Consider the following 72089-nt stretch of genomic DNA (forward strand, 5'->3'; position numbering starts at 1 on the left):
TTTCTCCATCAAGAAAGCCTCACATGTGTCAATGATTCAAAATAAAAATACGGTAAAACGCCATCTTTGTGGAGTCTTTGCATGTGTTTCTTTGCGATGTGGCAAAGACAACAATGCCACAAGAAAGTGGTGGTGTTATCAACCTTCTTAAGATGTTTAGCATTCACATTAGATATCATTTTCACATTCAAGATTTAGTATGAAAAGGCCCCCAACAGTGGGTGCAAATCCATAAAAAAGATCCTTACAATAAAGTGAACAACCATTGTTCTGAGATGTTGGGTTCTACCGTAGGTGCATCGCATGCGAATTAAAATTTTCCTATGCACAAAACAACCAAGAACATGCTACGGAGATGGATCGTAGATCGTTACCACTAGACACGTAGTGTCGTGTAGCGGAAGTAGAGTTGGGGCAGCGTGTTCGCGTGATCCGTCTCCTCCTCCTTCGATCTCCCTCGAACAGCCGGTCGTCGGGTCATCTCCCTCAAACAGTCGGTCGTCGAGTCCCACGTATAGGTTCACCGGAGCGGTGCAAGTGCACTGCCTATAACGGTATCCGTGTGTGCAGGAGGAACACCATGCGGCGGACTTCTAGGTCCAGATCACACGGTCGACAGCGGCGAGTGGAGGTGGCTAGTCGCAACACATGCAAAGCCCTAATGACGGTGCCAAAGTGATCAACTGAATAGGTGTGCCACACCTCCACTATATATATGCATCCGGCATGGGCTCAACTCTTGGGCCTCGCACGAACCCTAAAGCCCATGTGTTCCTTCCCTTAAGCGCGCAACCCTTTAGGTTCTCGTTCATTTGGTCGTGAGTCAGACCACGTCCGACTCGGATAGCCGTTAGCGGTCTCTAGCAATACGTGTCGACTCCAAGTGTACGATGAAGCTGGTTAGGCGAGCCTCTACTTCATACTTATGTTCCCTTTGCCACACGATATATGTTGTCGTGCTCAAAGCGACATGGCCATCCTTGTTGTCGCACGACCTCTTTCTCGTTTGGTGAATCTGACCAACATTTGGATCATCTCATAATCCTCATCGCATGACCATGCTTATCCAAGTTTGATCACCCGAGGGGCCCAAAGTATATCTCTCCTGATCGGAGGGGCAAATCCCATCTTGCTCAACCATGTCTCGCAGCATGGGTCTGGACAAGCCCGAAACCTACCTTTGTAACTACCCAGTCATGAGAGTAGCGTTTTGTCGGCCCAAAGCAAGTCTGTCACCATCCCGAGTACACGCGCCAGCTCACGTCTTAGGACATAGAACAAATGTTGTGCTAGAGACTCACACATGACCTATCGGTGCATCTCATAGTTGGGTCTGTCCGGCTTAGACCTTATCTCAACTCGGATCCGACTACGTCGAATCCGAACAGATCTTTCTAAGTCCATATTATCTAGCTAGCATCCAATGCTACATGGGAAGTGAGACCGGACCATCCACCGTATCATATGCTAGTCCAGTTGGTTGCGCGTCCACACAACTCTTTCGACTAGGGACCATTTAGGACAGTCATCATACAATGTATAGTCTCACAAACAAGTCACATACTTGTTAATATACATCATTGATAATGTCCAAGGACTATCTTTATTCATAAACACATAGGAAATATCTTCATACATGATTGCCTCTATGGCATATCTCCAACATCAGACTTGTAGGAGTACCCATCGTGTACAAAACATGATCTAGAGATAATGTTTCTACACAATGCCGGAACAAAATAAGAGTTACTTAGTTCTAAGGTAAACCCCGAAGGTAAATGTAGAGGCATACTCCCGACGGCTTGAGCGGTGATCGCAGCATCGTTCTCGATGCGCATCACGACTTCATTGTTTGCGAGTTTTCGCACCTTCTAAAGACCCTATATCGAGTTGCAAATGTGAGCAACTTGTCCGGTATCAAATACCCTAGGCTTAAAATTTTCGCTAGCAAGCAAAACGTTAATGACATTAATATGTATAATACCTATACCTTTCTTCTTATCAGCGAGGTACTTCTTGCAGTTCCTCTTTCAATGTCATGTGCCTTTGTAGTAGAAGCACTCAGTTTCAGTCTTGGCTTCACCCTTAGAGTTGCTTTGGGAGATGGTCTTACCGGCGCCCTTGCCCTTCTTGGACTTGCCTTTCTTTTTGAAACAGGAATTTTATTCACAAGCAACACTTGCTTGCAAATTTTTTGTATTCCTCCTTCCGCAATTTTCAACATGGAAAGCACCTCATTAGGTATCTTATCCATCCCATTCATGTTGTAGTGCATGATAAAACCGTCGTAATACAAGGGGAGTGAAGGCAGCAACATGTCCATAACATGGTCTGCTGGAAATGGTCCGTCAAGCACATGCACTCACTTAGCACTCCTGAGTACAATCCTCATGGCATAGACCCAGTCTACATAGTTGTTTCCATTGGCAGCTAACTTCTCTTTCTCTAACATCAGGCCTAAGTTCAACAGTGTGTTGCAATCCATGTGATCTACAACGATAAACACAAAATTCACTTAGACTTTGTTCGTAATTAATTTGCACTAGTGAATAAACAATTTTGTTCTAAGGTGTGATCCCACTCAAATCAATATCTCTCATAACTGATTGTGAGTGATGCAAGACCCATATTTCAATTCAACATCAACGATGTATCCAATTCAAGTGACGAGAATCTCAATTGGCAGGATAAGTTCCTAATCTTGCTCATCTTTAGATGGGCTTGTTCCGAGCTCAAGACGATCCTCCAAAACATCAAGATAACCAACTGATTTTGCTGCGAGGTCTCAAGCCACCCGCCTCACACTTATATAATAGATCGTATCCATGTAACCATGTGATACCCTCAAGTGATAGGTGTCGTGACGGTTCTACAGTTGGGAGAGCACTAACTACTAGATATTTTTAAGTTGGAGATCATCCTAATAAAAAGCGACTACCGCGCAATCAAGAAGCGTGCATCATAAGGGATAAAAGTCTCAGGCAATTCATAATAGCATTATATGGTATAGCCCTTTCTGGCGGAGAAGTCATTACTTTCTTCGTCTTCGGCATTTGTGTCAGTGTTCACCTTCACGAAGATTGCCACCACCTTGTTGATGCACGAGATAATATTGTTCTCTCTATAGCTAATAAAATAAGTGCATTACATAAGGTTGACACATAAGTCATTAAAGTGACAATCATATGGCTCCAACCATCATGCTGAATCATGACACGCGGGTCATGTTAATTAATTTTACATCATATAGTCGTCTCATACATAATAAAAGTAATATGAGAACCGTTATACCACATCACATGTGATCCTGCAAAACCAAGTTAGATGCCTCTAATCGGATTATGCAAAATTTTATTTTAAGTAGCCTCTAAGGTTTGAACTTAAACTGCAGCTACCCATGTTTATCATCAAGTATGATTATTCAAGTCACTAGATTAACTTTGGAGGGTGTATGAAGCACAAGATAATAAAATCTCGAACCCCATACTGAACTTCGTCATATGCATGACCCTCGTGCAAATCATATATGCATTGTCCTTTAGCCTATGAAATTACATCTTTGTGTAACTATGGTTGAATTCAACTAACTGTTCACACTTCTTGGATCAGCCAGAATTGCAGATTGCCACAAACTCCACCATGCCATTATAAAGATCAGAAATATGCAAATTCCGTGAGAGCAACAAGAACATTGGGTAACATATTTTATCTACTACCCGCATAAATAACTTTCAACAATAGATATCATCTACTACAAAATTATATTATGCAATACCCATACATATCTATCTATTCTAGATCATAAACTGCATCTACGCATAACCTCGCTCCTAATGCCACTGAAGGGGAATGCGATAGAAAACAAAAATTTCTAGTACTGCAAGCATGCCGAGGATCACTATGGAGATGCATACAAGGTTTTGGATCTCATCGTTACCGACGCGTAGCACAATAGAAGTAAAGTCGGTGTAGATCGGTGTTGCAGATCCCCACAGCTATGATTTACAACCTCCCAACTGCGAGGATATTCTCTCTCATCACCTCCTTGGAGAGCCCTTCGGGAGGGAGTCGGACAGTCCCTTAGGCGGTGTCACAGAAATCCCTTCAGGAGGCACACATACGGTGTCAGCTATCTGGAAGGGCTTCGCCGTCCAAAACTAATTCCCGTCGGAACCCACACAACCTTTCAACTCCACAAAACTATTCTCGTGGGAGGGAGAGAGAGCCAAAACATGCATGGCATTTGTATGAGAGTTGGAGTGAGTGTGGAGAGCTCCTATCCACCTCTATTTATAGGAAAACCCACGGGTAGGGTTAGCACAAAAAAATAATAAGACACCCACACTTTATGTCACACATAAAAAGCATAAAGGATGGCAAGTGGAGCTCCATGGAGGAGCACCACCCTTGGCTGTCCAAACCCTTGTGGACTACCCCAAAAAGGCGTTCCCACCCTTCCATGTCATCCCTAAATCTTTTGGGAAGATCCACATTGGATATTTTCCCAAAAAGCAACCAATGAGTGCTTTTCACTATTCGTCAAAACATTTTATTGGGTCCAAAAAATCCGAAACTTTTTCTCTAGGCCTAGAACATTTCCAGTACCCACTAAAATAAATCTAGGCGCATTCCAAATTTCTTTTGAATTAATGATTTTCTTCATCAAAAAGCAACCAAGACATTTTCGGCTGCTCCGGAACATTCTCTTTTTTCTCCGGAGAAACTCAAGAAGTCCCGAGAACAATTCTAGCACTTCCAAAAAGTTCCATATGTATGCCAAAACCTTTTTGGCTTAATGGTTCAATCCAAAATAACTTTTCGGTTTTACCAAAACTTTTCCGGTGTTCTCTCTGGAACCTTTCCGTTTTCTCCAAAACTTTTTCGACAACTTTCTCTCAGACTCCTTGTCTAGTATTTAGCACATAGATGACTCTTAAGTGTGTGACCCTATAGGTTCGGTGAAGTATAGACATGATCTGGAACACTTTCCGATCAATGATCAATAGCAGAACCGTGGACACCCATATTGATCCCTATACGCACACAAAAGAATATTCAAGAAAATCTATAGCTTGTCGCATGCTATTCATGTTGCTTCGCGATATGATACAAACACTCGAGGTGAGACATTGCTACCTCTTGAGCTTGCGTTGGTTTTTCCCTTGAAGAGGAAAGGGTGATGCAACAAAGTAGTGATAAGTATTTCCCTCAGTTTGAGAACCAAGGTATCAATCCAGTAGGAGTATCAACATGAGGCACCAATGTACCTGCGCAAAAACAAACAAACTTGCACCCAACGCTATAAAGGGGTTGCCAATCCCTTCACGATTACTTGCAAGGTGAGATCTTAAGGTGAAAAGTGCAACAAAGTATTTTTGGTATTTTTGTAGATTTGAATATATGATGTGAAGTAGACCCGGAGGCCATAGTGTTCACTAGAGGCTTCTCTCATGATAGCAAGTATTACGGTGGGTGAACGAATTACCGTCGAGCAATTGATAGAATCGCGCAAAGTCATGACGATATTAAGGCAATGATCATACATATAGGCATCACGTTCGAGACAAGTAGACCGATATTGTCTATATCTACTACTATTACTCCACACATCGACCGCTATCCAACATGCATCTACTGTATTAAGTTCCTAACAAACGGAGTAACGCCTTAAGCAAGATGACATGATGTAGAGGGATAAATTCATACAATATGATATAAACCCCATCTTTTTACCCTTGATGGCAACAACACGATGCGTGCCTCGCTATCCTTTCTGTCACTGTGAGGACACCGCACGGTATGAACCCAAAACCAAGCACTTCTCCCATTGCAAGAATTGTAGATCAAGTTGGCCAAACAAAACCCATAACTCAAAGAGAATTACAAGGATACGAAATCATGCATATAAGAGATCAGAGGAGACTCAAATAATATTCATAGATAATCTGATCATAAATCCACAATTCATCGGATCTCGACAAACACACCGCAAAAGAAAGTTACATCGGATAGATCTCCATGAAGATCATGGAGAACTTTGTATTGAAGATCCCAGAGAGAGAAGAAGCCATCTAGCTACTAGCTATGGACCCGAAGGTCTGTGGTGAACTACTCACGCATCAACGGAGAGGCAATGGTGTTGATGAAGAAGCCCTCCGTGTCCGAATTCCCCTCCGGCAGGGCACCAGAACGGTCCCGAGATGGGATCTTGTGGAGACATAAGCTTGCGGCGGCGGAAAAGTATTTTCGTGTCTCTCTTGTTTGGTTTCGGGAATTTAGAGAATTTATAGGCGAAAGAGGTAGGGCAAAGGAGGCACGTGGGGCCCACAAGGCTCCCAGTCCCCCCCCCCCTAGGGTGCAACTAGGGGGCTTATGAGCTCCCACGAGGTCTCCTGCCTTGGTTCTCAAGTCCCCTGCATATCTTCTGTTATAAAAAATCATCCCGTAGGTTTTATTCCGTTTGGACTCCGTTTAATATTCTTTTATGAAAAAGGTCAAAAACACGGAAAAAAAAACAGAAACTGGCATGAGGCACTGAGTTAATAGGTTAGTCCCAAAAAATATATAAAATTGCATATTCATGCATATAAAACATCCAAAGTTGACAAGATAATAGCATGGAACCATAAAAAATTATAGATACGTTGGAGACGTATCAGACATGTCGGCATCCCCATGGATAAACAACTTGTCCAATATGCAAGTTACCTAGTTGTCGGTTTTGTTCTCTTTTCTCGTTTCTGTGTTTCGGCGTCCTTGTGATCAAATCACATTGTGTCTATCCAGACGATGATGGATACCATAACACCGAGAGGGCCCTAATAATATCTCTGCATCCTCAGAGGAGCAAATCCCAATCTTGAGCTACCAAGTTACTTGTCATACTTTTCCGTGAACCTGTAAGAAGCCGTAATAGCCACCCTGTTATAGATGATATTTAACAAACCCCAAAGTTCATGAAGCAAGCACGAAGGAACTCTATACTCTCATGGTCTAAGGAATTATGCAAACAATAACTTTTTCTGTGTTATAAACCATTTACTTGTGATGAATGTATCTCATAGCATAACTTCAGTTCGGGTCGATTCAACACAAATGTTCTTCTAACATTGAGCCCTCAAAATTGTTGGCATAATCTTTCCCATGACCAGGAAAACAGGATCATCATGCAATACTTGAGCTATTCTTAGAGGCATAACTAAGAATACATTTTACCGTTTATTATATCACACGTGCACATGAGTTTCCCTCCATGCCTCGAGGTTATTGTAGACTCGGGAATCAATGGAGTTATAGCATGGAATATAAACATTCATTACAAACTTGGAGATACAAAATAACTATTATTATTGCCTCTAGGGCATATCTCATACATTTTGGACTTTTGGAAAAAACAATCTTGAAGGATAAAAAATCATATAAAAATACATTATGAAGTGTCAAACATGCTGATGGATGGAGGCAGTGCAATCAACATTTTGTATGTGTGCTTGCTTAAGAACATGGGCATCAACAAACCCAGTATTATCATAAACCATCTAGTTTTCACTTATCAGTGATAGTTGAGGGTAATATGCGCCAACTCCGTGAAGTTGAGAAGGCTGGGGTATTGTTATTTCTTAACTTTTACAACTCCTCTAAATTGCACTACACCCTAGCTTAACCGACATTTATGCCAACTAGGAGCATTGGACTTATATTCCTACTAATTTCCCATTTACTTTTGGTTCGGTCTACTCCGAGTTGCTGATCATGTGCACTTAGATAGAGTTGTCAAACTTATTTGCTTGAGGGGAATATTCTATTTAAAATACTTCCTTAAAGAGTTAAAAAAACATGCACCCATGTTTCGGTAAATGAGCCTTTCGCCCAAATTTAGTAAATTTCTAGAACATTCTTTTTTCTTTTGTTCTCTATTTCACTTTTCTAGTATTTTCTTTTTTCTAGTATTTCGTTTATTGTTATTTATTTTTTATTTTTTCAGTAAATATGCACCCATGCTTACTATGTCATTTTTTCTAGTATTTTCTTTTTTCTTTTGTTATCTATTTCACTTTTCTTTATTTTCGGTAAATTTGAATACTTCTTGTAGATTTATGAACTTTTTTAAATCAATGTATATTTTAAAAATAACTGAACATGTATTCCAAATTTGTGAATATTTTCCAAGTTCATGAACTTCATTAAAATTTATTAAGTTTTCAAAATTTGTGAACCTTTTTAAATTTTCTGATTAAGTTTTAAAATGCAAGCGAATTTTCTAAAAACTTTGATATTTTTTAAGTCATGAACACCTTTTAAAATCGATGACGATGGTTTTGATTCATGATTTTTTTTGAATTCATAAATAAACAAAGTTGTTTTGTTTAACTAACGGTTGTGCGTTTAATATTTGGTGCATGTTGTACCGTTTACAATGTAAAAAGTACAGGGTTCCAACGGGTGATTCTATGAGCCGGGCCATGAAAAGCCTCCTGTTTTTTTTTTATGTGTTTGTTCTGGCAGTTTTTATTTGGGGTTTTTCGTTATTTTCTTTTTCTTTTTTTATTTTCTTTTCATGCATGGACATTCTAAAAACACGGAATCATTTTAATTGTTTCTGAAGATTCCATCCAAACTTTGTGAACTTTTTTCAAATTCATGTTTCTTTCTAATTTATGAACTTTTTAAAAAGATTTAACTATTATCACAAAATACACGAACCTTTTAAATTAGTATTTTTTTCGTAATACATATAAACATTCTTTAAATTCAAAAAGGTAATATTTTACATGCAAGTCAATCTCAAATGGTCAGCAATAGACCTTTCATTGGTCAACAATTGAGCTCTTAATGGTCAACAGTTGAGCGCCAGGTCAGGAACTTGTGAAATAAGGCACGAAACAGGCAAGATAGCTATGTCTCGCATAAAACGAGACAGTAGCTACTCTCGCCTAAAAGGATTTCGTTATTGCGTACGAATCAGGCTGGTCAACTTTGGGAGTCCCTATACGCCGCATTCTGCGTCAGGATGACCAGTTTTCGCACGCTTCTGCTATTCCCTATCATGCGGCAAAAAAAGAAAAAAAGTCAAGAGAAACAGGATTCGATCCTAATACATAGCGCAGCGCAGGTCACTAACAACAACCTATTAGCCAACAAACCAATATCAGCTTCTCTTAATAGAAGGCGCAGAACAATATAACAACATATAGCGGGCGTTGATATTTGGATTTCAATTTTGTAATGCCGCAATTATTAAAAAGTCCAACCCTTTTTCGAAAAAACATGCCCACAATTTTATGTTTCCTTTTAAAAAAAAATCAAATTCCGGGACATTTATTAAATTTTGGAACATTTTTCCAAATTCTGGAATATTTTTTCAATTTGGTACACTTTAAAAATTCCATGATATATTTTCAAATTCCTGAAAAAAAATCAAATTTCGGAACATTTTCCAAATTCCAAAATATTTTTTAAAATTTCGGAACATTTTTCAAATTCCAGAATATTTTTTCAAATTCCGCAACAATTTTTACAAATTCCGATCAATTTTCAAGTTCTGGAATATTTTCCAAATTCCGGAACATTTTTTCAAATTTCGGAACATTTGTTTGGATTCAGAAATATGTTTTTAAATTCTGCAGTAGTTTTTCAAATTCTGGAATATTTTTAAAAATTCGGAACATTTTTTTTAGATTCAGAATCATCTTTCCAAATCTTGGAATATATTTTAAAATCCAGAACATTTTTGAAACAGAAACAGAAAAAAAAAATGAAATCAAAAAATAAAATAAATAATCTTCTAGAATGTTCCTAAAACCGAAAAAAAAAGCTGGAAACCGGGATCAACGAAGTGCTGAACGAGCTGGCCCAGGTCATCGCTGGCTTGTCAATCCGTGTGCGATTGCTCGACAACTTGACGCAACGTGCTTCATATAGTGTTTTCCGTCAACTATCTTCTCCGCCCTAGCTTGCTCGGATCGAGACTGGTTCGGTCCGTATGATTGTTTTCCTTTATTGGTCTCCATCGTTTTTTCTTTGTTTTCTTCATTTTTTATTTTTAATGCGTTTCTTAGAAGTTTTCTTTGCTTCTTCATAGTCTTCTTCGGGGTTTTTGTTTGTTGTCTTCATTTATTTCTTGGTTTTCAACTTTTTTCTTTTCTTTATTATTTTCTTTCGGTCTTTCCAGTTTCTTTGATTCCTTTTCTCTTTTTTATGTTGGCTTTCTCTGATTTTTCTTGTTTTGTTTTCTATTTTCCTGGTTTTTCTGCTTATCCCCATGGATTTTCATAATTCGTTTCAGGTTTTCCATTTTTCTTCGTTTCTGAGATGTTTTTTTGCCTCTTTCTTACGTTTACTCGTTGTTCGCCCCTTTTCTTTGTTCTTTAACACATGTCTACATTTCTTTATATTCAAATTACATATATATTAGGAATAGTTTTATTATAAATATTGACCAATTTATTATATATATGATTAAACTTTGAAAAATATGTTTGACGACCCCTTTTTTTCTTACATATTTTACGTCTTGGTAGACAGCAAGAATATTGTTTAATACATGTTTAACATTTTTAAGAACATTTTATTCTTTTTTTGCAGATCTATATTTTTCAAAAAAAATCTTTTATGTTAATATTTTAAGACATGTTCTACATTTTACACCTAATATGAGAAACAAGTGTTGCTATATATTTAGTATTTATAAAGTAGATCGTTTTTTTTTGTTTTTTTGTTTGATGCCTACTTTTTTCTTACACATTGTACAATTTTTTTATACGAGGAACAATTTTATTACGCATGGGTAACATTTTTGCAATAGATGGTTAGCATTTCTTTAATAAATATAAACATATTTTAAAGAATATATATTTTTTACAAACTTTAACACATGTTCTACATTGTTTTGTATACATCGAAAAACATTGTTCACATACATTTCACATTTTTTAAATAGGTGATTAATAATTTTGAAGTGTTTACTTAGCAATTTGAAATACAAGATCAACTTTTTTCATATCCATTATTTATTTTCTGTAGATGAAATACATTTTGTCTAAAGACCTTTTAATGCATCATAAAAAAAGTTTTAACCACTTTGATATGCTTCATTAATATTTTTTAAATATAAATTTGGCATTCTTAATATATTGTCAATATATTTCCTATACGCATTTAACAATTTTTGAAGAACACGCTAGGTCTTGCAATAAAGGAGACAACGTTGTCCCAAAACAGAAGGTCTCCAATGGTTGATAGTCTTTTGAGGAGCGAATGTATCTTGACAAGCTTATAGTTATAGACAATCGGATCTAGCACGACTTTCTTTAAAAGAGCCCAATATATATTTAGACCCAGCAAGCCCTAAATCTCTCTATACATGGTTGAGGACTCCTTTAGTTCAAAGACAAAAACCATTGACCGCTTAATTAAAAAAATCCTAAGCAACAATTGAGGAGTATTTGCTTGAAACACTCCTAACGATCACTCCCACGCGTCGTTATTTGGTGCATTTTCAGCCGCCTCCACGTGTCGCGTTCTGAATGTTTATTTTGGATTTTGTTTTTTATTTTAATTTTTTGCTCACATTTTCTCCTTTTTAAATTGGTTTTTAGATGTTTTTGTTGTTATCGTTGTTTACCGGTTTTTCTTAGCTTTTGGACGAATTTTTTTCAAAAAAAATTTACACGAACACTTTTTTTCACGAGAAACACGATTTTGCTTTTCTTAGGAATAGGAATATTGACCTTTACAAACAACCCAAGTGTACAAATAAGAGAGTAATGGTTTTCTCCCAACCCACTCTTCATAAAGGGTTTCTCTTTATTCTTATTAGGAACTCTATTCAGGATATGACATGAAGTCAACAAGCCTTCCCACACCATGCATTAGATAAACGAGCAACGTCTAACATGACATTGAACAAGTCAGTCAACGTGCTATTTTTCCTCTCGGCAATCGAGTTTGATTGGGGCGAATAGGAAGGTGTGCTCTCATGAATAATACCACATTCCTTACAAAGATCATCAAATACTTTGGAAAAATATTTTTCACCATGATCCGACCTAAGACGCTTCATCTTTCTCTCTAATTGATTTTTAATTTCAGATTTTAGATTTTAAAGTAGTTTAAAGCTTCATCTTTTGTTTGCAACAAATAAACATAGCAAAATATAGTCGCATCATCAATTAATGTCATGAAATATCTGTTTTCACCTTTTGTCACTACACCATTCATCTCACATAGATGGAAATGTATGAGTTCTAGAGGTGCCAGGTTTCTCTCCTCGACAACCGTGTGAGGTTTTCGAGGTTGTTTTGATTGCACACAACTATGACACTAGAACCTTTGGCAACACTAAAAATAGGAATTAAAACCATACTCGATAGCCGAGACATTAAATCAAAATTAATATGAATTATACGAGAGTGCCAAACATTTGCATCGTGATTAGTACTAGCACAAATCTGGTTTATTTACTTATTACAAAACTCTCAAAGGGGAAAATGGAACAAGCCTCCGCACTCATAGCTTTTTCCTAAAAAAATCCAAATCTCGACACGATTACTTTATTCGACTCTAAAACTACCTTAAATCCATCTCGACATAGAAGAGAGCCACTAGCTATATTCTTGTTCATAGTAAGGATATGTTGCACGTTTGTTAGTTGCACGATCTTTTTCGAAATAAATTTGAGATCCACTGTGCCAATGCCATGAACATAAGTAAGTGACCCATTTCCCATTAGAACGGAAAAATCCCTTGCGACCTGATAAGAAGTAAACAAAGAGATGTTAGCACACACATGAACGTTAGCACCCGAATCAATCCACCATGAAGTTGATTGAAAAACTGAAAGTACAATAGGTAAATTATCATACCCATCAGTATTGCTAGCCGTCATCATGTTGACAGTCTTGGAGCCCGTTTTCGTGTGTGATCTGCGCGTCCTAGGAATTTCTTGAAAAAGTGATCGGGCTTCCCTCGGAGCATTCCAGCTCACCCTTGTTGAACTTCTTCTTGAAAGTAGTAGTCTTTATAGGTTTGTTGAAAATAGGTTTCTTCTTCCCTTCGATCTTGTTCTGTGGGTACCTTTGCACCATATTGCTGGTAGGATGAACCTCACCTCCTTTCTCACTAGTATCTTTAGCCCAAGCTTTCTCTTCAACATTAAGAGATGCAATCAGATTTTTAACTGATATCTCTTATCTTTTATGTTTTAGAGTAGTGGCGAAGTTTTCCCACGAAGGAGGTAACTTTGCAATCATGCACGCAGCCATAAGTTTATCGGGTGAATCACACTTAAGGGGTTCTAGTTCATTCAGAATGCACTGTACCTCGCGAGCTTGTTCAACAAGAGAATGGTTATTCACAATCTTGTAGACGTAGAAATTCTCCATGATGTACAGTTCACTGATTGCATCTGTCGCACCGAATTTTGTATTTAGTCCATCCCGCAAAGTCTTTTCATCTTACATGTGCATGTACACATCACACAAACGGTCAGCAAAAACACTAAGAACGCATCCCACAAAGATAGTGTTGGTTTCCTGGAACTCTCTCTAATCTTCATCAAAAGCTCCCTCTCGCATCTCATCACTAACATGAAAAAATTTCAGAGTAGCATGGACCTTACTTGCCACCTCTTAAAGTGCACACCAATAAACTTATCCAGCCTTAGTGCATCAGCAAATCCAACCATAGTTAACTCAGAAAATTGCTTACACTTAGGTTTTTGAATTGTTGGAAAATTAGGCAAGATCATGATTAATTCTAGTAAACAATTAATGACCAGAACCAAAACTAGCATGAAACAATCTAGTAAACTAGATGAACAGCAGAATATGCACATCACCATCTCACACAAAGCAGTAACTACAGAGAGAGACATTAACAGATCACGAATAACGTATTGTTCGTTAGCTGTTGTAGGGAGAGACGATGTTGATGACGATGTTGGCGATGATCTATTGTTGACGGCAATAGGGACGGCGACGAGTAGCACCGCACGACTTGGATGATAGACTATCCGTGATGACGAATTTGAGCACTTGTCGAGAGCGCTTTCCTAAAACCTAATTCGTCCTCTTCTAGTGCAGGATCGCAAAGATGAATGGTTTTGGGGATCTGCTCTCCCGCCCGCCGATGCACGTCGGTGTTCGAGATGAGGTATACTACGATGACGACGTAAGTTGTGAGATGAGCCAAAACCCTAGGTTTTTTTGGTGTATTTTTGGCCGGAGCCGGTAAGCAGTATATATAGAAAGACCAGAGGTGGTACGATGACGATCTCAAACTGACTTGGTTTCTAAGTCACATAATTACGGGATAAGAAATAATTAACTTGTCTACCAAGACATAAAAATAAAACATCAAAAGAAAGTCGCACCCATGCCACGCCCCGACGAGGCGAGGCGAGCGAGCGCACGTGTTGCCTTCCCTTTCTCTTCTCAACACATACTCGTGGAGAGAACTCACTATATAAAGAGGTCCAACTATTTCTCAACTAACGGTGTAATACTAAACTTTAGCACCACTACAGCACAACCTGCCATTTTTATTCGTGGACTTTTTTGAGATTTCAGAATTTATAAATGGACTAAATCCATCTTCTATTCTTAAATAGCTAGAACTCAGTATCCATATTTCTTCTTCATGCAACGATGCCACATCATCAAATCATGCATGTAGTTATAAGTTACTTTTTTTATTAACCTCTTCATGCAAAATATATCCTCATGCATGAATTATTTCTAGGTTACTAAGCAAGACATTTTTATAATGGTTTTTGCATTACCATTAGTTTTCTATATTTTATCTATAAGCAAGGTATTTTTATAATGGTTTTTGCATTACCATTAGTTTTCTAAATTTTGTTTATATATTTTTAACAATTTTTCTGCAGCAACGCGCAGGCCTTGTCTAGTTTATTATAACGAATGTATACAAAAAACCTAAAAGACACGCAGGAAAATAGGGATCATCCACGAAACGATCTACGATTAGACGGATAGAAGGACAGTGGATATCCTCGTCAATCAAAGCTCAAGTCTCACACTTAGCATTGATGCTTGCATTTTCTTAGATTTATTCCAGTCCTTCTGGTCATGTGGGTTTAGTGGAAGGTGACGTTTACGTCAATGAAGCTGTTTGTGAGGATTTCATCAATCTCAGATGAAATACCGGTTTAGTCTTTCAAAGATGCTTATAAGGATATGATGTACGTGCATGTGTTCATAAAAATGAATATATGTATGGATGTATGAGTGTGTGCGGTTGTACCTGTTAAAAAATTAGGGACCAACTCACCTCGAAAAAAGGGACCATCTTGCCAGGGAAAAAATCAACACATATTGGACTGGAAAGATACTACTACCATTCTTTTTGGGCAGCACTAGCCATAAGACTACTGATGTTTGGCTCCCTATCAAACTAGCCCTGAACCATTCGATCGGAAGTATAGTGGACGTCCGGTAGAGTTCTTAGGCCCGTGAGATTTGCTGATTTGTTTCATTAATTGAGTGGTCCCGAGTAAAACTTGGGCTTAAGGTAACGTGGTCCTGGTTAGTTAGCGACATGCATGGATCCCTGCTTCCGTCAATCACGTGTGGTCTGCTGCTACCTACTTCGTTATTTTGCTTTCCAACAAGGATAACTAGGTAGGAGGATTTATTTAAAATGGATTTGCTTCCAGCACAACAAACTATGTTTCCATGGTTCCCTCAAAAAACTATGTTTTCATGGATATAATAATTTACTTGCTCTGTTTTTGATACAATCCTATATTTTTCAAAATAACTGTTTATTTTCTACACAGCAAAACTATATTTTGTGTACACATTTTATTTGGTTCCCTATAAATTTAGTTGCTTCACGTATGCTTTGTATATACTTGCTGTTTTCGGAAACTTTATTCAAGTGTTTCTAGATATACTAGGAAAATTTGCTGCTAGTGCATACCGAATTTGCTTCAATGTAATTAAAAATGTATTCCCTGTAACATTTTTATTTCGTTTCGAGTGCAGCAAAAAAATTGCTTTGACCAATGGGATGATTTGCTTCGATGTAAATAAAAATTTATTGTGTGTAACATTTTATTTTGTTTCAATGCGATAAAAATTTGCTTCCGCCGACGAGATGACTTGCTTCGATGTAATTAAATTTTTATCTCGTGTACCATTTGTTTAATGCAACAAAAGTTTTCTTCCACCAATGAGATAATCTGCTTCTATCGCAATCAAAAATTGTTTGGGAGAAACAAAAAAGTATGTCCAAGCACACTTCTTCCATGTAACAAAAAATTGCATTTAAGAATTTGTTTCCAAAGTCCAAACACAAGAAAAAACTTTGCTTCCGACCACCAAAGAGATTGCTTCCATCAAGTACAAGTCTTTTCATGGTAAAAATAATTTGTCTACAATATAACGTATGTTTGCTTCCTGCAGCTTCATTCGTTCGCACACTATTTTCTTTGTTAATATCGTATGCTTCCTATAGATTGTAAACTTGCTTCCGTTCACCTGTGGTCATCTTGATTGTAGGGCGGATCCAAGTGTCATCACACATCTAGGTGCATGCATCGATTGTCTCCATACATGTCTCCGGTGGTGCCTATTGGCTCCAAAGCCAACACACATCCGCTTGAAGCATACATCATAAAATATTTTTAGTGGAATCGAGCAACAAATGTGGCCAACATTTGTGTGTGCCGATCATTTTGTGATCTACAAACCAATTTCTTCAATCGATGCCAATGAACTGGAATGTCGAAGCATATTTATGATCTGTCGAAGCACATGTATGATGCCTATGAAGCATGGATAATGAAAACATCAAATTGATAATAATTAGTGCATGCACACATATGATGGACTGGCAGGCGATTCAAGCAATACCTTTGATTTGGAGGAGGGACTTGGAAGAGGAAAAAAAGGCTCGGATGCCACAACTGGTTGGGCGCTCTGCATAGGACAGAATTTGTGCAGTCCGATGCCCCTTCTACGGCCGGCAGGAGAAACCCCCAATGCAATGGATTCAATCAGTGATGGAGCCTAGCGAAGTACGAATCACGACCTTGATTTGGACCTCGAACTGCTACTGCCAGGATGGAGCATCGCCTTCCATGGTGTGCATCAGTGGAGAAGACTAGGGGCAGCCGTGATGCTCCACAGAGAGGATCGAAAGAGGAACCGGGGTGAAAGCTGGTCCGGGAGGTGGAAGTGGGAGGCGCATCGAGCTGGCCGCCGAGGTGGATTTGCGAGTCCGGTGGAGCTGGCCGGCGGAGCAGTGGATCTGGCGAGGTGAGCGAGGTGGGGGCAGAGCTGGATCTGGCGAGGTGAGCGAGGTGGGGGCAGAGCTCGAGCGGGGCGAGCGGTTATGGATGATGGGCTCGCGAGTGATTATGGGGAGGGGATTACGTGCAGGTTTTACGTTGGTGTGGTTTTCTTTGATTAATTTTTTTTATAAATATGTGGCATAATCTTAAGAGTCAGATTTCAAACAAATCGACGACCTTCGAGTGGTGTGTCGCCGGAGTTTCTTCCACGGATAGGAAGTGTTTACCTTTTTTGGTACTTGAGCACCCAGATGACCAGAACGCATAAGCTGCATTTCGGCTTTGAGTCAGTCAACAAGTAAAACAAGAGCACGGCGATTACTCGGCGACTTATCCACACAATTAAACCCGCAATCACGGTCGTACGTGCGAGGTGCCGTGCACGACCACGGGAGCGCCTTTGGTCACACAAAAGAAGTGCACTAGACGCCTAGCCCTAGACCTAGACGGCGGGCTTGGTTTTCAAAGCACCAAAGAATTGTATAGGATTTCGGAACGAAGAAAAAAGAAGGTGCAGAGCCGTGCCAAAGTACGCGTATGTATCCAGCTACCAGAGCCGCCCAGGTAGATGTACGCGCACACGACGCGAAGGCTTTGGGAGAGGGAAAGAGCGGTACGACGGCGGTACGCGCGCGTGCTCGTGGGATCGCATTCAAAGCGAGTCTGCGCGGCAGTGGGTCGAGTTGAGTTCACCCTCCCATGGCACGTCGCGGTCGGTCGGTCCTGCAGGCTGCGGGCGCCGAGCGGCGACGACTGCAGAACTTTCCCGCGAGACCTGCCGTCGACGGAGCTAGTGGATCACGACGACGGCCCGGCAGCACTCTGGGCTGTACCTAGACATTTACCTGTTCGTGTCGTACTGATCATTTCTTCTTCGTTTTTTACCTCGTAGTCTTCCGAGCTAAGCATGAGAGTCAATGGCGACTGGATTTTGTATTTACTAGCACGGTTCTGCAGCGAGACCTAACAAATACTCCATCCATAAACTAATATAAAAGCATTTACAATACTACTTTAATAATCTAAACATTCTTATATTAGTTTATAGAGGAAGTATGATTCATAAACGGCCGCTGACGCATTGATCAGTAACTGTACGTGTTTTCTATTTATTGTTCGCACTATCACATTTTTTTAATACGTCCAATCACTTAAAAATGAATGGGAGAAAAAAAATGATTCAGGATGAGATCGCGTTAAATGTGGCGGACTGATCGGACGCGTCTGGACGCGTCCACGAGCCTCGTATCCTTCATATGTTTGTTATCGGACGCGTCCGCAAGCCTCACATCCTTTATATATTTGTCCTCAATATGAGGGTTTCCGGACAGCACAGACGTGTAGAAACGATATGAGGTGTTCGGTTGGGTAACTTTTTTTCTTTTCTCTCATGTCTAGTCACTGACCGGATGCATCCATAGGTGTATGAGGTGTCGTTTGAGGTGTCCGATTGTAGGGCGCCCCAGACCTGCACCATCCGGTCACAAAATTCGATTCACACGGACTTCTTAAACGGATCTCAAATGACCGGTTAACCTGCACCATTCATATCCAGCCCAAATATGAAGCGGATATATAAACGTCCGAACACACCCGTCACGTTGGACCCGACAGACCGACTCCATCGTAAATTGCATCAAATTCTGCATACCCTTCCTCCTCCTCCCACCGTCATCCAGCCTTTCTCGCGCTCGAGCTCTCACGTGTGCCACCCTTGCTCCTCGTCCTCACCATCGGTTTTGATCCGCCGATGTAGATGTCTTTGAGCCCATCCCCGACCATCACGATGGAGACGCAGCCCGCCTCGTCCGTCAACGTCCCTTCGTCTGGTACGTCTTGCAAGGCGGAGAACGTTGCCCGAAAAATGTGACTTCGTCGGCAGCGAGAGAGGAAGGCGGCGGCGATGTCGTAGGAAGGTGCGGACATGCTCAAAGGAGATGTCTCCCCCGCCACGCCCGGCTCCCCGCACGCCCCATCCATCCGAGCACGACACGAATTACGTCGTCTGGCACACATAGGGCAATGCAGAAGATGGAGTGGGACCGTACTACTGTGGAGAAGAGGCTAGAAATTGATTGGGAGAAGATCGAGTTGGAGAAGCAAGAGGCGGCGATCAAATGGTAAGTAGAGAAGGCAAGACATTTCGAGAGACTGAGTTGGATGTAGCCGGAGCAGGTAGCCCGGATGCAGATGAAGCATGACAAGCTGGCTGAGCAGGTGGCATGGATGGACGCGTCTGATCAGTGATCCGACAAGCATCCCTTCTCGCTCGGACATTGGTTTCATTTTTGCATGTCCGGATTGTTGAACTGTGATTTTATTTGCTTTTTTTCAAACTCTTGAATTCGTACATTTTGTATTGGATGATCGACGTGCATGGATTTCAAAATTGACATTTGAGATACGTGGATATGCGAGGCAACATATGAGGGGTGATACGTCTCCAACGTATCTTTAATTTTTGATGGTTACATGCTATTATCTTGTCAACTTTGAATGTTTTATATGCATGTTTATGCTATTTTTAGGACTAACTTATTAACTCAGTGCAAGTGCCAGTTTCTGTTTTTTCCGTGTTTTTGACCTTTTTCAGAAAAGAATATTAAACGGAGTCCAAAAGGAATAAAACCCGCGGAATGATTTTTTCCATAACAGAAGATACGCACGAGACGTGAGAACCAAGGCAGGGGACTTTGGGGGAGGTCACAAGCCCCCTAGTCGCGGCCTGGGGGGTCACGCCTAGCAGGCTTGTGGGCCCCCCGTGGCTCCTCTGCCCTACCTCTTTCTCCTATAAATTCTCTAAAAATCCAAAACCACGGAAGAGAGACACGAAAATACTTTTCCGTCGCCGCAAACTTCTATCTCCGCAAGATCCCATCTGGGGCACGTTCTCATGCCCTGCCGGAGGGGGATTCGGACACGGAGGGCTTCTTCATCAACACCATTGCCTCTCTGAAGATGCGTGAGTAGTTCACCACAGACATTCGGGTCCATAGCTTGTAGCTAGATGGCTTCTTCTCTCTCTTGGATCTTCAATACAAAGTTCTCCATGATCTTCATGGAGATCTATCCGATGTAACTTTATTTTGCGGTGTGTTTGTCGAGATCCGATGAATTGTGGATTTATGATCAGATTATCTATGAATATTATCTTAGTCTCCTCTGATCTCTTATATGCATGATTTCGTATCCTTGTAATTCTCTTCGAGTTGTGAGTTTCATTTGGCCAACTTGATCTATAATTCTTGCAATGGGAGAAGTGCTTGGTTTTGGTTCATATCATGCGGTGTCCTCACCTAGTGACCGAAGGGGTAGCGAGGCACACATCGTGTTGTTGCCATCAAGGGTAAAATGATGGGGTTTATATCATATTGCATGAATTTATCCTTCTACATCATGTCATCTTGCTTAAGGCGTTACTCTGTTTGTTATGAACTCAATACACTAGATGCATGCTGGATAGCCGTCGATGTGGAGAAAATAGTAGTAGATGCAGAAAGTATCGGTCTACTTGTCTCGGACATGATGCCTATATGTATGATCATTGCCTTAGATATCATCATGACTTTGCGCGATTCTATCAATTGCTCGACAGTAATTCGTTCACCCACCGTAATACTTGCTATCATGAGAGAAGCCTCTAGTGAACACTATGGCCCCCGGGTCTACTTCACATCTTATTTCCAGTTCTACACTTTTACTTTGTTGCACTTTCCACCTTCAGATCTCACCTTGCAAATAATCATGAAGGGATTGACAACCCCTTTATAGCGTTGGGTGCAAGTTTGTTTGTTTTCGCGCGGGTACATTGGTGCCTCATCTTGATACTCCTACTGGATTGATACCTTGGTTCTTAAACTGAGGGAAATACTTATCGCTACGGTGCTGCATCACCCTTTCCTCTTCAAGGGAAAAACCAACGCAAGCTCAAGAGGTAGCAAGGGGCGGCGGGCAATGTCCGTGGATGCGCCCGGGCGTGCTTGCGGGCGTATAGGGGGTCAAATTTGCAAAGTATGGTTGTCGATGCTCTTCGGGCATCTTCCAAGTGGAACCTCAAACCGTGCGGACTACACTATTCAAACGTGCATCTAAGGCACACGTATATTGGTCCGCTGAATGGTGTGGGCACACTTTTCTCCCTAAAATCCAAGACAAACTAGGGTCTTTACACGAGTCCACAAAGCATCCACTTAGGACCCCGACACACTCGCCCCACCCAAACTTCGCATCTACGTTCTTCCATTTTCTCTTCTTCCATTTTTCTCTCATGTCTTTGTCGTCACTCTACCACCCCAACCGCCCTGTCCCATCCCTCTCGGAACTTGATGAGTGTGTCACCTCCATCAGTACACCCAAGCTTCATGCCGCCTCTCCTCCGCCGCCATTCAGTGAAATGTCCATGCTAATTTTTTTGTCTCTTCTTCTTTGAAGCAATGGATTCAGAAGTACATGTGCTAGGACTAGGTTGGGTCATGCGACGGATTGCCCGAGTGGGAGGACTACACAAATGAGACAACGGTGATGCATGCGGTCCTTGCAGATGTAGAGCATGCGAAGGAGGATGTTCTCAGTTTCAACAGATCCATCAAGGGTCATCGAGTGATCAACCGCAATGGGGCGAGCAGTCAATTGACGCTAATGGTGTTTGGTCATTTGATAACCACTTCCTCTTTCATGGAAAGGAGGTTTCTTTTGTCATGAGAAGTACACGACCTCACCATGGATACTTGCATACGAAACAACCACTAATTTGTGGGACGAGTACCTACAGATGTCTGAGAGCACATGTCAAGATGACATGGTCATGTTTGCAACTGTGGAAAACATTTTGAGTACCTTGGCAATCTCAGAAGCAAGATGATGGGCATGTTTGCTCGGATCTATTGACTGCATCCACTGAAACTCGAAGAACTGCCCAAAAACTTTACAAGGGAAATATGTGTTATTCCGAGAAGTAATCGCGTCTCCATCCTCTCATTATCCGTGCTTCCGGTTTTGTCTCTTTCCTGCGTCGCTATCCTACCACCCTGGCCGCCCCACCACATTATTGTCGGAACTCGATGAGTTTGTCACCTCCAGTGGTACACCCGGGCTCCATGCCCCTTCTCCTCCGCTGCCATTTTTGTGAATGTCAGTGCTGTTTTTTGCCCCTTCTTCTTTGAAGCAATGGATTCAGATATGGAGTACATATACAAGGACTATGTTGAGTCGTCTGACAGCTCGTCTGACAAAGAGGATTACACATATGAGCCAGCGATCATGCAGGCGGTCTTTGCACACGCGGAGCATGCGAGTGAGCGTGCTCTTAATTTTAACGAATACATCAAGGGTCATCAAGTGCTTTGCACAGAAGTGTGAGCGGTCATTTGACAATGATGGATGAGTACTTTGTCCCCGATGACTTCTTCACTCTCAATATTCGTCCGCGCTTTCGGATGCGCAAAAATGTCTTCGATCATCTACACATGGCGTCCCACCCTTTGATGACTACTTCATCTTGAAGAAGAAAACCGTGTAAGGCATTGGGTTCTTTCATCACCATAATTGCACGGCCTCACTGCATATACTTGTGTATGGGACGACCGCTGATTGATGGAACAAATACCTACGGATGTCTAAGAGCACATGAAAAAATGCCATGGCCATGTTTGCAACTATGGCACACACTAAGAGGGTCTTGACAATCTCGTAAGTAAGAGGATGGCCAGATTTGCTCGGATCTCTTGACTGCATGCACTGGAAATGGAAGAACTCCACAAAATCTTTACAAGGACAATGCGGGTCATTTTAAGAAGCCCACCATCATTCTTGAAGAATTTATATCATATGATCTTTGGATTTTGAACACGTTCTTTGCCATGCCCGGGTCTCACAATAACATCAATGTGCTGCAACGATCACCATTGTTTGCCGACTGAAAGAAAAGCTCCTCATTGCCACTATACTATCAATGGCCATGACTGCAACATGGAATACTATCTGGCTGACCGTATATATCCTTCGTGGGCTACCCTTGTCAACACCATCTCTAACCCAGTTGGCCAAAAAGTCTCACTTTTCCCCAAAACAAGAAGCTACTAGAAAGGAAGTTGAGAGGGAATTTGGAGTTCTGCACGCATGTTCTGCCATCGTTCATGGGCCTGCTAAACAATGGTATCCAGAGACTTTGTCGGAGGTGATGATCTCGTGTTATGATCATGCATGCCACAATCATGGAGGATGAGGGTGGGGATGTTGATGCACCTCTTGAATTTAAGAACATGGGTGATCCTATGGAACTTCCATAACAGAACCCGGCCATATTTGAAGAGTTTGTTCAAATGCATAAAAACGGCATTTATTGACTCACGAGCAATTGAAAGAAGATCAGACTAAGCATTTGCGGGCGGTTAAACTGGGCAACAATGTAGGAGTGTAAATGTTTCAATTTTTAAAATTTGAACTACCGTTGCATTTGAATACTATACTATTTTAGACTATATATGCGTCTATTTGAGCATGTATACTTAAAGATAAGGGGTTGTATGTATGCGAATAGTATTGGATGGTCGGCTCCCACATCCCTATCTACACACATGTCCCCCAGTCTGTGGATGAATGGGGGGGGTATTTACAGGTCAGTGTTCGAGATGTCCTTAGGGTCAACGTGACATGTGTGTGGTTCCCATAAGTAACCGCTATCTCATACAACCTCTCTCAACCGAAGCCACCGCAGCTAAGTTTTTCTTTCATGCAATCGCATCTATCCCACTCCTCTTCCTCATCTAGTGACTTTGTCTATGACAAGAGGAGTGGAGATCCATTTCTTCGTTTCATTTTGTCTTCTTATATTTTGTTTCCCTAGTGAAAACGATGAATTGCTAGAGATGACTGATACGTCTCCAACGTATCTATAATTTTTGATGGTTCCATGCTATTATCTTGTCAACTTTGGATGTTTTGTATGCATGAATATGCTATTTTATATTTTTTGGGGGACTAACCTATTAACTCAGTGCCAAGTGCCAGTTTCTGTTTTTTCCGTGTTTTTGACCTTTTTCAGAGGAGAATATTAAACGGAGTCCAAACGGAATAAAACGTGCGGAATGATTTTTTCCATCACAGAAGATATGCACGGGACTTGAGAACAAAGGCAAAGGACCCCGGGGGAGGCCACAAGCCCCCTAGTCACGGCCTGGGGGTCACGCCTAGCAGGCTTGTGAGCCCCCCGTGGCTCCTTTGCCCTACTTCTTCCGCCTATAAATTCTCCAAAAATCCAAAACTGCCAGAGAGAGCCACAAAAATACTTTTCCGCCGCCGCAAGCTTCTCTCTCCGCAAGATCCCATCTAGGGCACGTTCTGGTGCCCTGCCGGAGGGGGGATTCGAACACGGAGGACTTCTTCATCAACACCATTGCCTCTCCGATGATGCGTGAGTAGTTCATCACAGACCTTCGGGTCCATAGCCAGTAGCTAGATGGCTTCTTCTCCCTCTTGGATCTTCAATACAAAGTTCTCCATGATCTTCATGGAGATCTATCCGATGTAATCTTCTTTTGCTTTGTGTTTGTCGAGATCCGATGAATTGTGGATTTATGATCAGATTATCTATGAATATTATTTAAGTCTCCTCTGATCTCTTATATGCATGATTTCGTATCCTTGTAATTCTCTTTGAGTTGTGGGTTTCGTTTGGCCAACTTGATCTATAATTCTTGCAATGGGAGAAGTGCTTGGTTTTGGGTTCATACCGTGCGGTGTCCTCACCCAGTGACAGAAGGGGTAGCGAGGCACGCATCGTGTTGTTGCCATCAAGGGTAAAGAGATGGGGTTTATATCTATTGCATGAATTTATCCCTCTACATCATGTCATCTTGCTTAAGGCGTTACTCTGTTTGTTATGAACTCAATACACTAGATGCATGATGGATAGCGGTCGATGTGTGGAGTAATAGTAGTAGATGCAGACAATATCAGTTTACTTGTCTCGGACGTGATGCCTATATGTATGATCATTGCCATAGATATCATCATGACTTTGCGCGATTCTATCAATTGCTCGACAGTAATTCGTTCACCCACCGTAATACTTGCTATCATGAGAGAAGCCTCTAGTGAACACTATGGCCCTTGGGTCTACTTCACATCATATTTTGAGCTCTACACTTTTACTTTGTTGCACTTTCCGCCTTCAGATCTCACCTTGCAATTTTATCGTGAAGGGATTGACAACCCCTTTATAGCGTTGGGTGCAAGTTTGTTTGTTTTTGCGCAGGTACATTGGTGACTTGTCTTGATACTCCTACTGGATTGATATCTTGGTTCTCAAACTGAGGAAAATACTTACTGCTACTCTGCTCCATCACCCTTTCCTCTTCAAGGGAAAAACCAACGCAAGCTCAAGAGGTAGCAATGACGACATATTAAATTAAGGTATCTTGTCTCTTCAGACCTCAACGATGTCCGATCAGGTGGTGGCAAGGGGTATGTGACGGTTTGTGTCCCCATATCAGTTGGCTCTCTTCTGATCTTGCCAGTTGGTGTGTCCTTCAATCACAACAGTTGGCTGCTCATTGGTGTCATAACTTCAAAATCTTCTTCTATTTCTCCAACTCTCTGGGCCAATGGCAATGGATCAGAAGCTTGTTTTGGGTGATGTTATGCTTCAACGATGCTTATGAAGCAACTTTTACATCTCGATTCAAAAGGGGCAAGTGGTTATTGCGATATTTAATGCTTGTTATGGAGAAAGGCGTTTGCAACTATGCATTTTCTTTACTGTTGCATTAGTGTAATTTTGAATCTCCGACGGATGGTGTATACTATAAGAAAGAAGAAGAGTAGCATATTTGGCAATGTAATTTTATTTTGTACATGTCGATCTATGTCTAGTTATCTTCATGTTGTTTGGTTATTGTTTTATTATATATACTATCAGATATAAGATGCTCTTTCAGTATCTTCTTAAAAACGAGTTATTGTTTTCCTTGATAAATGAAATATGGGATATAAGATGGCCTCTCGATGTTTCCTTTAAAAAATGAGCCATGCTTGAACAAATAGTAGTGCCAAAGAAATAAAACTTGTGATTTCAATTCAGGCCACTTTGATCGGCATTATCCTAAGAATGCGGAATTAGAGAAACATAGAATGACTAAAGTGACATTTGCTTTTGAATCATATAAGACTTGAAAAAATCATTGAATTTTGATAAAAGACTGTGTGACTCAAGATGCAATGTCGATGAAACCCGTCGGGTTTTGTTTACCAATTCCTATCCTTATGATGATGCCGCAAGGCCGTCCCCATCCTTGAACGTCTCAACCCATGCATGAGGACAACTTTTACACATTCCCCACTGTCGGGTCTTCTGTACTCGCAGGGCAACCCGCCCCTGCGAGCAGCCAACAGAAACAACAACAATTTCATAATACCAGCAACAAACAAGAGAACTTCAGCAACAAGTATATTTCAGCAATAGCTGCAACAAACACACACATTTCATCAATAGACATGAGCATATTTGTGCAACACAAAACATTTCAGAAATACATGGTTCATAAGTCACAAACAACAAAATATCACGAGATGGCAATACATGTTTCAACGCCAAGGCATTACATGGCTCACCAACATAAATGACATGAAATGGACCAATTACACAAGTCCACAAATATAATTCATAGTTCACAAGTCACTTCATCATTACAAGCAAGTGGGCATCAACATTGCATCTTCCACATCTCCAAGCCTCCAAAAGACCATCTTCAAAGTTCCCATTGCACAATCGAAGTGCCAAGTCTTTGAAAAGATCACGAATCGTGAAAATATATAGTTAAACAAGAAAAATATGTAAGTTAAGTATGTCAAATGTGGAATCACGTATACTTCATCTGCATTCCATCTTGAATGTCTTGAGAAAAACTCCAAAATCTTTGTCCGTGTTCATTGTGGACGTTGTTGACACTCTTAGTGTTAATGACTTTGACATTATTAATTACTAGATGATAACCCACACGCTGTGATGGGATTATTTTGCGATATATTTTAACGAGTTTTGGTTGCATCGAACATGGATATTTGAAATAGGACTCAGAACTAAAACTGAAAATAATGATTCGTGTGTTTGAGTTTTCTATATTTATAAAATAATAATTAAATATGAATAAAATTAAATTTCACATGCGCGTTTGCATGTTGAGGTAGGAGCTATTACTTATGTATGGGTGCACGTTGAGGTGGGTCTTTTCCGTGCAATACATTCTAATGAGATTTCGTTGCATCGAACATGCATATTTGAAATAATATGAGAATTAAAACTAAAAATAACGACTTGTTGTGTTCGATTTTCGTGTAATTATCATATATTTATGAAATATGAAGAAAATGGAATTTCTTATATATTTATGAAATATGGGCTAACTCGGTCAAACTTGCCTAATTTACGACCTCACAAAGTGTGGCAACTCCTAAGCTTAGTATGCCAAGCAATGAAGCTTACCTTTGAAGGAAGTACTCATGTTTTTTAGGTATTTTTGTAAGTACAAAAATTTCCGAAGAAGCCTAATCCCGTGAAAATCTCACGATTATCCCGTGAATGAGAGAGCCCTAGTTGAGTATAGCTTCAAATATATGAATTTTCACGATACCTAAATGTTGAAATTTGCTTGTTCAAAATTCTATAGGACAATTCAAAATTAAATTATACTACAAATTTTTATGTTAAAATAAATTCAATTGGATATCTTAAATCTATGGGATATTTTAAAATAGAACTATACCTAACAATAGGATATTTTAAAATAAGATAATATTATATTTTATTAAAGTATACTCTTTATATTAATAATATGTAATGGTATACTATAAAAATTATATAATTACTTAAAATATATGCTTTTTAGACTAAAATATAACTTATTTTAACATCATATAAAACAAAATTTATATTAAAACTACACGATATTTCAAAATAAATATTTTTGAAACTATAGAATATTTTGAATAAATCATATAGAATTTACTCGTATTTTCATTTGATCGTTATAGACTTTCTTTTAATTATTTTTAATAATTCTATTATCTATATTTCAGTAAGGGCAAAGGAAAACTCAAATGATAAGTTCCACACATGTGGTGTGAAGCACTCCGGGCCTATCGTTCTTTAAATTATAAAGTTGTCATCTGAAAAGAAAAAACAAACCCGGAAAAACTGAAATTTGACATCGAAAACTAAAGTTGTCACCTTGAAAAGAAAAAGAAGTTTTCATATTTCATAATTAAACTTGTCATTCTCGTGTCACCGAACGTATCATAAATAATGTTTCAAATTGTCATGTATTCGGATCATACGTGTCACATTTATCAGGGTCCAAAGAAAATTGTATCTCACGCAAATCTGGAGGCCAGTATCCTTGAAGATTTATTTTGTATAGTACGTAAGAGCAACTCTAACGAGACGTTCCATTTCGCCCGCTCGTGTATGTTTGGATCGGTGCGTACACAAAAATCGACCCAACGCGTCGATCAAAGCGGACGCACGTCCGTTTAGCCGCCTGCCGATCCATTTCTGGTCCATTTTTGATTCTGATCTGCGTCGACGCGCACACGAGACGGACGCGCGCGCCTTCTCCTCCCCCGGGCCCACTGGTCAGTGGGAGCCTCCATCATTTCCCTCCATTTCCCCCAAAAACCCTCCCGCCTGCGCGCTCCCGCCCCACCCCCGCCATGGACGACGGCCTCGACGCTGCCGTCGGCCTCGCCTCGCTCGCCTCGTTCAGCATGACGACCGCCCTTGCCGGCAAAGGCAAGCCTCGCGCCCCCCGCAAGATAACCGCCGCGCCCAAGCCGAAGAAGACGCTGATGCCCAAACAACGTGCAAGGGAGTCGGCCAAGAGGAGGGGCCGCACGCACGTGACGGACACGAGCGATGAAGCCATAGCGGCGGCCGCCGTCACCGCCGCCGCGCAGCAGGAGGTCACAAACGCCTGCGTCACCGGGGCAACGAGGGAGGCGCTCTATATGCCAGGCTTAAACCATAGCCAGCACGGCCTCGTCAACGCAGTCGTGGCCGCGGTCACCACCGGCTCATCCGCGTTCCCTCGGATGGTGCTGCCCGACTCGCCCCGCGCGTCGGCTTGCACCCAGATGCCCGGCTTTCACGTCTACCCGCAGGCCTCCCGCCTCTCCGAGAAGTGCTCGCCCGAGGTGAGCATGGTGACGCCTTCCACACGTGCGCCCACGGCCATCGACCTCAGCGCCACACCGATGGCCGGTGGCTCGTCATCCGGAGGCGCGAGAAAACATGCGCGACAGATGCCAGCCGACGTGGTGCCGGGCACACGCAACCTGTTCGACGGAATGCCTGCCGCCGGCGACGGGGACTACATGCAGAACTTGATCTTCGAGGATGGTGCGTGAGCCACTGGCTACGATCCCGACGAGACATAAAGCCAGGATGGCCGAGGGGCGTTCACGCCGTCCACCTTTGATTAAGATCAGGCAGCCTTCATGCGTGATCAGGTCGGCATAGACCTCGACGGCTTCCCACTCGACCACGAGTTTCCGGAGGACTACAGGCAAGAGGAAGAGGACGAGTTCGACATCGAAGGGGGGCCTTTGTTCGAGGACGAGCTCGCCAACCAAGCCGCCTGAACGAAGCCGAAGCGCAAGAGCAAGCGGACCAAGGCATACATGGCGACCGAGGATAAGCTTCTTTGCGAGTGTTGAAGAGACATTGGGCAAGACCCCAAGACGGGTGCCGAACAAAAGCATTCAATGTTTTGGATTCGTGTCCACTGTGAGTTCCATGAGCGCAAGAAGTATCCGCCGTACCAAATAGTTAGCACGCGCGGGTGGGTGTCCATTTCAAAGCGATGGAGGGTGATCCAATAAAAGTGCAACAAGTTTTGTGCCACTCTTGAGAGCATCAAGCCCCCCCCCCCCCGTGAGCGGCATCGGCATGCAAGACATGGTATGCCAGCAAGCCGCTCTCTTCTGTGTCATCAAGTTTATGCTTGCGTGTTCATTTGCATACCATTTGCCAATATGCTTGAATGAAATATATTTGTAGGCATTTTAAGCTTTGGAGGCATTTAAGGTCCAACACAATGGCAAGTGATTCAACCTCTCCCATTGCTTTAGGGTCATCAAAGACGAAGTGAAGTTCGAGGCGCAATATACCGCCCTCAAGTCACGTGGGGGGAGCAAGTCGTTGAGGAGGTTAGGGACGGCGAGAAGGCACGACCGCGGGGGAAGACCAACTCCAAGAAGGAGGACAAGCGGGGTGCGGTGTTGAACGCCTTGATCTCAAGCGTGGAGGGCATGATGAGAAAGAAGGACTCAAGGAAAGAGGAGCGTCGGCGTTATAAAGAAGAGCAAATGAACGCCTTCATGAAGATCCAAAGGAGGAGGCTTGAGATGGACGCGGAAAAGCAAGCCAAGATGCTTGAGATGGAGGCGGAGAAATAAGCTAAGATGATAGAGATCGAGGCCGCCAACGCCAAGACCAAGGCGAAAGAAGTGGCTCTCGCGAGCATGATGACCGGGGTGGAGATCATGAAGGTGAATCTCAACATCGTGTCGTCAAGGAAGAGGCACCAGTTTGAAAAGATGCAGGCCGACATGCTCAAGTTCGACGTTGAGTGATCTATGACGGGAAGCGCCTTCATTTTTTTGTATGGCGACAGGTGTGCTAGCATGACCACGGGGCCGTAATGGCGTGGTCGAACTCAAGTCTCATCCCTTTTTTGTGTGTTGGCATGTGTGCCGGCCGATGGCGAGTGCGTCAGCATGAACTGTGTGGTGATATTTTTTGAAGTCGGCATTGTATGCCGACGATGGCAATGGTGCCGGCATGAGACATGGCCGCTGGCATGATCTATGACCGCGGGCCTTTTTTAAATATCGTGTGTGGACACGAAATGGGTTGACGCATTGAACGCGCTGCCGACTTAAATTTAAAATAGGACAAACGCCAGTGGCCATTCTAACAGCCGAACCAAACGAAAAAAACCGAATAAAATCACCGTACATTGCAGTTTCAAAGTCGAAGAAAAATATAAAAGAGAAGGAGAGGTAGTACTACGTGGTCGCAACGATCCTCCCGCAGCTTCGTCGAAGCGGGACGTCGACCGCACGTGTTCTGACAAGATCACTCCAGCCAGCCATTAGCGGGCCCCGCCCGGCCGCCGTCCGGGCTCCCGTTTCCACCCAGCTTCCCTGCCTCCCGCGGCGACCGTAGCAACCACCTCTACTCACTCCGTCGCACGTGGAACACGGCCGAGCCGACCTATGTGGGCCCGGTCCCCGGGTCGTTCGGGTATTCTCCGGCCTCTTCCCAGCGTATTCTGGCGGCGAGCTGGGTCCAGCAGAGTCTACTACGGCCACTGCCTGCGTGGACCCTTTCTGGATAGGATCGCCAAACTCGTTTTCTTCTCTAGCAGCCCTTGACCTCCCATACTTTGGTTCAGACTTCAGAGGATGGATTTGACAGAATTTTGAGCGATTGAGCTGAGAATGTATACCGTGACTTGATTGACTTTCTCATTGAATCGAATCGAGTTCCATGGAAATTATGGAACGGAACATTTGAATGACTGCATTATCCTAGCTACTGGAGTACATTACATGTTACAACCTCCCTCGCCGCCGTCGTGTTCGCGGTCTATGTACACGAGCGGTAACTCCGATCTTCGCTCGCCGGAAACCGATCGCGTCTTCTTCGCTGGTCAGGCGTCCGGTTCTTGATGCTTTGTCTGCGAGGCTTTGACGGAGGCGGCGGAGGCAGGCAGCAAGCAATGCCGAACGGAGTAATCGACACCGCAAGAAAAATTGAGCCGGGCAGTGTTTCTGAAATGTGGCTTGCTCCTGTGGGGATTAATTGATGTCCCTGGTCGGCGAGAGCTCGAGGATCCGGCCGGAGAGCGCGGTGACCAGCGCCGCCTTGAAGCTGGGGTCCCTCGTCAGCGTCATGGCCATCTGCTCCGCCAGGTTGCGCCGGATCAGCTCGGACGCCGCCGCGGCCGATTCGCCGCTGACGACGACCGCTGCCGCTTCCTGCTTGTGCTGCTGCTGCGGGTGGTGAGGCGTGGCCGGCGCCTGGGGCGGCTTCCCGTTCCCGGCGTTCTTGCCGGCGCCGGAGCCGTCGTTCTGCTGCTGCGGCTGCGACGGCGGGGGCTGGGTGTGGTTGTGCTCGCCCTCGTACGTCGCCACGAGTATGGTCTTGTCCTCGGCGCTCCTCTGCACCTTCTTCTTGACGGGGCAGCCGGGGGCGAAGGAGCACCGGAAGTAGGCTCTGGGGCATGGGTTGTCCTTGGTCACCTTCTGCCCGTACTTGCGCCATTGGTACCCGTCCTTCACCACCAGGCTGAGGTCGGAGGGGTCGGCGTGGACGTAGCGCTTGGAGATGACGGGCTTGCACTCCTCCCGGATGCGCTTGCACGGCTCGCCGGACGTGCACTCCGCCTGGTCCGGCGCCACCGCGTACGCGAGGCCGGCGGCATAGTGCTGCTGCTGAGTATGCGACGGTGGCGGCGTGCCGAGGCTCTCCTCGCTCTTGCGCTTCCTCGACGGCGACACCGACCCGCCCTCCGACGCGGAGGACGGCTGGTTGTGGTAGTGGTTGTTGTTGCCGCCGGCCGTGACCATGTCGGTGAACTGGCCCTGCAGGGCCTCGTACTTGGAGGCCACCTCCCTGAGCATCTCGCCCAGCCGCCGGTTCTCCTCGCTCACCCGCTGTAGCTCCGACTCAAGAACCGCAACCTATACAAAAGAAAGACACGAACATTCAGTTGCAGCTCATGTATAAACCCAGGCAAGCAGCTACGGCAGAGCCAAAACCATGGCGTCTCTGTATGGACGTGGTGCCTACCTCAGGGTCCTTCTTGAGCGGCATGAAGTTCTCCTCCACGAGGATCTTGGGCTTGGCCAGCGCGATCATCGGCGGCGCCTGGTATTGGCTCTGGTGGTGGTGCGGGTGCCCCATCGGCGGTAGGCCGACGTGCAGGTCGAGGCTCAGGGATGGCTGGCTGCCCATCCATGGATCCATTGGTCCCTCAAACACCACGCGCTGGAACGGACGTACGATGTTCACTTCCTTCCGGTTCGAGGCAACGCGCGCGAGAGAGGAGAGGAGAGAGAGAAGAGAAAGAGGGGGAGAGAAGCTTGGGATGGAGAACTATTTCCGAGTTCCGAGTGAGAGGAGAATGGCGTGGAGGAGTGGCGTTATATAGCGGAGCACAGGACTAGCGGTCTAGCCAAGTCGCCAGCTACTACTACTAGGAAGGAAAGGAAGGAAGGTCAGGTCGTAGGAACTCGGCCGCTCACATCACATCACAACTCACACGCTTGTCCTCTTCTTGGTCACGCAGGGCTCGGATGAGAAGGAAGCGGAATAAACAAAGGAAAACGGGGACGGGCGTGGTGGAATTGGAGCATGCGGAGGCAGCGGAAGGAGACCGGAGGGTGCGTGCACGCGCGCGGGTGGGCGCGGGCGGTGACGACTGACCTCACAGCGACGTTTTCTTTTGGTGCTGGCAATCTGCGCGGGGATCTTTTCAACGGGTGGGTGGGGGGCCGGGAGCGGTGGATGTCGGCTGGCTCTGTCTTCGGTTCGGGGAGTGTGGTGGTGGTGCTGATGATCGGGTCAAGGAAGTGCACCACACATGCTCGCGAGGTGCACGGGGAGGAGAAAGGAGAAGAATGATTTCTCTTTTGGTTCCTAAAAAAAAAATCTCGTTCGGTGGTTATTAGTTGATTGCGACTAGGCTTTGCCCCCTGCGGGAAATGAGAGAGGCGAGAAAGTGGAAAGAGGGGGACAGGAAAGACTTGTTGACTCTAGCATTTTCTTTCTTTCTTTTGGTGCCTTGCAAGGAAAAACTTTGTTAGACACTTTGTTAGGAAAACTTTGGCTGGCTAACCATTTGTATTCTACTCTGCTTAGTTGAGCTCGAGTAGACTGGAATCGATTCCTCCCCGTCACGTTCGACGGCAACGCTTCCCTAATTATCCCTTCTTGTCGGAGGTGTGCTCCTACGTGGAAGCAGCATCTTATTAGTAGTACAGGCTAGGGTTTGGCTGGCTAAGATAGGTTGGTTAACTAATTCTTTTTCATTTTACGAGTTTTCCTGGCTGGAGTACTCTAATCAGATCAACCCCGGCGAGCTATTCTGTAGCAGTGGTACCGCCGTTATCCTGGACGGGCGCCCAAAATCTGACCCAACATGCCTGCCTTTCGGAAAAGAAGACGCCACACGAGTCAATGTCACGCCCGGATGAAACGTTGTTTACGACGGATGATGCGGATTAATCTATCGCCGGTGCCCCTTTTCTTGACCGACGTCGACGTTCGCTTCGCTTCTAATAGCAGTTTTTAGCAAGGAATTTCCTGATGTACTGCTATCATTGATCATTTGATCTGATCTACGCCTACTGGCCTACGGTACGTGGCTGGCCGTTTTCTCCTTCATGGCCCGGGTCCGGGAGGGCGTATTCAAAGATGGAGCTGGCAGTTCGGTACTGGTTGTTACATAGACTTTTTTCCTTCCTGAGATGTAGTTACAGAGACCTGGCATTGACAAGAATTAATGGAGGAAATTCAGGACAGAACGGGTAGTGAACCGTTGGCAAGTCACTGCTAGACTTTGGTGTTGGCAAGAACAGAGAAAAATGGCAATTACACGTAGGACCTGGACCTCGTTGTTACCCACAACAAACTCGCTCCTTCTCTCTCACCACATGGGCAAAACTTAGAGCAACTTTAACCGGTCAACCCATTTCATGCTCGCGTGTTCGTTTAGGTTGCCGCGGACACAAAATACGATCCAGCGCAGTGATCTAAACGGATGCGTGTCCGTTTTTTATCCGTTTATGATTCATTTTAGGCCTAAATTTGAGGCAAAATCAACAAAATTGACCCGTAGACGAAACAAATTTACAAACTGGACTACGTTCAAAATAAATTCACTCAGCCGACCCTTTTGTGTGACGCCCGACAGTCGGGCGTCACACTACACTATGTAACGCCTAGCATATGAGCGTTACACTTCTGGCCAACGTGACATCCGGGGCCACACTCCTGGTTGTGTGGCGCCTAAGAGAAAGGAGCCATACTACATTGTGTGGCACGTGACTGAAAAGAGTCACACTATCTTATATTAAAACTAATGTAACTTTTAATCCGTACATCCGATGAAAATGTCTCTTATATGAATATTGTGTAATTTTTTGTGTTCTACGCAATGGTGACATTTTCAGCTATATTAGGATAATTTTTTAATGAAAAATATGTTATAAAAATACATCATAATATAACTAACCATGTTTGTTAAGACTTAAATTTGGCATGATGATAACCATTGACCTATAACTCTTATGTATTTGAATCCTACATGAGTTTTGCACTACATAATGTGTATGTTCACGTCATGTCTATGCTTTCCATGTTAGTCATCTTTAACATGTTCATGTCTTGCATCTAAGTGACTAACATGATATAAATGAAATTCCATTACAGAAAGCTACATTTTATGAGATCCATAGTAAATCTAGTGAAGGAAGACCCAGTATGTCTTGAGCAAGAAGAATCACGGAGCCCGTCGGTCCACCACATGCAGCATGTCTTGTGTTCTTGTTTGTCCCCTTGCATATTGCAATATATAGGATAACACGTACCTTGTAAAATTCAAAAGAGGCTTATCCGAGTAAAAACCAACCGCTGGCATATCATGTTGGTTATGTGGAGCTAAAAAGTGGGTATTGAGGCACTAACAATAAGCAAGTAAACGCACGAACCAACACAAGTACAATGAATCAAGTTTTTTAGTGGGGTATGTTGACATTCATAAATCTGAGAACTATGTGACATATAATGTGACAACCAAGTTAGTAATCTGACAAGTACCGACGAAAACAAAAGTTGTCAAAACATGTCAACATGAGATCTAGTTTGAAGATATCGTCGCGACAAAGTGAGTGATGAAAACAGATTTTGGACAAACTTTGCGTAGTTTGACTCAAAACAAATTTTACATGTGGAGTAAAAAAGAAATGAAGGGAGCATAATACAACAAAGTCATAGCCGCCATGTTTTATCTCGTTTCCTGGAAGAAGAAACAAGCACCATCAACATGCACTTTCAGCACATTTCATCTCGAGGAAAGAAAGCACCATGAAGTTTCACCATATTTCACCTAGAAGACAGAAAGCACCATCTAGTATGCTCCTATTGCGAGCAACTTTTTCCTTGAGGAAGAACTCCACGTCTTCTCATCGGCCTGGTGGTAAGTCACTTCATCAGTTGACCTGTTCGCCTTGCCTATATTTCATTAATCATGCTTATATAATTTCAACAAGCACCAGGGAAGGGGAATCACATCTCTTTGCCTTACTACAAAAACACACCTGAGATCTTATTTCTTCCAACTTCCACAACTTCACATCAGGAGCAAACAAATGTGCACCATCCTCACAGGTCAATGGCTATCATCATGCCAAGTTTGTAAGTCTTAAAAAATTCGGCCAGTTATACCATGATGCATTTTTGTAACGTAATTTTCATCAAAAGTATATATCCTAATATAGTCGAAAATACCGCCATTGCGTAGAACACAAAAAATTACAGAATATTCATATAAGACACGTTTTCATCGGATGTACGGATTAAAAGTTACATTGATTTTAATATAAGGTAGTGTGACTCCTTTCAGTCACGCGCCACACAATGTAGTGTGACTCCTTTCTCTTAGGCGCCACACAATCAGGAGTGTGGCCCCGGGTGCCACGTTGGCCAGAAGTGTAACGCCCATATGCTAGGCGCTACATAGTGTAGTGTGACGCCCAACTGTCGGGCGCCACACAAAAGGGTCAGCTGAACGAATTTATTTTGAACGTAGTCCAGTTTGTGAATTTGTTTCGTCTATGGATCAATTTTGTCGATTTTGCCTAAATTTGGTTCGCATTTGCGTCGACGCGGGCATTAAACGGACACGCGCCTTGTCCGTGTCCTTCATCCCATTGTCCGTCCTCGGCGGCGAAGCCTTGTCTTTTTTATCCCTTCCCCCCACCCGTCGTCTTCAAGTGCACAATCCCTAAGATCAACTTCAACGTGCCGACCCAAACAGACGGGGATTTTGTCCGCTTTTCGTCCATTTGGGTCGTCCGTCAGTCTGTTTATGTCCGCTTTTTTAAATGGGTCAACACATGCACCTAACGGGAAGCAAGTGGGCAACAACACTGTGACAATATAATAATGGAAGAGAGGTGGGTAGGGGTGGGCGAGCGAATTAAATAAGCACACAGAGTTGGTTGGGTGGCTGTGTGACAAGCGGGTCAGGCCGGCCACATGCGGACACTGAGAGGGCGCGTGCGTCCGCGTCGACCCATTTCAGTCCCAAATTTGAGCTGGAAATGGGCCGGCGCGGACGCCTTTTAGCAATGGCGCCGTGCATTGGGCCATCACTTTTGTCCATACGGATCCAAACGGGCGACCGCAGACGAAATGGGTCGCCCCATTGGACTTGCTCTAAGCGGACGTCCATTTTTGCGGCCACCTTGCTCTCCAGTCTCGTCCCTCCTCCAGCCAACGCCACATCCACCGACGGGGTCCCTCCTTCGTCCTGGTGTGGAAGGCCGAGTAATAGATCCAGCGACAGCAAGATTTTGCTCATCCTGCTTCACGATTTGGTGAATCCAGCCACCGGCGGCAACGTTTGCCATGGATTGGTCGGGTACCACTCCACCTAGCCTTGGCAATGCCTCGGTGCCACATGCACGTGCTCAATCCGCCTCTGGTCGCTCAGATCTGTATCGTTGTTGGTCCGCCGGCAAAGCCACGGTCTGTCATCGCCCTGACTCGGCGCTGGCCCACAGACTTGCTGGCTCACCATTGTCGTTCAAAAAGTGCAACAACTGCCCGTTGGAGGTCTCCGACGCGTTTCTTGGACGTTGGAACATTTTGGTTGGGTGTTTGTCAAGTGCAAAAATAACGGGGTACGTGATTTTTGCTCGGTGTTTTGCTCTTTGATTTGATGCAATTTTGGTAGATTATTTGCTCAATTTTGTGTGTAGGAGAGATGCAACTTTTGGAATTAGGAAGAAGAATACATCGATCTATTAATCTCACGAAATTGGCTAGATGTTCATGCACTTCTCGCTAGAGCTGCAGTTATAGATGAGAGTAAAAAAGAGACCAAAGGGGAAGCACCGTGTTATTCTTTAAAATCAAAGAAGATAGACGTTGTTAAGCTCAAGAATCCACAGATTAACAATGAAGACCTAGAGAAGATATTAGTGCAACTAGTTGGAGCAGTTATGGAAGTTTGACATCTTTTAAAATGACTAATTATGGTTCTTATTTTCTTTGGTCTTGTACTCCTAGCACGAAATTGGTAAAAAAGTGTAGTCATTGAAATGCCTTTCATGAAATAAAAGTAATCGTGCAAATACCAACAGAAAACGTGTGATTAAACATGCATGCCGGCCGATCGCGAGGACTAGATTTGGGTTCGCCCGTTGGACGCACACCTGACCCATCTGCAGAAGAGGGCGGACACGTCGACCCCACGAGCTACGTACCTCTCATTCGTAGAGGAAGCACTTAGAACGAACCAACACTTGCCCCATCCATTTTTTTTAAAAAGAGACACCTACTCATGTGTTGAGATCAAGATATTCCAACTCTACCATATGAATCTTGATTTCTAGCCTCCTCAAGTTGTTTCCACGCAATCAATCTCTATACCCAAGTCAAATCTGTGAGATAGTAATTTAGTGTTGAGGAGACTATCTTTTGAAGCATAAGAGAAAGAAGTTCATCATACTACCATATCTATTACCTTTTCGAGAGTGGTGTCTCCTAGATTTGTTAGGTGTCGCTTGGGGGCCATTGACTTCATGTGGAGTTGAACCAAGAAGTTTGTAAGGGCAAGGAGATCGCCTACTTCATGAATATCTACCTCGTGTGAGGCTAATCCTTCATGAAGTTGCTTCTCCGTGGACCCTTGGTGGGTTGAGCCCACCGTGGACTCTCGCGGTCGTTACCCTCCGTTGGTTGAAGTCTCCATAAATGTGGACTTATGATAGCATCACCTATCGAAACCAAGCCAAAAATCTTCGTGTCAATCTTTATGTTTTATCTTCCTATCTCTACCCTCTATTTACATGTGCATGTCTTTACTTTCCGCCGCTATACTCGTAGACTTGCATGTGTAGGGTGTGCTTGAGTTGCTACAATTGCTAAAACTTGCCCACAACTAAAATTGGGAAAAGGCTAAGTTTTATTTGGTCAAGTAGTCTAATCACCCCACTCTATACATACTTCGGATCGTATAGAGGGCATCCTCCTTACACTTGAAATGCTTATTGTATACCACCACCCCTCCCGGATATGGTAGAAAACATGTCTAGCCATCCAGAAATGGCATCGGATTGTTGGTGTTTGAAGAGCGGGTTAGGGGACTGCTACTGCGACAACATACCTTCCCTGGCAACGGCGCCAGGAATCCTGCTGCTACGGCTACGCCTATAGGGACTTCCTTGGCAAATATGCAAAGGATTTCCCCGCGGCCTTGGAGCCTTGCGTTGGTGTTCCCTTGAAGAGGAAAGGGTGATGTAGCACAGCCGCAGTAAGTATTTCCCTTAGTTTGAGAACCAAGGTATCAATCCAGTAGGAGGAGTGATGGGGTCATAGTCCTAGGGTAGGGTCATAGGCCTGCCATACAGGTCCTACGCAGGGACTACCCCACACAAAGGACAGGGCCCTAAGACTGTCCCGACTGGATTAAGGAGTCCCCATCATCCAGTCGGTAACAGATCCTCAATCATCCAGTCGGAGACTAGCATTCGGAAGATACCAAGCTAACCGACTGGATACACTCAGTACACCGTAACCTCTCTGGAGGGAAACTGCCGTACGTTTCCGGGTGCATTTATTAGCATTTAGGGCATACGTTACCTGTAACGTACGCATTCAACCCCCGTTACTCCACCCCTGTACCGGAACCGTTGCGGAGGGCGGCGGACTCTATAAAGCCGCCCTCCCCACTGGTAGAGGGGTTAGCAAATCATTGTATTCCATATTACACTCGACAACAAGCTCCGAGAGCACTGAGACGTAGGGCTGTTACCTCCACCGCACAGGGGCCTGAACTCATACAACCTCGCCGTAGCTAGGACTCTGCCCATCTCATTCGTACCCTACACATCTACTGTCAGGCTCATACCCACGACAGTTGGCGCCCACCGTGGGGCAGGCGTCTAAGCGACTTCCGACGAGTTTGCGACTACTTCTTTTCGTCATGTCGTCCGGTGGAGATTCAAGCATGGGTCACCAGATCTTCTTCGGCGCTCTCTCCTTCATCGTTGACGACTCGGCGTGGCTTCGGGATGCGCCCCTCCACATCGAGGCGCTTCCCCATCGCGGGGCTACGCACTTCCGTGCCGGCGCTCGCGGCATCCTTCTTCTTCAACAGTCGACTCCGGTGTCGACGTGCACCGCTGCCGCGCGCCGCAGCAAGCGGTCCCGCCGTCCGCGGCTCCAGCGTTGGGTGCAACACGCCCAGGCGCGCCAGAACGCATCTTCGCAAGTGGCGGTTCTTGAGTCCGTTGTGGTTGCCCCGTCGGCCCAGCACTCGGACTCGGTTCCGACTGAGTTTCCTTCCGAGTATGCGGGTCACGGGCCCGCAGCAGAAGTACACATGGCCAACTCCCATGAAGATCCCCGTCAGGCTGGCCGGAACGAGCACGAGATCGGCGAAGCGTCCGGCGCACGTCGTCCACCTCGCCGTTCCGCTAGTCGGCACACTCGGCGAAGCAACGTGGAGCTGTTCCGCACACTCCTCCTCAACTTGGCTGCAGCTGCAAAGATAGCCGATTCCCTCCAGCCGACTGATCTAGAGGCTGGTAGAGGGATCAAGCAGATCCGAGCCCTGTTGCCCACGGCGCAGCAGCAGAATTCGACAGTCTCCCAGTCGCACAACCGGATCTATAACAGTTCCGTCCACGCGAAAACGCATCGGTCGGTTCACAACCCTGGTTCCCATCAGCGCTACACGGGAGGCAGCCGTTCCATGATCCATGAAGATCGCCGCCGCTCACGCACCCCTCCACGGGGTGGGCCCTATGGGTCTCGACATCATGATGATCGGCGTTCAGTCGGCGACACTTACGACCCGAGACCCGACGCAAGAGGACATATCGCCCAGCGAAGAGTCGACAGAGGTCGAGCCCACCGCGATGGTCGCGATATCGACTGTCCGAGTGGAAGCAGGGCCACCGTGTCTGGTCCCGAGTGTTTCAGTCGAGCCATCCGTTCGGCTGACATCCCTCCCAACTTCCAATTGGCGACGGGAATTAGCAAGTTCACACAAGAGTCCATGCCAGAAACGTGGCTGGATGACTACCGAGTGGCAGTCCAGATCGGAGGAGGGGACGACCATGTCGCCATGAAGCACCTTCCTCTGATGCTCGACGGCTCGGCGCGAGCGTGGCTGAACTAGTTGGCCCCTTCAAGCATCTACAGTTGGGCATATCTGGCCCGAGTGTTCATCAAGACCTTCGAAGGGACGTGCAAGCGCCCTGCTGGCCTTGTGGAGCTCCAGCACTGCGTCCAGAAGCAGAATGAGCCCCTGTGTGACTTCATCCGGCGCTGGACAACTCTCTATCACACGGTGGAGAACGTCACCGAGCATCAAGCAGTCTGCGCCTTCAAGGCAGGCGTGCGGTACAGGGATCTGTACCTGAAGTTCGGCCGAACAGGCGACATCTCCATGAGCAAGATGATGGAGATAGCAACGCGCTACGCAAATGGCGAAGAAGAGGACCGCATCCGGAGCGGCAAACACAAAACAGTCGCTGACGGCGATGGGGGCAACACTCGGAAGCAGAAGCAGAAGGCTCCGGCCGCTCCGCAAGCAGAAGCTGCAGCCGTAACCAATGCCAAGTTCAAGGGCAAAGGGAAGGCTCAATTCACCCCCAAGAAGAAGCAGTTCAATAATCCCATCCTGGACCAGCCCTGTCCAGTTCACACGAAGATGGACGAAGAAGGCAATCCCATATACGCGAAGCATACCACTCGACAGTGTCGCCTCCTGATCCAGGGGTTCAGCGAAGGGCAACCGAGTGAGAAGGACCATGAACAGGACGAGGAGGATAAGGAGGATCCGTTCCCCCAAGTCCATGCAACCCTGATGATCTTTGCTGACGTCGAGAGCAAGAGCCGACTGAAGCTGGTGAACAGAGAGGTGAACATGGCCACCCCTTCCAACCCCAAGTTCCTCAAATGGTCCCAAACTGCGATCACCTTTGACCAATCAGATCATCCGGCACATGTACCCACCCCGCGAAGACAGGCCCTAGTCGTCGACCCGATGGTAGAAGGAGTCCGACTGCACAAAGTCCTCATGGATGGCGGCAGCGGCTTGAACATCATGTACGCCGACACCCTCGAGGGGATGGGCATCCCGATGTCCACACTGAGTGAAACAGCATGCAGTTCCACGGAGTCGTCCCTGGACGGAAGGCCAAGTCACTCGGCCAGATCGCGTTGGACGTCGTTTTCGGCTCCGACAAGAACTTCCGCAAGGAAAACCTGACGTTTGAAGTGGTTGACTTCCACGGTGCTTATCACGCAATTCTGGGTCGCCCAGCGTATGCGCACTTCATGGCCCGTCCATGTTACGTGTACCTGAAGCTGAAGATGCCGGGCCCGAAAGGTGTGATCACCATCACAGGCAATCGGCAGCGAGCTGAAGAGTGTCTACAACAGGGATCAAGGATCGCCGACCAGCAGTTGGCCGTCCTCGAGCTGGACGAGTACAAGAAAACAGTCGAGCCCGCCGCCCTGATGCGATCGAAAAAGCCGGCTTCAGAGTCTGCATTTCAGTCGGCAGGAGAGACGAAGAAAGTCAGCATCCACCCGACGGACGCCACTGCTGCCCCAACGAACATCTCCACCACCCTCGATCCTAAATAGGAAGCCGAGCTCACCCAGTTCCTCCGTGAGAACTGAGACATCTTCGCATGGTAACCCTCTGACATGACAGGTGTATCCAGGGAGTTGGCTGAGCACCGACTGCACGTGGATTCCACGGCTCAGCCTGTCCGAGAATGCCTGCGCCGGTCTGCCGCGCACAAGAGGAAGGCAATCGGGGAGGAGGTGGCCAAGCTGCTGGCAGCCAACTTCATTCGCGAGGTTCACCACTCCGAGTGGCTCGCCAATGTTGTCATGGTGCCCAAGAAAGACAAGTCGCTCGAATGTGCATCGACTTCAAACATCTCAATAAGGTCTGCCCGAAAGACCATTTTCCGCTCCCCCGCATAGATCAAATTGTCGATTCGACTGCGGGTTGCGAGCGTCTGTCATTTCTCGATGCCTACTCGGGCTATCATCAGATCCGTCTGTATGGTCCCGATGAGTTAAAGACAGCCTTCATCACCCCATTCGGGTGCTTTTGCTACATCACTATGCCTTTCGGTCTGAAGAATGCAGGAGCTACGTTTATGCGCATGATCCAAAAATGTCTCCTTGACCAGATCGGTCGCAATGTGGAGGCATATATGGATGATATCGTAGTCAAGTCACGCAAAGATTCCGACCTGCTGACTGACTTGGCAGAAACATTCGCCAACCTTCGTAGGTACGATATCAAGCTCAACCCAGCCAAATGTTCATTCGGTGTTCCCAGCGGAAAGTTACTCGGTTTCTTCGTTTCCGAACGAGGGATCGACGTCAACCCCGAAAAGATCGGGACCATCGTCCGAATGGAGAGGCCGGTCAGAATACACGATGTTCAACGGCTCACAGGTTGCCTAGCGGCTTTGAGCAGGTTCATCAGTCGACTCGGCGAAAAAGCGCTTCCTCTGTACCGACTCATGAAGAAATCAGATACCTTCGAGTGGACAGACGAAGCCCAAGTCGCATTCGACGACCTCAAAGTCCTACTTTCCACCCAGCCGGTTCTTACTGCTCCGCTCAGTAAAGAGCCCCTTCTTCTATATATCGCGGCTACAAATCAAGTTGTCAGTACTGTTCTTACAGTCGAGCGAGAAGAAGAAGGCAAAGCATACAAAGTTCAGCGGCCAGTGTACTACGTCTCCGAAGTCCTGACTCCTTCCAAGCAGAGGTATCCCCATTATCAAAAACTTATCTATGGGATCTATATGACTGCGAAGAAGGTGGCTCATTATTTCCAAGACCACTCGGTATCTGTCGTTTCTGATGCTCCGTTGTCGGAAATTCTCCACAATCGGGACGCATCAGGCCGAGTGGCGAAGTGGGCAATGGAGATGCTATACTGTGACATCAAGTTCGAGGCCAAGAAAGCTATTAAGTCTCAAGCCCTGGCTGACTTTATAGCAGAATGGGTAGAACAACAGCAACCGACCCACATCTACTCGGCTCATTGGACAATGTTCTTCGATGGGTCTAAGATGTTGAATGGCTCCGGCGCTGGTGTTGTGATCATATCACCAAAGGGCGACAAGCTCAAGTACGTGCTGCAGATACACTTTGATTCCTCCAACAACAAGGCAGAATATGAAGCTCTCCTCTATGGATTGTGCATGGCCATCTCACCCGGCGTCCATCGCTTGATGGTCTACGGCGATTTGGATTTGGTGGTCAATCAGGTGATGAAAGAGTGGGACGTCAGGAACCCCACCATGACCACATACTGCATGCAGTAAGGAAGCTGGAGAAGAAGTTTGAAGGTCTAGAGCTCCACCATGTTCCGAGATTGAAAAACCAAGCAGCTGATGAGTTGGCAAAACTCGGATCCACTCGGAAACCAGTCCCGAGTGATGTCTGCCTCGAGCACCTCCACCTTCCCTCAGTCAAAGAAGATCCCTTCACAGAGGAACCGGTACAACCCAAGAGCACAACAGATCCGACTGAAGTCGATGTACCTGCTGTGGTTGATCTGGTCATGGAGGTTCTGGCTGTCATCCCCGATTGGACTGTGCCGATCATTGCATATATTCCGAGGCAAGAACTTCCAGAAGACGAAGTCAAAGCCAGGCAAATAGTCCGCAGGTCGAAGGCATTCACTGTCATTGATGGCCAATTGTACAAGGAGAGTGTTTCGGGCGTTCTTCAACGTTGCATTTCCCCAGAGGAAGGGCAGTTGATCCTAGAGGATATTCACTCGGGAACCTGCGGTCATCACGCTTCTTCGAGAGCAATCGTCGCCAAGGCGTTCAGAGCCGGTTTCTTTTGGCTGCAGGCAAACGAGATGGCTAAAGATATGGTCGACAGATGTGAAGGCTGTCAGTTCTACTCCAACAAGTCCCACAAGCCAACATCTGCATTGAAGACAATCCCTCTTGTGTGGCCATTTGCAGTTTGGGGATTAGATACAGTCGGACCATTCAAGACAGGCCAAGGAGGCTACACACATCTGTTGGTGGCAGTCGACAAGTTCACAAAATGGATAGAAGCCAAGACCATCAAGAAACTCGACGCCTCAACAGCTGTCAAGTTTGTCAGAGACATCATTTCCAGATTCGGGGTACCTCACAGCATAATCACGGACAACGGGACAAACTTCGACTCGGACAGATTCAAAGGTTTCTGTGCGAGTCAGGGTATCCGAGTGGATTTTGCTTCCGTAGCACATCCTCAATCCAACGGACAAGCTGAGCAGGCGAATGGGCTTATTCTTTAGGGTTTGAAGCCCCGACTGCTGCGAGAGGTGGGACACGCTGCTGGCGCATGGGTCACCGAGTTACCTTCAGTGCTTTGGGGCCTCCGCACCACTCCGAACAGATCAACGGGGCTATCACTGTTCTTCCTCGTTTATGGAGCAGAAGCGGTCCTTCCGAGTGACCTGCTTCATAATGCCCCACGAGTCGAACTCTTCTCCGAAGATGAAGCAGAACAAGCAAGGCAAGATGCAGTAGATCTTCTTGAGGAGGAACGTGAGATGGCACTAACTCGCTCAACAATTTACCAGCAAGATCTCCGACGTTTTCATGCGCGTCACGTCAGGAGTCGCACATTCCAGGCAGGCGACTTAGTGCTCCGAGTGGATCAGCAAAGACCCCACAAGTTGGCTCTGGCCTAGGAAGGGCCTTTCATCATCTCTAAGGTGCTGAACAACGGAGCATACAGAATCTACAACATCAGAGGGAGACAGACGAGTTGCGCGCATGGAACGGAGACCTCCTGAAGCGCTTCTACACGTGACCGTCGACTGAAGCGATGTAAAGAACAAGTATTGGCGAAATAATATAAAGCAAGATTGAGTTTTTTGCAGGTTCAAAGTTCTTCTGCGGTCGCAGACTCCGGTCTTTAAAAAAAAACTTAGCTGCGACCCCGAATCGCCTAAGTATTAACTTTCTCCGAGTGTGCACTTACCGTCACACTCGGGGGCTGAGCTGCGATCCAGCATCGCCTAAGTATCAATTTTCTCCGAGCGTGTACTTAACGTCACACTCGGGGGCTTAGCTGCAATACAGCATCGCCTAAGTATTAACTTTCTCCGAGTGTGCACTTAACGTAACACTCGGGGGCTTAGCTGCGATCCAGCATCGCCTAAGTATTAACTTTCTTCGAGCGTGCACTTAACGTCACACTCGGGGGCTTAGCTGCGATCCAGCATCGCCTAAGTATTAACTTTCTCCGAGTGTGCACTTAACGTAACACTCGGGGGCTTAGCTGCGATCCAGCATCGCCTAAGTATTAACTTTCTTCGAGTGTGCACTTAACGTCACACTCGGGGGCTTAGTTGCGATCCAGCATCGCCTAAGTATTAACTTTCTCCGAGTGTGCACTTAACGTAACACTCGGGGGCTTAGCTGCGATCCAGCATCGCCTAAGTATTAACTTTCTCCGAGTGTGCACTTAACGTAACACTCGGGGGCTTAGCTTCGATCCAGCATCGCCTAAGTATTAACTTTCTTCGAGTGTGCACTTAACGTCACACTCGGGGGCTTAGCTGCGATCCAGCATCGCCTAAGTATTAACTTTCTCCGAGTGTGCACTTAACGTAACACTCGGGGGCTTAGCTGCGATCCAGCATCGCCTAAGTATTAACTTTCTTCGAGTGTGCACTTAACGTCACACTCGGAGGCTTAGCTGCGATCCAGCATCGCCTAAGTATTAACTTTCTCCGAGTGTGCACTTAACGTCACACTCGGGGGCTTAGCTGCGATCCAGCATCGCCTAAGTATTAATTTTCTCCGAGGGTGTACTTAACGTAACACTCGGGGGGCTTAGCTGTGATCCAGCATCGCCTAAGTGCTAAATTTCTCCAAGTGTGCACTTAACGTCACACCCGAGGGGCTTAGCTGCGATCCACCATCGCCTAAGTATTAACCTTCTCCGAGTGCGCACTTCACGTCACACTCGAGGGCTTAGCTGCGATCCAGCATCGCCTAAGTATTAAACTTCTCTGAGTGTGCACTTAACATCACACTCGGAGGCTTAGCTGCGATCCAACATCGCCTAAGTATTAACCTTCTCCGAGTGTGCACTCCACGTCACACTCGGGGACTTAGCAGCGATCCAGCATCGACTGTTTGCCTTTGGCTTCACCAACAAACGCCAAACAAAAACTCGAATCAACATTGCAATAGAAGAGCAAAAATCGGATTCCAAAATTCTCGCCAAAGTAGCTAACTCGATGCGGATCAAGCTTACCCGCACCGATTTAAAAGTGTGACGGCCAACAGAAGTGGCCAAAGTACCTTATAGATAAACACTCGGCATAACGAGGATAAAGTTTCTTACGCGTCAGCTGGGCCGGCACCAGGACTGGAGGGCTCCACGAAAGTGTCCAAGTTGATTCCGTCGGCGATGCGGGTAGCACTCTCAACGAACGTCTCCATGAAGTCTTCGAATCGAAGCTTCTTCGTGTTGGCGACCTTCAGAGTCTTCAGTTTTTCCTCACGCACCTCCTTGCAATAGACTCGGACCAAGGACAGAGCAACATCTGCACCGCAACGAGCTGCAGATTTCTTCCACGACTGCACTCTGTTGAGAATCTCCTCTAGTCGGGTCATCAGGTTCTCCATCTCCTGGCGCGAATCATCTTCTGGCCAAAGCTCCTTGTCAATTCGGCCGACGATTTCTCTCAGTCGACCGATGTAAGGACCAACTTTGCCCACTCGGATGTGCGCACGGAGCAGATCCCGATTGGCGTCGTCGCCGAGTGGAACGTTCTCAAGAATCGAACGCTCCACGTCAGCCGCTTCAGCTTCGGCATCAAAGCAAAAATCTGCAAAAATAGGACAAATAGACAATAAGCGCCGAGTGTTACGCGCATAGGACAACCACTCAGAAAAAGCAGGACTTACCAGCCAGACGCGTCATCATCTGCCGAGCCCAGTCGCTCACATATTTCTCTTGCGCCCTGCATCGTTTGTTCAGCACATCCATCTGACTCATCAGCGCTGTCCTCTGTTTCCCCATTTTTTCCACTTCCTCAGTCAACACCTTGTTCACTTCACGCGCCTGCTCCAATGACTTCTCCCGTTCCGCCAGAGCTTCCTTCATGCCGACCATTGCAAGCATGGCCGCATCAAGTTCACCAGCGAACTGATTCCTCTCCGCCTTGAGAGCCTCATAGGCCGTCCCCATTTCACAAGTTTTCTGCCAACAAGAAATAAGGGACAATCAGAAAGCTCAACAGTTAATAGGCTAAGTTCTTCAGACCCCTGCCGACGCAAGCAGTCGACAGCGGTCTCGGGGACTACACCCACTGGGTTCACTAAGAGTGACCCCACTGGCATGCACCTCAAGCAGGCCTGCCCTATTGAAATGCATGTTATCACCTACGCCTCCGAGGCCAATACTAACCGACCTGAGTACAACTTACTCTCGGGGACTCTTACCGTAAGTGCACTCCGACTGCAACAACTACTCGCACTCGGTAATCCTATCTACAGACACAACCAAACTCAAGGAAAAGTGTATAAAGACAACTGTCGGTGCAAGCACTCGACAGAAATCTCGGGGACTACACCCACTGGGTTCACTCAGAGTGAACCCATTGCAAACAACAGCTGGTATTCAATAACACCCAGTGGGTTACAGGGGAAAAGTAAATACTTACTAGACCACTTACTCGGATATCATCGCGCAGCTCCAAGCTTCGCTGGTACAAGGCCGCAATGGAGTCATAGGCCCTCTTGGCTTCTCCAGCCATCAGCTCCGCCTGCACCATAGCCCCCTTGGCCGCTCCCACCTGCTCCTCCGGAAGACGCTGGATGCTGAATTCAGCATTCGACGAACCTGGAATCGTCGAAGGTTCGTGAGGCATCCCAAGGTCCGCCCCAGTCGGCTCCTCCTCCACCAGCACTGGTTCAGTCGGCGGCGGTGCCTCTATCGGCAGCACGTCGGCGGCGAGAGCGGCAGCGGGAGGAGCAGCCTCAAGAACAGGCTCCACAGCTGGGTCGGCTCTCCCGTGGTCGCCCTCATCCATGCAGATCGCCCGTGACAGGTCGAATGACACGAGGTCTCAGAAAAAGAAAGAAGCACCTGGCTGGGACGCGATGGTATAAAACACTCGACGTTCCTACAACGCACCTGGCTGAGACGAGACGACGTTGTCCGTGTCCATGGGGTCGTCTTCCTGACGTGCCGGAGAGGTGGCAGAAGTAGCGACCCTATCGAGTGAGATCCATTCGGCTAGTAAACAGAAGTTCACTCGGATATCAGAAAAAAAAATGAAAGCTGAGTACACTTACGTAGAGGTGACGGAGACAGCGACCCTCATTCGCGGGAGAGCCTTCCGAGGTTTAGGCCCACTCGGTTTGGGTGCCTTAGAGGATTGGCCCGCAGGCTCAGCGGCGGCGTCCCTGACCCTCTTAGCACTTCGAACACTCGGGACCACTGGAGCAGTAGGCGGAGCACTCGAAGACGCGGGAGGAGGTGAGGGAACAGCGGGCTCGTGTCGGCGCTTGGTCCGATGCTCCAGTTGTGGAGGTGGCGAATCCTGCTCCTCGTCTTCTTCCTCCTCCTCGCTGGACTCTTCCTCCGACTCCCCACTATCGGAGACATATTCAGCGCTCTCCACGCTGCCCTCCTGGCTACCCTCCTCCTCCTCGGCCGAGTTCCCGTTCGAGACGGGAGAAAACCAGTTGGTCCACTCCTGCATAAGATTCAGTCGGCGACATCAAACATTACACAGAGATTCAAGCAAACGACAAGATTAAGACAGTTAGGAGCACTCGACAAGAGTCTCTCACCTGATTCGGCGGAGGATTATCCGCGCAGAAGGGCTTCACTCGTCGTGATCCTTTGGGATTCTCGCAGGGGCCCGTGATCTGGAGCACCCACGAGGTCACCCTCTCCTCAGTCACGCCCACAACATTGGTCCGAGTGGAATCCTCGGGCCCCGTATAATGCCACATGGCATGGTCGTGAGCCTGCAGAGGCTGGATCCGCCGACCCAGGAAGACTTCCAGCAGGTCTATACCGGCGACCCCCCTCCTGACGACGTCCACGAGTGCCTCAACCAAGGGCTGGACGTCGTTCTTCTCCGCCTTCGAGAGCGCGAGCTGCTTAGGCGGGGCGGGCCGGTCTAGACTAAATGGAGGCAGTCCAGTCGACGCATTCGGACAGGCGATATCCTGGCAGTAGAACCACGTCGACTGCCAGTTCCTAACCGACTCACTTAACTGGAGAGCAGGATAGCTACTCCGATTCTTCTTCTGGAATCCTAAACCCCCGCAGAGCTGGAGGAGATGCGTCTTATCATCCGACTGGCTAAGTCGTTTGATAGTTTGGGATCGGGCGGAGAAGATGTGTTTGAACAAACCCCAATGGGGAGGGCAAGCGATGAAACATTCGCACAAAACTATAAAGGCAGAAAGATGGGCGATGGCATTCGGAGGAAAATGGTGGAGTTGGGCCCCGAAGTGATTCATGATGCCCTTGAAGAAAGGATGCGGGGGCAAAGAAAAACCTCGGTAGACATGGTTGAGGAGCAGGACGCGCTCCCCCTCCCAAGGAGCTGGCTCGACCTCGTCCTCCGCCAGCAATCTCCAGGACTTATGCACGAGCACTCCGTGCTCCACCAGCTGCAGCAGATCTACCTCCATCACCGTGGAGGGGAGGAAGTCTCCTTGGATCCACCCCGTCGGCAGCGGCCGCTGCCGCCGCTGAGCAGGCGCCGCTGCCTTGCCCTTCTTCTTCCTCGCCTCCATCTTGTTGGTCTGACCCTTGGTCATGGAGGCGACGGCGAACCCTCAAGAGGAAGGAGAAGGAGGGAGTGTAGGAGCGCTGGAGGTGGCGAGGAAGATGGAGCAGGCGAGAGCGAAAGATTCGACGAGCGTAGGGAAGAAGCCTCGCCGCCCAGATTTAAATAGGGTTCCGACTGGGTCACTGGCGGCTGGCCCCGAAACCTTATCCGCCCGACCGGCCGCGGCGATATCAGTGGAGGACTTGAAGGCGCGAGAATCGAGGCGTCAGGCGCTACTCGAGTGCGCTGACGTCGTCCCCGCTGAGCGTGCGGAACCTGAAATTTGAGTTCCCGGAAAATCCGCCGCTGTCAGTTGACCGGTCGCGTCAAAAGATGCTGCGGAAACACTCGGCTCCCGACAGTCTATTTCGCAAGCACTTCCACTCGGATCGTTGGTCAGAAAAGATAAAATGGATAGAGGCAAGCAACGCCCAAGCCGAATCTAATCCAGTCGGATCCGAACTTCAAGCACCGCTTCGTCGTTCCAACCCCAATCCATTCGGGGACTAATGATGGGGTCATAGTCCTAGGGTAGGGTCATAGGCCTGCTATACAGGTCCTACCCAGGGACTACCCCACACAAAGGACAGGGCCCTAAGACTGTCCCGACTGGATTAAGGAGTCCCCATCATCCAGTCGGTAACAGATCCTCAATCATCCAGTCGGAGACTAGCATTCGGAAGATACCAAGTTAACCGACTGGATACACTCGGTACACCGTAACCTCTCTGGAGGGAAACTGCCGTACATTTCTGGGTGCATTTATTAGCATTTAGAGCATATGTTACCTGTAACGTACGCATTCAACCCCCGTTACTCCACCCCTGTACCGGAACCGTTGCGGAGGGCAGCGGACTCTATATAAGCCGCCCTCCCCCACTGGTAGAGGGGTTAGCAAATCATTGTATTCCATATTACACTCGACAACAAGCTCCGAGAGCACTGAGACGTAGGGCTGTTACCTCCACCGCAGAGGGGCCTGAACTCATACAACCTCGCCGTAGCTAGGACTCTGCCCATCTCATTCGCACCCTACACATCTACTGTCAGGCTCATGCCCACGACAAGGAGCGTTCAAGTACCTGCACAAACACAACGAGCTTGCACCCAACGCTATGAAGGGGTTGTCAATCCCTTATAGATTGTTTGCAAAGTGAGAACTGAAAGCAAAGAGTAAACAAAGCAAAGTAAAAGTGAAAGTGGAGACGATAGTTGTGAATAGACCCGGGGGCCGTAGTGTTCACTAGTGGCTTCTCTCATGAAAGCAAGTAGACGGTGGGTGAACGAATTACTGTCGAGAAATTGATAGAACCGCGCAAAGTTGTGACGTTATCTAAGGCAATGATTATATCTATAGGCATCATGTCCAAAATAAGTAGACCGATACTTTCTGCATCTACTACTATTACTCCACACGTCGACCGCTATCGAGCATGCATCTAGTGTATTAAGTCCAAAAGAACAGAGTAACGTCTTAAGCAAGATGACATGATGTAGATGGACAATCTCATATCTACGATAAAAGCCCATCTTGTTACCCTTGATGGCAACAACATGATGCGTGCCTTGCTGCCCCTTATGTCACTAGGAAAGGTCACCACACGGTATGAACCCAAAACCAAGAACTTCTCCCATTGCAAGAATCATAGATCTAGTTGGCCAAACAAAACCCAAGACTCGGAGAGACTTACAAGGATATCAAATCATGCATATAATAAATCAGCAAAGACTCAAATATATATCATAGATAATCTAATCACAAATCCACAATTCATCGGATCTCGACAAACACACCGCCAAAGAGGATTACATCAGATAGATCTCCATGAAGATCATGGAGAACTTTGTATTGAAGATCCAAGAAAGAGAATAAGCCATCTAGCTACTAACTACGGACCCGTAGGTCTGAAGTGAACTACTCACGAGTCATTGGAGGGGCGATGATGTTGATGTAGAAGCCCTCCAACTCCAAAGTCCCCTCCGGCAGGGCACCCTGTGGGCCCACTACCTTGGCCCTCAAGCCTCTCGATCTTCTTCTCTTCTGGAAAAATTTATTCCGTTTGGACTCCGTTCCAAAATTAGATCTGAAAAGAGTCAAAAACACAGAAAAATAGGAACTGGCACTTGTCACTGAATTAATAAGTTAGTCCCAAAAAAGATATAAAAGGTAAACAAAACATCCAAAGTTGACAAGATAACAGCGTGAAACCATCAAAAATTATAGATACGTTTGAGACGTATCAAGCATCCCCAAGCTTAACTCCTGCTTGTCCTCGAGTAGGGAAGTGATAAAGAATGAATTTTTGATGCTTTCATGCTACCTAGCATAGATGTCCTTTGTAACTCCTCTTATGTGACGTGAATGTTTAGATCCATTAGATTCAAAACAATAGTTTGCTATTGACGTGGAGACAATAATAATTCAAGCAAACTAGCAAGGTAATCATGAACTTTCAAAATAACAAGGCCAAAAGAAAGTTATCCCTACAAAATCATATAGTCTGGCTATGCTCTATCATCCTTGCACAACGAATTTAAATCATGCACAACCTCGGTATTGGCCAAGTAATTGTTTTCACACCTTTACTTTCTCAAACTTTTTCGATTCTCACGCAATACATGAGCGTAAGCCATGGTTTTAGCACTATAAGTGGCGTGGAGTGTGGTGGAGGTTGCAAGGCAAACAAGGAGAAGATGGTAACATTGACTAGGCATATCAATGAGTTACGGAGATGCTCATCAATAGATATCAACGTGAATGAGTAGGGATTGCCATACAATTGATGCACTAGAGCTAAGAGTATGTGAAAGCTCTTAAATAAAACTAGTGGGTGTGCATCCAACTTGCTTGCTCACGAATACCTAAGGCAATTTTGAGGAAGCCTATCATTGGAGTATACAAGCCAAGTTATATAATGAAAACTTCCCACTAGCTATATGGTGGTGACAAAACAAGAGACTCTCAATCATTAAGATCATGGTGCTTAATATGCACAAGTGTTTGAAAGGTGGTAGCATTGTCCGTTCTCTCTTTTTATCTCATTTTTCTGGTGGGCTCTTTGTCTCTTATTATTATTATTTAAAAAAAAAATTGGTGGCCAGCTTTGGCCTCTTTTATTTCCTCACATGGGACAATGCTCCATCAATGATGATCATCACACTTACAACTCAAAACTTAGATCAATGATGACTCTATATGGAATGCCTTCGGTAGTGTACCGTGACAATAATCTAGCATGGCATAGACATCAATGGAAACATCATGCTAGCTATCTTATGATCATACAATGGCGATGTAGAAGTGGTGGCACATGTCATGGTGGTAGTCGTATGGCAATATATCTCGGAATAGCTTTGAAAAAGCCATAGCACGTAGGTATGGTGGCTGTTTTGAGGGAGGCTATATGGGTGGTTTTGTGCACCGACGAAAGTTGCACGGTACTAAAGAAGATAGTGATGGTGGAAGGTGAAAGTGCATCTAAACCATGGACTCAACATTAGTCATGAAGAACTCATATACTTGTTGCAAAAGTTTTAGTAGTAATCGATACAAAGTATTCAACCCATACTCCTAGGGGAAGGGTTGGTAGGTATAAACCATCACGCGATCCCGACCGCCACACGAAGGATGACAATCAATAGACTAATCATGCTCACACTTCATCACATAGCGGTTCACCATACGTGCATGCTACGGGAATCACTAACTTCAACACAAGTATTTCTAGATCCACAACACCTTACTAATATAACTTCAATATTACCACAACCACAACTCAAAACCAATTGAGATGAATCAATATGAGTGAAGCACATAGAGCAAAATCAACTAGCTCAAAAGATATAAGTGAAGCACATGTGAGCTAAATTGTCTAACCAAAGGATATAAGTGAAGCTCGACAAAATCACGGTGAGTGCATGTCTCTCTATCTAGGTGTGCAGCAAGGATGATTGTGACACAACAAAAATAAAAGACTCCTACGATACAAGACGCTCCAAGCAAAACACATAACATGTGGTGAATAAAAATATAGCCCCAAGTAACGTTACCGATGGATTGAAGACGAAATAGGGGATGCCTTCCCGGGGCATCCCCAAGCTTAGGTTTTTACAGCATCCTTGAATCAACTTGGGGTGCCTTGGGCATCCCCAAGCTTGATCTCTTGCCACTCTTTATCTTTTTCTCCATAAGAACTTCACCCAAAACTTGAAAACTTCACAACACGAAACTTAAACAGAAACTCGTGATAACATTAGTGTAAGAAAGCAAACCACCACTTCCTTAGGTACTGTAGCAAACTTAAATTCTACTCATGTTGATGTTGGGTTACTGTATTTTCAATCTTCCATGGCTAATACCCCCGATACTATCCATAGTTACATCAAAATAAGCAACCAACTCAACAAAAACAGAATATGTTAACAGCAGACCAGTCTGTAGAAATCTGTATACTTTGTATACTTATGGTACTTCAAAAATTCTGAAAAATTACGATAGGCTTATGAATTTGCGTATAAATCAGCAGCAAAAAGAATCAACTCAAAATCTCTTAAAGAAAAAAAATGAAAATTCTTTTCGTGAGCAGAAAGTTTCTGTCTTTTCCAGCATGACCAAATGATCATCCCCAAGACTAATCATAACGGTTTTGCTTGGCACAAACGCAAAAAGAAACACAAAAAACACAATCATAACAGAATTCTGAAAGTGTGGAAAATACAAAACAGAAAGAAAAAGGATAGATTCGTTGGGTTGCCTCCCAACAAGCGCTATTGTTTAACGCCCTTAGCTAGGCAAAAGGTGATGGAATCACGTATAGTCATCTTTGGTGCTCAAACCATAAGTAGTGTGATCATTTATCATCTTAAGATCTTCATCTTTATTGGATGACTCACCGCTAGCTTTAGGAACAAAAACAGACTTGACAGTCTTTTTGAGAGAGAGATTTGGAGTATTTTGCACAGCGGCAAAAGCAGAACCGAAGTTGGTTATGACATCTTCTAGTTTGCCAATTCTAGAGGAATCATTAACTATAGGTTCCTTCTCCCTTAAATTTTTCAAGACCATTCTCACTTTGGACCCGTACTGAGTAATTTGATTGTGGATCTTTCTGTCCAAACCCTCAATAAGTTCAATTGTTGCAATTTTGTTTTCAATAGCGTCAAGCCTTTGCATCACGTGTTCCAAGGTCAAGGTGGTTCCATTAACCATGAGCGGGGGTGAGCCTACCAAATTCATGATAGTTCCATAGGAGTCAACAGTATGGCTCCCCAAAAAATTCCCGCCTACGATGGTATCAAGGATATACCTATTCCAAGGAGAGATTCCAACATAAAAACTGCGAAGAAGAACGGTAGTGGATTGTTTACGAGTAGATCTACTTTGAGCATTGCAAATCATGTACCAAGAGTCCTTTAAATTTTCTTCCTCATTCTGCCTAAATTGAGAACTTCGTTCTCAGGGGCATCATTTGGAGTAGTGGGTCTAGCCATTGATGGACTATCCCACACACAAATGAGCAGGCAGTAAGCGAGTGAAGCGGGCAAAAGAGAGCGGAAAAAAGGCAAAAGGAAACAACAAAGGAGAAAGGCCAAAGGCAAAAGGAAACGGCAAGGGAGAAAGGCAAAAGAAAATGGCAAATGTGAAGTGGGGGAGAGGAAAACGAGAGGCAACTGGCAAAAAAGGTAAATGCAAGAGATGAGTTTGTGACACCTACTTGGATAGATCTCCTCCCTGACAATGGCGCCAGAAATCCTTCTGCTACTTCGACAACAGACCTTCCCTGGCAACGGCGCCAGGAATCTTGCTGCTACGGCTACGCCTATAGGGACTTCCTTGGCAAATATGCAAAGGGTTTCCCTGTGGCCTTGGAGCCTTGCGTTGGTGTTCCCTTGAAGAGGAAAGGGTGATGTAGCACAGCGGCGGTAAGTATTTCCCTCAGTTTGAGAACCAAGGTCTCAATCCAGTAGGAGGAGCGTTCAAGTACCTGCACAAACACAAAGAGCTTGCACCCAATGCTATGAAGGGGTTGTCAATCCCTTATAGATTGTTTGCAAAGTGAGAACTGAAAGCAAAGAGTAAACAAAGCAAAGTAAAAGTGAAATTGAGACGATAGTTGTGAATAGACCCGGGGGCCGTAGTGTTCACTAGTGGCTTCTCTCATGAAAGCAAGTAGACGGTGGGTGAACGAATTACTGTCGAGCAATTGATAGAACCGCGCAAAGTTGTGACGTTATCTAAGGCAATGATTATATCTATAGGCATCACGTCCAAAACAAGTAGACCGATACTTTCTGCATCTACTACTATTACTCCACACGTCGACCGCTATCCAGCATGCATCTAGTGTATTAAGTCCAAAAGAACAGAGTAACGCCTTAAGCAAGATGACATGATGTAGATGGACAATCTCATATCTACGATAAAAGCCCATCTTGTTACCCTTGATGGCAACAACACGATGTGTGCCTTGCTGCCCCTTCTGTTACTGGGAAAGGTCACCACACGGTATGAACCCAAAACCAAGCACTTCTCCCATTGCAAGAATCATAGATCTAGTTGGCCAAACAAAATCCAAGACTCGGAGAGACTTACAAGGATACCAAATCATGCATATAAGAAATCAGCAAAGACTCAAATAGAATTCATAGGTAATTTGATCACAAATCCACAATTCATCGGATCTCGACAAACACACCGCCAAAGAGGATTACAACGGATAGATGTCCATGAAGATCATGGAGAACTTTGTATTGAAGATCCAAGAGAGAGAAGAAGCCATCTAGCTACTAACTACGGACCCGTAGGTCTGAAGTGGACTGCTCACGACTCATTGGAGAGGCGATGATGTTGATGTAGAAGCCCTCCAACTCCAAAGTCCCCTCCGGCAGGGCACCGGGAAGGGTCTCCAGAAGAGATCTCACGGAAACGGAAGCTTGCGGCGGCGGAAAAGTGTTTTCGTGGATGCCCTGATTTTTTCTGGATTTTTATGGAATTTATAGGCCAAAGAGCTAGGGCAGGGGTGCGCCAGGGAGGCCACAAGCTTGGTTGCCGCGGGACCCCTGGCCGCGGCAACACGGCTTGTGGGCTCCCTGTGGGCCCACTGCCTTGGCCCTCAAGCCTCTCGATCTTCTTGTTTTCTGGAAAAATTTATTTCGGGGATTTTATTCCGTTTCGACTCCGTTTCAAAATCAGATCTGAAAAGAGTCAAAAACACAGAAAAAACACGAACCGACACTTGGAACTGAATTAATAAGTTAGTCCCGAAAAATATATAAAAGGTAAACAGAACATCCAAAGTTGACAAGATAACAACGTGAAACCATAAAAAATTATAGATACGTTTGAGATGTATCAGGGACTGGAAGTAGTCCTTCCACGATAGGCAATGACAACTCTCTCGATTGACATTCAACATCAGAGTATGCCCCGGGATCAATCCCGTGGACATCGATCACTTCCTACTAATGCGATCATGGACGACCAAAGCAACAGCCACAATCTCCTCATCATCGGATGAAGAGTCATCTGAATTGTAAATGAAATTGTGGTAAAAGTACTTGTCATCGGAGTTCATTCGTACCTTAGGGACAAACCATCGAACACCTTGCGAGCATCTTGGTAGAAGTCGGCTAGTGAAAAGCCTCACGCCTTTGCGAGACCAGGTAGCACACCTGGAGGCGACCACTTTCAACGAGCAAGGTAGTCATGTTTGCATGCTGCCGCTAGGGAAGGTGAGGGCCTGGAAGCGTCGACGTAGGGGTGCTGCAACGACGGAGAAAATGGACCACCAAAACGTCGGTGTAGGTGCCGTCGCGATGGGGTGGGATGGCGTGATGTTGGGGAAGGTGTGGGTGCGGGCGCGCGGGCTCGGCACCAGAACTGGGCGACGACTGTTGGAAATATGCCATAGAGGCAATAATAAAATGGTTATTATCATATTTCCTTGTTCATGATAATCGTCTATTGTTCAAGCTAAAATTGTATTAACACGAAACAGTAATACATGTGTGAATAAATAGATCACAATGTGTCCCTAGCAAGCCTCTAGTTGGCTAGCTCGTTGATCAATAGATGATCATGGTTTCCTGATCATGGGCATTAGATGTCATTGATAACGGGATCACATCATTGGGAGAATGATGTGATGGACAATACCCAATCCTAAGCATAGCACTAGATCGTATTGTTCGTATGCTAAAGCTTTTCTAATGTCAAGTGCCTTTTCCTTCGGCCGTGAGATTGTGCAACTCCCGGATACAGTAGGAGTGCTTTGGGTGTATCAAATGTCACAACGTAACTGGGTGACTATAAAGGTGCACTACGGGTACCTCTGAAAGTGTCTGTTGGGTTGGTACGAATCGAGATCGGGATTTGTCACTCCATGTGACGGAGAGGTATCTCTGGGCCCACTCGGTAGAACATCATCATGAGCTCAATGTGACTAAGGAGTTAGTCACAAGATGAGGTGCTACGGAACGAGTAAAGAGACTTACCGGTAACGAGATTGAACAAGGTATAGGTATACCGACGATCGAATCTCGGGCAAGTTCTATACCGACAAACAAATGGAATTGTATACGGGATTGATTGAATCCTTGACATCGTGGTTCATCCGATGAGATCATCGTGGAACGTGTGGGAGCCACCATGGGTATCCAGATCCCGCTGATGGTTATTGGCCGGAGAGCGTCTCGGTCATGTCTACATGCTTCCCGGACCCGTAGGGTCTACACACTTAAGGTTCGATGACGCTAGGGTTATAGGGAAATGATATACGAGGTTACCGAAAGTTGTTCGGAGTCCCAGACGAGATCCCGGATGTCACAAGGAGCTTCGGAATGGTCCAGAGGTAAATATTGATATATAGGATGGATGGTTTTGGACACCGGAAATGTTTCGGGCGTCACCGGCAGCGTACCAGGACCACCGGGATCACCGGAAATGGTCCCGGGGGTCCACCGGGAGGGGCCACCAGGCCCAAGAGCTAGCATGGTCCAAAATAGGGAGGGAAACCAGCCCAAAGTGGGCTGGTGCGCCTCCCACAAGAGGCCCAAGGCGCAGGAGGGAGAGAAGGGGGGGAACCCTAGCGCTGGTGGGCCTAAGGGATGCCTAAGGGCTGCGCCACCCCCTCCCCCTGCCCTAGCCGCCACACCTCCCATCTGGGGGGGGGCTGCCGTACCACCTAGGGGGAAAACCCTAGGGATGGTACCCCCTCCCCTCCTCCTATAAATAGAGAGGGGTTTGGGGCTGTTTTGCATACGGTTTTCTTCTCCTCTCGGCGCAGCCCTCCTCCCCTCCTTCCTCCTCCTCCCATGGTGCTTGGCGAACCCTTGCCGGGAGACCTCGTCTCTCCATCGACACTACGCCGTCGTGCTGCCGGAGGGCTTCCCCAACCTTTCCCTCCTCCTTGCTGGATCAAGGTGCGGGAGACGTCACCGTGCTGCACGTGTGTTGAACACGGAGGTGCCGTGGTTCGGCACTAGATCGGAATCACACCGCGATCTGAATCTCCGCGAGTAGGCCTCCATCAACCGCATTCTAGCAACGCTTCCGCTTAGCGATCTTCAAAGGTATGAAGATGCACTCGCCCCTCTCTCATTGCTGGTCTCTCCATAGGAAGATCCGAATATGTGTAGGAATTTTTTTGAATTTATGCTACGTTACCCAAGAGTGGCATCCGAGCTAGGTTTTCTATGCGTAGATTCTATGCGCGAGTAGAACACAAAAGGTTGTGGGCGATGATTTGTCAATTGCTTGCCGCTACTAGTCTTATTCTTTTCCGGCGGTATTGTGGGATGAAGCGGCCCGGACCGACCTTACACGTACGCTTACGTTAGACTGGTTCCACCGACAGACATGCACACGGTGCATAAAGGTGGCTAGCGGGTGTATGTCTTTCCCACTCTAGTCGGATTGGATTTGATGAAAAGGGTCCTTATGAAGGGTAAATAGCTTTGGCATATCATCGTTGTGGCTGTCACGTAGGTAAGAAGGCGTTCTTGCTACAAACCCAAATCAGCCACGTAAAACTTGCAACAACAATTAGAGGACGTCTAACTTGTTTTTGGAGGGTTTGACATGTGATGTGATATGGCTAAAGTTGTGATGTTGCATGTATGATGTATGAGATGATCATGTTATTGTAATAGGTTTCACGACTTGCATGTCGATGAGTATGACAACCGGCAGGAGCCATAGGAGTTGTCTTAATTTATTGTATGAGATGCAACGACATGTGCTTACTACTTTTACTTCATTGCTAACGGTTAGCTATAGTAGTAGTGATAGTAGTAGTTGGCGTGACGACTTCACGGAGACACGATGATGGAGATCACGATGATGGAGATCATGGTGTCACGCCGGTGAGAATGATGATCATGCGATGCCTGAAGATGGAGATCGAAAGAGCAAAGATGATAATGGCCATATCATGTCACTATATGATTGCATTGTGATGTTTATTATGTTTTTCATCTTATTGCTTAGAACGACGGTAGCATAATAAGATGATCCCTCTTAAAAAAAATTCGAGAACGTATTCCCCTAAGTGTGCAACGTTGCGAAGGATCGTTGTCTTGAAGCACCACGTGATGATCGGGTGTGATAGATTCTAACGTTCGCATACAACGGGTGTAAGCCAAATTTACACACGCGGAACACTTAGGTTGACTCGACGGGCTTAGCATGTACAGACATGACCTCGAATACAAGAGACCGAAAGGTTGAACATGAGTCGTATGGTTGAATACGATCAGCATGAAGTTGATCACCATGACGACTAGTCCGTCTCACGTGATGATCGAACACGGGTTAGTCAACGTGGATCATGTGTCACTTAGATGACTAGAGGGATGTCGATTTAAGTGGGAGTTCATACTTAATTTGATTAAATGAACTTAATTGTCATGAACTTAGTCCAAAAGTTGTCTTTATAAATATTGTAGATGGCCAACGTCAACCTCAATTTCAATGCATTCGTAGAGAAAAACAAGCTGAAAGATGATGGTAGCAACTATGCAGATTGGGTCCGCAACTTGAAGCTCATCCTTGAAGCAGGTAAAAAGGCTTATGTCCTTGATGCGCCGCTAGGTGACCCTCCCGCTCCTGCAGTAGCCCAGGACATTCTGAACGTCTGGCAAACGCGGAGTGATGTCTACTCTCTGGTTAGGTGTGGCATGTTATACAGTTTGGAAACGGGGCTCCAAAGGCGTTTTGAGCAACACAGTGCATATGAGATGTTCCAAGAACTGAAACTGGTTTTTCAAGCTCATGCCCGTGTCGAGAGATATGAAGTCTCCGACAAGTTCTTTAGCTGTAAGATGGAGGAGAACAGTTCTGACACTGAGCACATAATCAAAATGTCTGGGTTACACGATCGTCTGACTTCACTTGGAGTCAAACTTCCGGATGATGCTATAATTGACAGAATCCTCCAGTCTCTCCCACCAAGCTACAAAGGTTTTGTGCTGAACTACAACATGCAAGGGATGGAGAAGACCATTCCCGAGTTGTACTCGATGCTAAAGTCTCCAGAAGTAGAAGTCAAGAAAGAGCATCAAGTGTTGATGGTCAACAAGACCACCAGTTTCAAGAAGGGCAAGGGTAAGAAGAACTTCAAGAAAGACGGCAAAGCTGTTGCTGCGCCCGGTAAGCCAGATGCCGGGAAGAAGAAAAAGAATGGACCCAAGCCTGGGACTGAGTGCTTCTATTGCAAGGGAAAAGGTCACTGGAAGCGGAACTGCCCCAAGTACTTAGTGGACAAGAAGGCCGGCAACGTTAAAGGTATATGTGATATACATGTTATTGATGTGTACCTTACCAGCGCTCGTAGTAGCTCCTGGGTATTTGATACCGATGCTGTTGCTCACATTTGCAACTCAAAGCAGGAGCTGCGGAATAAGTGGAGACTAGCCAAGGACGAGGTGACGATGCGTGTCGGGAATGGCTCCAAGGTCGATGTGATCGCCATCGGCACGCTACCTCTACTTCTACCGTCGGGATTAGTTTTAAACCTTAATAATTGTAATTTAGTTCCAGCTTTGAGCATGAATATTGTATCAAGGTCTTGCTTAATGCGAGACGGCTACTCATTTAAGTCAGAGAATAATGGTTGTTCTATTTATATGAGTGATATGTTTTATGGTCGTGCTCCGCTGGTGAATGGTTTATTCTTGATGAATCTCGATCGCGATGTTACACATATTCATAGTGTGAGTACCAAAATATGTAAAGTTTATAATGATAGTCCCACATACTTGTGGCACTTCCGCCTTGGTCATATCGGTGTTAAGCGCATGAAGAAGCTCCATACTGATGGACTATTAGATTCTCTTGACTTTGAATCATTTGACACATGCGAACCGTGCCTCATGGGCAAGATGACTAAGACTCCATTCTCAGGAATAATGGAGAGAGCGATCGACTTATTGGAAATAATACATACTCATGTGTGTGGTCCAATGAACGTTGAAGCTCGCGGTGGCTACCGTTATGTTCTCACTCTCACCGATGATTTGAGTAGGTATGGGTATATCTACTTGATGAAGCACAAATCTGAGACGTTTGAAAAGTTCAAGGAATTTCAGAGTGAGGTTGAGAATCAACGTGAGAGAAAAATTAAGTGTCTACGATCTGATCGTGGAGAATATTTGAGTCACGAGTTTGGCACACACCTAAGGAAGTGTGGCGTTTCACAACTAATGCCGCCTGGCACACCGCAACGCAAAGGAGTGTCTGAACATCGTAATCGCACATTATTAGATATGGTACGATCTATGATGTCTCTTACCGACTTACTGCTATCATTTTGGGGATACGCATTAGAGACTGCAGCATTCACTTTAAATAGGGCACCGTCTAAATCCGTTGAGACAACACCGTATGAACTATGGTTTGGCAAGAAACCTAAGTTGTCGTTTCTTAAAGTTTGGGGCTGCTATGCTTATGTGAAGAAACTTCAACCAGAGAAGCTCGAACCCAAAGCGGAGAAATGTGTATTCATAGGATACCCTAAGGAAACTATTGGGTATACCTTCTATCTTAGATCCGAAGGTAAAACCTTTGTTGCCAAGAACGGATCCTTTCTAGAGAAAGAGTTTCTCTCGACAGAAGTAAGTGGGAGGAAAGTAGAACTTGATGAGGTAATTACACCCCCTCTCGAACCGAAAAGTAGCACATCGTGGGAAATTGTTCCTGTGGCGCCTACACCAACTAAAGAGGAAGTTAATGATAATGATCATGAAGCTTCGGATCAAGTTGCTACTGAATCGCGAAGGTTCACAAGGGCACGCTCCGCACGAGAGTGGTACGGCAACCTTGTGATGGAAATCATGTTGTTAGACAACGGTGAACCTTCGAACTATGAAGAAGCAATGGCGGGCCCGGATTCCAACAAATGGCTTGAGGCTATGAAATCCGAGATAGGATCCATGTATGAGAACAAAGTATGGACTTTAGTGGACTTGCCCGATGACCGGCGAGCCATAGAAAATAAATGGATCTTCAAGAAGAAGACTGATGCAAACGATAATGTGACCGTTTATAAAGCTCGACTTGTCGCAAAGGGTTTTTGACAAATTCAAGGAATTGACTACGAAGAGACTTTATCTCCCGTAGCGAAGCTGAAGTCAGTCTGAATCATGTTAGCAATTGCCGCTTTTCATGATTATGAAATTTGGCAAATGGACGTCAAAACAGCATTCCTTAACGGGAACCTTAAGGAAGAGTTGTATATGATGCAACCAGAAGGTTTTGTCGACCCTAAGGGTGCTAACAAAGTGTGCAAGCTCCAGCGCTCCATCTATGGGCTCGTGCAAGCATCTCGGAGTTGCAACATTCGCTTTAATGAGGTGATTAAAGCATTTGGGTTCATACAGGTTTATGGAGAAGCCTGTCTGTACAAGAAAGTGAATGGGAGCTCTTTAGCTTTCCTCATACTGTATGTGGATGACATATTATTGATGGGGAATAACATAGAGATATTGGAGAGCATAAAGGCCTATTTGAACAAGAGTTTTTCAATGAAGGACCTTGGAGAAGCTGCATACATATTAGGCATCAAGATCTATAGAGATAGATCGAGACGCCTCATAGGTCTTCCGCAGAGTACATACCTTGACAAGATATTGAAGACGTTCAATATGGAAAACTCAAAGAAAGGGTTCTTGCCAGTTTTGCAAGGTATGAGATTGAGTAAGACTCAGTCACCGACCACGGCAGCAGATAGAGAGAAGATGAGTACTGATACGTCTCAAACGTATCTATAATTTTTTATGGTTTCACGTTTTTATCTTGCCTTCTTTGTATGTTTTATGTACCTTTTATATCTTTTTGGGACTAACTTATTGATTCAGTGCCAAGTGCCAGTTCGTGTTTTTTCGTGTTTTTGACTCTTTTCAGATCTGATTTTGGAACGGAGTCCAAAAGGAAGAAAAACCCCGAAATGATTTTTTCCCGAACGGAAGAAGTCCAGGGGGCTTTTGGGCCAAGCCAGCTGGGCTCCAGGGAGCCCACAAGCCCCCACTCCGCCACTAGGGGGAGGCGGCGGTGGGCAGGCTTGTAGCCTCCCTGGTCGCCCCCTGACATAGGTCTTGCGCCTATATATTCCCAAATATTTCGCAAAAAATCAGGGGAGCCTCGAAAATACTTTTCCGCCGCCGCAAGCTTCCGTTTCCGCGAGATCTCATCTCGAGACCCTTCCTGGCGCCCTGCCGGAGGGGACATTGGAGGTGGAGGGCTTCTTCATCATCATCATCGCCCCTCCAATGACTCGTGAGGAGTTCACTTCAGACCTACGGGTCCGTAGTTAGTAGCTAGATGGCTTCTTCTCTCTCTTGGATCTTCAATACAAAGTTCTCCATGATCTTCATGGAGATCTATCCAATGTAATCTTCTTAGGCGGTGTGTTTGTCGAGATCCGATGAATTGTGGACTTGTGATCAGATTATCTATGATATATATTTGAGTCTTTGCTAATTTCTAATATGCATGATTTGATATCCTTGTAAGTCTCTCCGAGTCTTGGGTTTTGTTTGGCCAACTAGATCTATGATTCTTGCATTGGGAGAAGTGCTTGGTTTTGGGTTCTGCCATGTGGTGACCTTTCCTAGTGACAGTAGGGGCAGCAAGGCACACATCAAGCAGTTGCCATCAAGGGTAAAAAGATGGGGTTTTATCATTGGTTTGAGATTATCCCTCTACACCATGTCATCTTGCTTAAGGCGTTACTCTGTTCTTATGGACTTAATACACTAGATGCATGCTGGATAGCGGTCGACGTGTGGAGTAATAGTAGTAGATGCAGAAAGTATCGGTCTACTTGTTTCGGACGTGATGCATATAGAAATAATCATTGCATAGATATCGTCACGACTCTGCACAGTTCTATCAATTGCTCGACAGTAATTTATTCACCCACCGTCTACTTGCTTTCATGAGAGAAGCCACTAGTAAACACTACGGCCCCCGGGTCTATTCACATCCATCGTTTACAACTCCGCTTTTACTTTGCTTTGTTATTTTGTTGCTTTCAGTTCTCACTTGGCAAACAATCTATAAGGGATTGACAACCCCTTCATAGCGTTGGGTGCAAGCTTTTTGTGTTTGTGCAGGATCTTGAGATACTCTTCCATCGGATTGATACCTTGGTTCTCAAACTGAGGGAAAAACTTACCGTCGCTGTGCTACATCACCCTTTCCGCTTCGAGGGAATACCAACGCAAGGCTCCAAGGCCACGGGGGAAATCCTTTGCATACTTTCCTAGGAAGTCCCTTAAGGCGTAGCCGCAGCTGAAGGATTCCTGGTGCCGTCGACACAACTATTTCTGGCGCCGTTGCAAGGGATACACAGCAGCCATCAGAAGTATTTCTGGCGCCGTTGCCGGGGAAGAGAAATCGAGATCTATCCAAGTAGGTCTCACAAACTCTTCTCTTGCATTTACTTTTGTTGCCATTTGCCTCTCGTTTTCCTCTCCCCAATTCACATTTGCCGTTTTCATTCGCCTTTCTCCTTCGCCGTTTTTTCTTGCCCTTGCCGTTTTCCTTTGCCGGTTTCTTGCTTGCTTGTGTGCTTGTTTGTTTGTTGAAGACATCATGTCTGAAAACACCAAACTTTGCGATTTCTCGAGCACTAATAATAATGATTTTATTAGTACTCCGATTGCTCCCGCCACTAGTGTGGAATCGTATGAAATCAACGCAGCTTTGCTGAATCTTGTTATGAAAGAGCAATTTTGTGGCCTTCCTAGTGAAGATGCCGCATCCCATCTCAATACCTTCATTGAGCTTTGTGATATGCAAAAGAAAAGAGATGTGGATAATGACGTGATTAAGTTGAAATTTTTTCCTTTCTCGTTGCGAGATCGCGCAAAAACTTGGTTTTCTTCTTTGCCTAAAAATAGTATCGATTCTTGGGATAGGTGCAAAGATGCTTACATATCCAAGTATTTTCCGCCGGCTAAGATCATCTCCTTACATAAAGATATCATGAATTTCAAGCAACTTGATCATGAACACGTTGCACAATCTTGGGAGAGGAAGAAGCTTATGATTAGAAATTGTCCCGCTCATGGCTTGAGTTTGTGGATGATTATACAAATCTTTTACGCTGGCTTGAATTTCGATTCTCGCAATATCTTGGACTCCGCCTCAGGTGGAACTTTCATGAAAATGACGTTAGGAGATGCTACAAAAATCCTAGACAATATCATGACCAACTACTCTCAGTGGCACACTGAACGGTCGCGTGCTAGAAAAAAGGTGCACGCTATAGTAGAGATTAACTCGCTTAGTGCTTAGATGGACGAGTTGATGAATTTGGTTGCTAGTAGAAACGCTACCGTAGATCCTAATGACATGCCACTATCTTCTTTGATTGAGAGTAGCAACGCTAGTTTGGACGTGAATTTTGTTGGTAGGAACAATTTTGGCAACAACAATGCTTTTAGAGGAAACTATGTTCATAGGCCTTTTCCTAGTAACTCCTCTAACAATTATAGCAATTCTTACGGCAACACTTACGGAAATCATAGCAAATTACCCTCTGATCTAGAGAGTAATATCAAAGAGTTCATCAACTCTCAAAAGATTTTCAATGCGTCCATAGAGGAAAAACTACTCAAAATAGACGATTTGGCTAAGAGCGTTGATAGGATGTCTTGTGATATTGATGCTTTGAAAGTTAGATGCGCTCCTCCCAAGATCAACTTGGATGAAACTTTGAAAGCTATGCGTATCTCCATGAATGAGAGCAAAGAAAGAACCGCCCAAATTCGCGCTAGACATGAATGGTTTAAAAGGGTGCGTTCTAGTGATGCAAATCGCGAAGATCTTAAAGTGCTTGGTGTGTCTCCTCTTGAATCTTTGTTTTCGCGTGTCAAACCTACTTATGGAGGGGCTGGATATGAATACACTTTGGTTTAAAAACGCCCCAATGATTCGGAGTCCACCTATCTTGATGATGAAGGTGTGGAGACTGGAGTAGAAGAAGTCAAAATTTTGGATAGTAATGAAACTCCCACTTTGTATTTCAAGGAATTCAATTATGATAATTGCTCCTTGTTTGAATGCATTTCTTTGATGCAATCCATTGCAAACTCTCCACATGCTTATAGCCAAAGGAAAGCCTTTACCGCGCATATCGTAGATGCTATGATGAAATCTCTTGAAGAGAAGCTCGAACTAGAAGTCTCTAAACCTATAAAACTACATGATGACTGGGAACCTACTATCAAAATCAAGATCAAAAACTATAAGTGCAATGCTTTGTGTGATTTGGGTGCTAGTGTTTCCGCGATTCCAAAGTCTTTATGTGATATTCTTGGTTTTCATGAGATTGAAGAGTGTTCTCTTAATTTGCATCTTGCGGATTCTACCGTCAAGAAGCCCATGGGGAGGATCAATGATGTTCTTATTGTTGCAAATGAGAACTATGTACCCGTGGATTTCATTGTACTTGAAATAGATTGCAATCCTTCATGTCCCATTATTCTTGGTAGACCTTTCCTAAGGACTATTGGTGCTATCATTGATATGAAGGAAGGGAATATTACATTTAAATTTCCCTTAAAGAAGGGCATGGAGCACTTTCCTAGAAATAAAATAAGAATGCCTTATGAATCTATGATGAGGGCTACTTATGGTTTGAGCACCAAAGATGACTATATGTGATTCCATCACTTTCGCCTAGCTAAGGGCGTTAAACAAAAGCGCTTGTTGGGAGGCAACCCAACGAATCTATCCTTTTTCTTTCTGTTTTGTGTTTTCCACACTTTCATAATTCTGTTATGATTGTGTTTTTTGTGTTTCTTTTTGCGTTTGTGCCAAGCAAAACCGTTATGATTAGTCTTGAGGATGATCGTTTGGTCATGCTGGGAAAGACAGAAACTTTCTGCTCACGAAAAGAATTTTCATTTTTTTTTGTAAAAGATTTTAGTTTATTCTTTTTTCTACAGATTTCTACGCAAATTATTCAGACTGTCGTAATTTTTCAGAATTTTTGAAGTACCAGAGGTATACGAAACATACAGATTGCTACAGACTGGTCTGTTGTTAACAGATTCTGTTTTTGTTGTGTTGGTTGCTTATTTTGATGAAACTATGGATAGTATCGGAGGGTATTAGCCATGGAAGATTGAAAGTACAGTAACCCAACATCATCAAAAGTAGAATTTAAGTTTGCTACAGTACCTAAGGAAGTGGTGGTTTGCTTTCTTGTACTAATGATATCACGAGTTTCTGTTTAAGTTTCGTGTTGTGAAGTTTTCAAGTTTTGGGTGAAGTTCTTATGGACAAAAAGATAAAGCATGGCAAGATCTCAAGCTTGGGGATGCCCAAGGCACCCCAAGAGATTCAAGGATGCCGTAAAAGCCTAATCTTGGGGATACCCCGGGAAGGCATCCCCTCTCTCGTCTTCAATCCATCGGTAACGTTACTTGGGGCTATATTTTTATTCACCACATGTTATGTGTTTTTGCTTGGAGCGTCTTGTATCGTAGGAGTCTTTTATTTTTGTTGTGTCACAATCATCCTTGCTGCACACCTAGAGAGAGAGACATACACACACCATGATTTTGTCGATCTTCATTTATATCTTTTTGGTAGACAATTCAGCTCACATGTGCTTCACTTATATGTTTTGAGCTAGATACTTTTGCTCTGTGTGCTTCACTTATATCTTTTAGAGCGCAGCGGTGCGTGGCTTGGTAGTTGATCTATGCTTTGAAAGTAGTCTCAAAAGGGGTAGTTATCCAAAGGGATACGAAAACTTCCACCTTCATGTGCATTGAATAGTTAGAGAAGTTTGATTCATCTCAATTAGTTTTGAGTTGTGGTTATGGTAATATTGAAGTCATGCTAGTAAGGTGTTGTGGATCTAGAAATACTTGTGTTGAAGTTAGTGATTCCCATAGCATGCACGTATGGTGAACCGCTATGTGATGAAGTCTGAGCATGATTAGTATATTGATTGTCATCTTTTCCGTGGCGGTCGGGATCGCGTGATGGTTTATACCTACCAACCCTTCCCCTAGGAGTATGCATTGAATGCTTTGTTTCGATTAGTAATAAAACTTTTGCAACAAGTATATGAGTTCTTCATGACTAATGTTGAGTCCATGGTTTAGATGCACTTTCACCTTCCACCATCACTATCTTCTTAGTGCCGCGCAACTTTCGCCGGTGCACAAAACCCACCATTAGCCTCCCTCAAAACAGCCACCATACCTACCTATTATGGCTTTTGCAAAGTCATTCCGAGATATATTGCCATGCAACTACCACCATGACATGTGCCACCACGTCTATATTGCCATAACATGATCGTAAGATAGCTAGCATGATGTTTCCATTGATGTTTATGCCATGCTAGATCGTTGCCACGGTACACTACCGAAGGCATTCCATACAGAGTCATAATTGCTCTAAGTTTTGAGTTGAAAGTGTGATGATCATCATTGTTGGAGCATTGTCCCATGTGAGGAAATAAAATAGGCCAAAGAAGCCCATGAAAAAGAGGCCAAAGAGCCCACCAAAAAAAACAAATGAGAGAAAAAGAGAGAAGGGACAATGCTACCACTTTTTCCACACTTGTGCATATTGAGCACCATGATCTTCATGATTGAGAGTCTCTCGTTTTGTCACCACCATATAGCTAGTGGGAAATTCTCATTATATAACTTGGCTTGTATATTCCAATGATAGGCTTCCTCAAAATTGCCTTAGGTCTTCGTGAGCAAGCAAGTTGGATGCACACCCACTAGTTTTCTTTAAGAGCTTTCACATACTTGTAGCTCTAGTGCATCATTTGTATGGCAATCCCTACTCATTCACATTGATATCTATTGATGAGCATCTCCACAGCTCATTGATATGCCTAGTTAATGTGACTATCTTCTCCTTTTTGTCTTGCAACCTCCATCACATTCCACACCATCTATAGTGCTATAACCATGGCTCACGCTCATGTATTGCGTGAGAGTTGAAAATGTTTGAGAAAGTAAATGTGTGAAACAATTACTTGTCCAATACCGGGGTTGTGCATGATTTAAATTCTTTGTGCAATGATGATAGAGCATAGCCAGACTATATGCTTTTGTAGGGATAACTTTCTTTTGGCCTT

The 72089-nt window shown here is 45.1% G+C and overlaps 1 protein-coding gene and 1 pseudogene across 1 annotated transcript; one reads left to right on the plus strand and one right to left on the minus strand.

The window, feature by feature from the left end:
* The first annotated feature begins 29443 nt into the window (after window positions 1-29443).
* Window positions 29444-30025, plus strand: LOC123405186 (annotated as a pseudogene).
* Window positions 30026-31816: 1791 nt separating this feature from the next.
* LOC123404342 (WRKY transcription factor WRKY71-like) lies at window positions 31817-33644 on the minus strand. Its single transcript, XM_045098264.1, has 2 exons — window positions 33168-33644; window positions 31817-33058 (listed from the first exon to the last, which is right to left on the minus strand). The coding sequence occupies exons 1-2, from the start codon at window positions 33342-33344 to the stop codon at window positions 32174-32176; spliced, it is 1062 nt and encodes a 353-aa protein (XP_044954199.1). The 5' UTR covers window positions 33345-33644; the 3' UTR covers window positions 31817-32173.
* Window positions 33645-72089: the final 38445 nt, after the last annotated feature.

This window comes from Hordeum vulgare, chromosome 6H (genome assembly GCF_904849725.1).
Source record: "Hordeum vulgare subsp. vulgare chromosome 6H, MorexV3_pseudomolecules_assembly, whole genome shotgun sequence".
Lineage (NCBI taxonomy): Eukaryota > Viridiplantae > Streptophyta > Magnoliopsida > Poales > Poaceae > Hordeum > Hordeum vulgare.

Coding starts and splice junctions, on each gene's coding strand:
- LOC123404342 (XM_045098264.1), bottom strand. CDS start 33,344: ATGGATCCATGGATGGGCAGCCAGCCATCCCTGAGCCTCGACCTGCAC. Junction 33,059..33,167: donor CGCTCAAGAAGGACCCTGAG/GTAGGCACCACG, acceptor TCTTTTGTATAG/GTTGCGGTTCTTGAGTCGGA.